Source organism: Lepisma saccharinum, chromosome 19 (genome assembly GCF_977018435.1).
Source record: "Lepisma saccharinum chromosome 19, izLepSacc3.1, whole genome shotgun sequence".
Classification (NCBI taxonomy): Eukaryota; Metazoa; Arthropoda; class Insecta; order Zygentoma; family Lepismatidae; genus Lepisma; species Lepisma saccharinum.
In genome coordinates, this window is record NC_139247.1 from 7,542,838 (window position 1) to 7,614,926 (window position 72,089).

Here is a 72,089-nt window from a genome sequence, read left to right on the forward strand (position 1 = left end):
AAAGTTCTTAGTATCACATGTGCACAGGCAGGGATCTAACAGGGGCCCCATTATGATCACTATTCAGTTGCAAAGTTCTTAGGAATTAAATATGGCATGCTCTGATATAAGTTGTAGGCCCTGAAACAAAATCTACCTAGGGAGCGTACAGGGTGATTAGAGAGGACTCCGTTTGCAATTTAGAATAAAAATTAAAAAAAAGAAATGTCCAAATTTCTGGAGGTGACAGATACGTGCTGTAATTTCAGCCAAGGTTGGGTCAACTTGCTACGAATAAAGATTTGTATGTCATATTTATTTGTCCACCACCTGTATATTTAGTTGCAGTTAGCCCATCAAAACAAGCTACATGAAACTTGCGCTATTTTTGCACATCATAATGAAGGAGATTGTTACTGTATTTCTCCATGTTAATCGACAAATTATTGTTGGATTTAGGAGTATTCTGGAGGTCAAACTCTTGCTCTGCCAAACGTTTTATCCAAGAATAACAATTTTCTTTAAAATTTAAATCGGTCTTAGCATCCATTCCTTCATTTAGCATTTGTAGTGTGTGAATGGTGCTGAAGAAAAGTGACAGTCATACAGTTTTGCATATCACAAGGTGCAGAACAGAAAGTCGTTCTAACTCTTGCTTTTTTTTAAATTTTCTTTCTGGACATCGAATTCCGTTATTTTCAAATCAAAACAGCTTTCTGAGATACAACAATAATGTGTGTCTTTCTATGCACTGGATGAGTCATAACTGTTGTCAGCAGCAACAGCTATGCACAAGGTAGACAAAGCACTGCTGCCAGCTGCAGCCTAAAAACAAGGAGACTGGTGCATTCAAACAAAAAAAGGGGACCCGAGTTCTGTAATTATCACATTGCTCTGCACACCAGTGGTGGATAATTTGCTCTTGAACAGTCAGATGAGTCAGTTTCTTTTTACTTGTTCCAAGGTTTTTGTTCATTCTAAAGAAAGTATCCTGGTTGCTACATATTAGACGTCAGAGGAGGAGCGATCCACTCCACCCTTGTCCGTAATCGGTCCATGTGCATACAGGAGCAAGAAAATCGTGCCTGAAACTTTCTACCTCTTCCCCTCCACAAACACACAGCCACTTATCAGGATTGCTGGTGAAAAAGGGAGAAATCGCCCATAACACTTTTTGGCAAAATTTATGACAAGCACAGTTGGGAAAATGCATGAAGCTAGAAACGAGAGTTATGAGTAAGATTGAGGGGAATGTTTGCTGGAATCTGGATGGCAATGCTTTAAGCGGGTTGATCATCTTTATTTGGTCTAATTGGCTTTGATTATCTGTAAAGTTTTCGCTTCCTTATGAAGTACTACTGGGAACAAAGAACAAGTTTAGAATGAAAGTAGTTACCAAAAGTTGTCGTCTATCAGGCGAAGAGTTGCTTACTCATGGAAAACTGCTGAAACTAAGAGTTCAAAGTAGACAGATTTGCGAGACTTCCAGGTGACAAGCGTCTGCATCTTGGAAGATTCCTGCAATCTTATCACGTATTTCTCACATGGTAGTGGTGAATATTTCCAAGGTAGTGTATTCAGCAATGAAAGAACTATACCTAACATGCACATGACAGTGAATGCAAGTACAGCAAGTCTTTTGGGCTACTTTCCCCAAGTTGTAAGAAGCTCTTAGGGCAAGTAAACAAGTACAGTCAATTTAAAATAACATCCAAGCTCTCTACACATTTTATCTTCTCTTCCCAATTTATGCAGGTGTCGGCATCAAATTAAGCAAAATCAGTTTTGATGAAGGATCTTGTTAACAACTTCACATTAAAAATTATTCATACAGCACATTCGGATATTTAGAACGTAAGCATTTTCATTCAGATATTCACCAATGGATTCAGCTCTGAATCCATTCGATTCCACCACAAACAGGGGCTTGTGCAAGCGGTGGATTTTAGGAATTGTGGGTAATTGTAGTCTGCTAACGATGAGCTACAATAGCATCGATGAGAACAATGGAAGTAAATTACGGGTCAAAAATCTACAGAATAAATGTGTGTGTTCTGCCACTGTACTTGTAAGTAGAAATCAATCTTCCTCTTCCTTCGTACTATCCTTAGTTGTTCTTTCAAATTCATTCAACAACAGTGTTTCCATAAAAACCGAAACTGCACAGAAAAGAGCAACTATAGCCTCCATTTTGAAACAATTTGTGATGAAAATTCGAACGTTAAGTGTTGTAATAGGCGATGACCTCAACTGAAGCTTCAGCGCTGAAAATCCGAAGGTACTGATTTTCCGATTTATCCATACTAAAATACATTAAAAATCCTATCATCATGGCTGGGGAATGAGAAGTACATCAGATCAACAGATTAACTATTATCCTATCAACAACGTTTTCCTGTATTAGGTACTTGGAAAACATGCAATGCCATACTAATATCAATATAATTATATCAATCACATTATAATCTAGAATATATCCTTTTCTTAATCTTCAATTATTTACATAATGTCTTTCTAATTCATTGCCTAACAGAGCAGAAAAGAATATTGTTTCTCATGTATACATTGTGTCTAGCTTGTAGGGATTCTTTCACTTCAGGCAGCAAGTAACATCAATAATGGTAACCTATAATATGCACGTAATGAACCCCAACCAAAACAGAACAAAGTAAAGACATAAAGAATTACACATTTTACTAGAATGCCTACAGAGCTGTATGGAAATCAATCATAAATGGTGGTTCCTTAATCAGATGTCAATATAGATGGCAAGGCAATCAGTATGTTATGATGCTCTTCACTTCTGTCAACCAAGTTGACATCACAAATGCTAGCCAATCAAGAAGTTAAAATTGCATGAACTTGTAAATGACAGATTTGACACATCTCAGATGCCTATCATTGATTTGCTTTATTTTACCTCGGTTTTTGTGCAACTTTTGGCTAATTTGCGAAGATGGAAATTCACGAATTGATACTCACAATCATCCATGCCCATATGCCTGTGCCAGGATTCGAACCTGGGACCCACGACGTTGTAGTGCATGTGCTAATTACTTCGCTACGGGTTAGATGCCTATGAATTATAAATTTGTGTAAAAGACATTGCTTAAACTTCAGACATGGATATTTTGTCTTATTCATTAACCCGGAACGAGCATGGCATGGTTCCTGAGATTTTTGGTCTAGAGCAATGATCTAGTTCTTGGAAGCAAAAACACTCACTTTACTCTCCTTTTCAGTAGCTTCATATTTTGTAATATTATGTAATCTCACCACTTTGCTCCCTGCATTTAATTTTGAAGCAATAGGTACTCGTGGGTATCATGGACCATGCGACGCCCATTAAGTGGCTTTCAGTATAGAACGTTTTTCGAGAATCAGAGTTGATGATCAGTCTTTTAGTGAAAATGTCTTTGCCACACTTAAAGAAGTTAGTAGCAGAAATTAAATGTCAGTTCTGGATTCTGATAAAAGTGATAATGAAGCACTTATTTCCAACTACTAAGCACTTATTTCCACTTAATATCATTCTGATCATACTGCTTTCACTCTCACATTCACATTGTGCAGAATTTTTTTTGAGTGACTTTTTTTATGTGATTTTGTTGTATTTGGGTAACTACCTGCATGTTCTGTGATAATTGACCAACGAAAGCATTTTTTGTATCTTAAAATCATATAACAATGTATTTATACAGCAGTTACGAATATGTGATAGATTTTTGTAGTGTTAGATAATAATAACGACAATAATGTAATTAGTGGATAACATTTTATTACAATTACATAAAAAAGGTCCAAAATACATGATAATTTGCGAAAAAGTATGCTAATGTTTCAATAACTCTTGGAAATAGTAAATTCCATTTGGTGGTCAACGGAACCATGTGACACCCTTTGTGTTACCAGCCGGCACCATGCCCATTGTTGGTTAAAGAACTTGATTTACATATTTTCATAGTCAAACTGTGAAGTACCTGCTTTGGAATTTAAATAAGTATGGTTTGTCAGTATATGACATTGCACATGGATATTAAGGTGTGATTTATGCTTGAAAGACTTTTCACACATGACGAGTGAATGGTTATTCATCTGCATGACACTACAAGTGGCTTTTAAGGTTTCAATTTTTTTGGAAGACTGTCATACTGGTGAGATTTTTCACCAACATGAGAGTGCACATGGATATTAATAGATGATTTATGCTTGAAAGAATTTTTACAATTATTTCACTGGAGGGGTTCCTAATCAGTTTGATGTTGCACGTGCTTCTTAAGCAATGATTAATCATTTAAACATTTTCCACATACTTTATACTGGTATGACTTTTCATCCGAATGACACTGCATGTCGATTTAAATATGTGATTTTCCTTGAAAGGCCTTTTACATGTGTTACACTGAAATGGTTTTTACATGAGTACGCATTGTATGTTTCTGTTGTGATTTCAGTTTGAAATACTTCTTACATATGACACACTCAAATGGTTTTCATGCACATGACACAGCAATGAATGTGAACACTTGATTTGTCCTTCAAAATATCTTTACATTTGTGACACTAGGAATGTTTTTCGTCAGTATGACACCGCATGTGGATGTTAAAATAATATTTGTTCTTAAAAGACTTTCCACATATCTCGCACTGGAATGGTTTTACATCAGAATGACACGACACATGCTTGTTAAGCAGGTCTTTAAAATTGAAAGACTTTTCACACATATCACACTGAAAAGGTCTTTCATCCATATGGCTTAGAATGTGGCACTGAAGGACTTTTTTCACCTTAAAAGACTTATCACATATGTCACACCGGAACGGTTTTTCATCTACGTGACACTTCATGTGCACGTGAAGGCTTGTTTTGCTCTTGAAAAATTTCTTACACGTGTCACATTGGAATGGTTTTACATCTGTATGGCACTGCATGTGACTCTTAAGGTCTGGTTTATCCTTGAAAGACTTTTTACATGTGTCACATTGGAATAGATTTGCATGAGTATGACGCTGCACATGCCTGTTAAGACTCTTTCTCTCCTTGAAGCACATTTTACATATGTCACATTGGAATGGCCTTACATCAGTATGACACAACAGATGCTTCCTAAGGTCTGATTTACATGTGAAAGACAATTTACATATGTCACACTGGAATGGTTTTCCATCCATATGATACAGTATGTGGATGTTAAATTGTGATCTCAGACTGAAATAACTTTTACATGTGCTGCATTGGAAAGGTTTTTCATCAGCATGACACCATATGTGCCTCTTAAGGGTTTCTTTATTCTTCAAAAACTTCTTACATATATCACACTGGTAGGGTTTCTCATCATTATGACACGACACATGCTTGTTAAGCTTGTCTTTAAGTTTGAAAGACTTTTCACACATATCACACTGAAAAGGCCTTGCATCCATATGGCACAGAATGTGGATATTCAGAGCTGACTTAAACTTGAAACGCTTTTTACATATGTCACAGAGAAATGGTTTTTTAATGATATGAACATTTGGACGAGCAATTCCTGCATTTTTGGTTCTAATTTTCTTACCACATATTTTAGGAGCAAGTTTGTTTTCTGGACAAGCGGAGTGAGACTTTGTAGCAAATGATCCTTTGTGTGTACCACAGTTGCAATTCTTTCCACTGGCATGCCTACACAAGTAATCATCACATCTATCCTTCTGTTGAAGTGATTTTTCACATAATGAGGGGAAATATGGTATTGCATTCACATGGGCCACTAAATGATTTTTCACAGAATGTTTATTCAGGAACTTCTTCTCGAAAATGTTACATGAAACTCTTCTCTGACCTGTGTGTTTCTTCCCAGAATCTTCAACACAAAATGTTTCATTGCAAATTCTGCACGTATGTGACTTACCACTGGTATACCTAAGAAGGTGATTAAATCTTGTAGATTGTTCCATGTGCATGGATTTCAGAAAGACTCTAGAATAAGAAAGGAAAATAAATTAAGGAATTGCTCTTGCCAACATATGCTACAACAAGACATTCTAATCATCTCTTTGCATTATAACCATATGAATACACCAAATATTTCGCAAGGAAGTAGTAATTTTTTCTGACTGTAGAACAGATTTATCTTACTGGTGAGAGTGAAATGTAATATTTGTCCAGAATGTAAATGCTCAGTTGATGGTGGCCTTGCAAGCAAAACTTCAAATATTAAAAATATTGTCAACTGTGTGACTGAACACGTTATTCCCACTTCATTTTTTTTTAAAAAAACTAAGGTATCCTCTTTCCTGAGAGTTGCATCCAAATGTATTCTACAAAGATTTTGATGGGTAGCAGAAAGTAAACAAATACAGCTAACTGGAAAAACAACTACATCTGAAAGGAAATGAGTGACAAAAAATGCACATCGGCAGTGATGAAACAATTGCAACAACTTACATTATAAGTAAATGCTCGACTACCAGTAGAAGCTGTAGGTGAATGATTACCACTACAGATTCACAATTTAAACAATGCATTGTAGAGCCTCTTTGGGGAAAGTTTCTTTCTTTAGTTGCTTGATTGATTTGGTGCTTTGAGTCCACTTTATGAACAGTAAGAATAATCGGGACGACCTATAGTTTAAAGTAGAATTCGAACCAATATGTGCATCCACCAGGTATCGAACCCGTGACCCTTGATTAAAAGGTGACGACGCTACCACTGTGCCATCGGCGAGGCATTTTTCTTTAGTTTAAAGAAAAAAAAATGCTTAACTATGCAGACTCTCAAATACACAAAATGCTGGATATGCATACGACATCCATTTTCAATCCATGATTTCAGACACAAATTTCCTAAAACAACTTCAAAATATCTTTTAACATTTGAAGAAAAATATGAAACTGTGAGACCATATATACTTTTAGTGTGACTACAAGTTACATGCCTCTACATTTGAAATTAAAGATGATTTCAAGTATGTTGACACAAATTTGGATTGTCACCTATAAATGTTTAATTTAATCTCTATCTAAAGAAATATTTTTCTGGAATCCTAGAATATGAATAAATCAGATGTTTCTACTTTTGCATAGCATATGGATACTACAAATGTAAATCGGGACAATGGTGATTGACAAAAAGAGAATGTGCTAAAATGGTCTTAAGAACATTCGTTTCTCTATTATACATAGCTACAGATTTTGCGAAAAAAGATTTGCATTTAAAAAATAAAATTTATAGTGTAAATTGAGGACTGAAAGTGGTAACGTTGTAAGTGCCAAAAGCAAAAGTGTTGGGAAATCGTATTGTTCCGCACATCAGCCCATATGAACGTGCAAACTAGTGACCTTCTTACATGCACTTTGAACTACTTAGAGGGCTGCCAGCCACATTTCATGTTTACCACATTATAAAGCATGGCACATTTCAAAGTTTAACGTGGAAAACTGTGTTTGAATTATTGTGGCACTTACAGCGATTACCAATTTTAGTCTTCAATTCTATTCACAACTCAACCAATATTCTTTTCAATAACACATGGAATTTTTGACGTGGTCGTTAAGAATTTCCAAATTAATGATCACAAAATATGTGATATGAAAAGCAAGAACTGTATGTCTCATTCACATGCCTATCCACATTTTGTAAGAGGTTTAACATTAAACAGTTAGTCTCAAAACAATTAATTTTAATTTTAGAGAAACAGTCGTGCCGAAATGTGTAATTCCATACTAGGTACACAAGTTAGCACTGCACTGTAAAAAATTCTGCCTTTAATGAGAAGTGAATCCAGGACAATTGATATGTTGATAAGTTATCATATGGACTTGACTACAATGTCACATTCAGGGAGTGTTTTATTTGACCACTTAAGCTCCAGAAAAAAAAAAAAGATTTTGCTTTTATTCAAGTAAGTTTAGGTATTAAAGGGAAGTATAGGGAAGTGGGGATCATGCACAGAAAAGCCTGTGTCTGTCCGACATGCAAGTCACACTGCGTCAGTTAGTTCCTTGATTGTTGTGCAATAGGATTTTTCACCAAGACTCGTGAAAAGTGGTCTTCTATGGCTCAACAGCTATCATTATTTCAATCACATGGTTCCACAAACAAAACTTCTGTGCAGTAGAAAGATGAGCAATTCTGTAAGCAAGAAATATTGCTGCATAAAGAGGGGGGAGGTGATATGGTTCATTCAATTTTTAAGTAACATCTGAATGTAGTTAGGGACTGATGAGTGCAGTGATACAAAGTCGATATCTCCTTCACTCACTGCATGTATACAATGTATAAACCAAATAATTCTTCAATATATAAAGCAAACTAAATCATTTATTTATAGAAACTGAAGAAATATAAATGGCAAACTGCAAGAGACATCACTTCATGAAATAACAACATGCCATGAACTTACTAACAATTCCAATTTGGTGTGGGAGGAGTCCAGTGTAGGTGGCAGTCCAATCTGATAGCATTTCTCCGACGTCAGTGCTCCAAGTTGACTATCGCTAACCAGGCTGGGTATAGTTCTAGTAATGTGTCCCAGTTCAGTTTTTTCTTTTCATGTGTATGACTATAGGTTCTTTGATGATTCTGTCCCAGAAGTTGGATGACTTTTTGATTATCTTGGAGGTTGTGAATTCAATTCTATGGCTCTCCTGGAGCCCTGATTTTTCAAAATGACAATTATTGATGTACGTAGCATGTTCTTTGCAACGTTGTTTCATTGTCCTCTCCGTTTGTCCAATGTAGGCTTTACTGTAGGAACAGCTGATACGATAAACCCCGGGTGTCTTCTGTCCTAGGTCATCTTTAGGATTTCGAAGTTGGCTTCTGACTTTCCATGGAAGTTTGTGTATCGTCTTAATGTTGTGTTTTGAAAGAATGCAGCTGATGACTGCAGAGAGCTTGCTGGTGTATGGGATGACGGCTATCTTCTTGGATATCAGGGGGGGTTCCGAGATTGTTCATTGGTTGTTCTTGTGTGTTACTCTCTTTAGTGTCTTGTTGATGATGACTTTCCTGTATCCATTCCATTTTGGAAAACCCCAAAATAATTTTCAAATTTTGGTTTTTTCACTTCGACGTACTAATTCGTGTGAATGCATGGACAAAATATTTATATACTGGCGATGTTTAGACCTCTGTATCACTCAATAATATTTTATGGACTAGTAATTTGAATAAGTCCCTTTCCGACTTTTGTACCATCCAGAAAGACCCGGGAAATATTTTTTGAATTCTCCCTTCCTAGCTAAGATATGCAATTCACAAGAAATTATGGAGCTAATATCATCGAATGTGTGAGGTTTATATATTTTTAATGTATAAATGACATCTTCTAAATCAGTACTTTCTATCCAGCCTTTTATTTTTATTTTTGTACCGTTACAGAAAACCCTAAAATAATCCTCAAATTTTGGTTCTTTCACTTTGATGTACTAATTCGTATGAATACATGACCAAAATGTTATTTTATTTGTGAGGTTTCCAGCTCTCTAATTCTTCAATAAAATGTTTTGGGCTAGTACTTTGTATCAAGTCCCTTTCAATTTTTGTACCGTCAAGGAAAACCCGGAAAATATTTTTTTAATTCTTCCTTCCTCGCTAAGACACGCAGTTCACAAGAAAATCTGGAAAATATGTTATCGAATATGTGAGATTTATATGTGTTTAATATTTAAATAAAACCCTTTAATGAGTATTTTCTATTAAGCCCTTTTTCGACTTTTGTACCGTCATGGGAAATATTATTTTAATTCTTCCTTCCTCGCTAAGACACGCAGTTCCCAATGAAATATGGACCATATATTATTGTATGTGTAAAGTTTATATTTGGTTAACCTTTAAATACTATATCCTAAATAAGCATGTACTATTTAGACCACCATTAAACAAAACAGATTTTTTTTCAAATTTTCTTTAGTTTTTCACTTCATTGTACTAATTCATATGAATACATGTGCGACGAGCTACATGACATTCGTTCAAACTTATATGTTTGAACAACAATGTGTTCAAACTATTTGGTTTAAACTAGGCAGCAACTACTCAACAACTGAGTCCCAACAATCTTGAGACGTGCTAAATGTCATTTGTTCGAATTTATTTGTTTTAAGAAAATTTGCCTGATAGCGCCGGTGACGCGCGCAGCGCACTGGGAATGAAATTTCTATACCTTAAGATTCTAAATAGAAAATACTTAATTTACAAATAACAACATCCACTTTCCATAATAACGACACTAACCCAATTTACAAACACATGCAGAATTCCCCCCTCTGAAAAGGAAGAATTAAACATTTAAGCATTGTCACAAATAATCAAATACAAAAGAAAGAAAATGTTAAAGAACGCAAATATGAACACAAAGAAACAATGAACCCATTTATTGAGTTGGATAATTACACATGTTTCATGCTTATGAGAGCATTATCAGTCAGCTGATTTGAAAGTACTTGAACAGAAAATTTCAACCTTACTGAAGCATATACTGTTTTTAGTATCAAGTATCTCCTTAATGAACTATGATATGTGAATCAACTGTCAATACGTTGATCGTGAAAATTACCATATTTGGTCATGTGACCTTCAAGAACTTACCAATACCAAATGCACACCATGCAATACATATCTGCGAAAATATGGTATATGTGTTCAACGAGAGATTAACAATATCAAATATACATCAAACCAAACAATTCTGTGACATATATCGTCCAATATTTTTCATGGCCAAATTACCACTTTATATATCATCAAATGTCAAACGCGTTTCGCTCAAGATGTTAAGAATTCAAATTTCAGACATCAATGGCGTCCATTTACCTCGCGCTCATCCACGCGGTGCAAATAATGATTTGTTCGTTATCCAGAGAACCACACTGACCACACGCTAGCATGTTTGGAAATACATTAACAGACGGGTAGATCTACCAACAAGCGTTGAAACATGAGCTCATGCAATACTAAAAGTACATATGCAGCTTACCTCACTTGTGATATCACGAGGCAAAATCCGCTACTCATTCCACCTTGCTTAGTTTTTCGCATTCGAAGTCCAGCTCGCCTTCCCAATGATCCCTGCTTATTCCAAACATTGGCTCAACGTTTTCAGCCTTAAGGCCAAGCAAAGTTATCGTGCAACTTAGGCGTCCAAGCCGAAATTTGCCGGTTTTGGTCACCGTTTATTCCTCACGATGCCGTTTGTTTAGCGTCCATTCCGCCGGAATCCTTTCCCTCTTTTTCTTCTTCTTCTTTTAGTCGTCGTTCCCCCATCCTTTTGTGCAGAGCACGATTGTCTTTACCAAATCAACAATTTACTTCATTAAGAAACCACACGTTAACAAATATGCGTATGCGTTAAGAATCTTATTGTAATACTTATTGAGATAAACTTTTTGCTGTAAACTATACGATGGCACCTAGACCAAAACGCTGTAAATTTTATGATTTTCTGCCATTACTGCGAATTGCCCATGCGTGCAGTGGCCGACACTTCAAAATGCCCCTGTGCATAAGCAAACCGGAAATCAAACAAAGGAATTTACAATTTAAATACGTACACCGGCCAGAGCCATCTAGCGACTCTTTGCGTAACTACGAAAGCAACAAAGTTTTTATACTGCATTGACATTCCACCTATCGTGAATTCTCTGCACTAGAAGAGTTCCTCGTCTTAGGACGTGAGTTGGGCTACTTTACCCCAGCAAACACACACGAAACTCAAGTTACCAGAATGTCTTATGACAGCTCGTCATACATGGACAAAATGTTATTATATTGGTGAGGTTTAAAGCTCTTTATTTTTTCAATAAATTTTCATGGAGCAGTGCTTTGTATCGAGTTCCTTTCCGATTTTAGTGCCATCACGGAAGTCCCTTTCCAATTTTTGTGCCATCACGGAAAACAGGGGAAACATTTTTTAAAATTCTTCCTGGCTGTCACCTGAGGAACTTCAAAATCGCAAGTTTCTGACTTTGCCCGAGGATCACAAATAAGGCTGTTTCCTTGAGGTTGACCTAGAGTACCCACCACACCTTCATGTTGAGTATCACGGCTTTGCCATTGCGCCGGTTTCGCTGATGGCACCAGACACAGAGGAGAAGAAGCTCATGCTCACATTCTAGCAGAGAAAGATCTATGTGGTCCATTATCGCCTTCTCCAGTTTTACCTGAGGCAGGGTTGAGGCAGAGAGTCTACAGAGCTTTGAAGTGCAGGCAGAACCCATGATTGGCACCCTACATCAGAAAGAACACAGCTTGCCCTGTCCAAGCTCTCTCCAAGGTAGACAGACTACTACAAACTGCTGAGCAATGAGATATATGGCAAAATATTGAAAAACAGACGAGGCCAGGTAAGGTGCAGTTTGATCTTCACTGAGAAAAGGCTGTTGTAACTGGTCGTATACCCCACATACAAAGGGTTCACCTGTATTGCTGAAAACCTAACCCTCACCGAAAGAGACAACTCAACTGTGATGTGCAATGCTCCCATTGCTGTGGGTGTCACTTTTCAGGAGTTGTTAAAGCTGGCCACGTACGAATTCCATTATGATGTGATGAAGCCGAAATATGGAGAATAGATCGAAGTAGCGTACATGGACGCCAACTACTTCGTCTACATGGTAGATACAGCTGACCTGTACAGAGACCTCAAAACCATGTCGGTTGTCTACGATTTTCAGATTCACATTGGTTCCGAAAGCCTTGCCATTTTCTTTTTTCACGATGTCGAATTTAATGTACAGGTTGGCCTGTGAGGGTGAATGAAGCCATCTCCAACGTCTATGTCGTACTCGATCTCTCAGTTCGCTATGTTGAGATTCACAAATGTGAGACGGTTGGGAGGGAAAGACTGCAACTTGTCACTTTCGATTTGATCCATGGGTAATTTATATGTTGATTTCTATGATGGCCGTGGTAGTGGCTTGGGCAAAATACACCACCTCGCCCTTCTCGTTGGCCACAACCAATTCGATCTGTTTGCGCGACACGTGAAAGTAGTTGGGCGAAGAGAGTGTGAAGATGATCGGCTCTAAGCACTCGGAGTTTGGTTTGAAAGTTGCGATGATGTCCATTCTATTGTGACTGCTGATCAGCCTTGGTGATCATACCTTCCACCACGTTGCAATGCACGTTCAATATCTTGATGGTCAAAAACTTAGGAATGTTGGCAACGATGTGTTTGATGCCCGGCTCGAGCTTGGTGTGACTTTAGAAGCCTAAAAGCTCAACAACGGTACCGAGGTCCACGGTCTCTGATGCCTACACCAACTCCGCCTTATGCGTTATGGCGTTTTGCGAGAGCACCATGCCTTTCAGTAACTGAGCTTACAAAGTGGACAGTTTGTACTGACTTGTTTTGATGCTCAATGTTTCGTTGCCGACCGTGATGGTGTTGTGTTCGGTCACATTGGCAATCAGGTACATGATGTAGAAAGCACTAAGAGCAATGGATTTAGGATAAATTATGTCGTCGTGTAAGGTTGAGTTTCAAGACCGAAGTCTTGCTATTGAGATGGAACTCACCCATGCTTCGTGTAAGGTGAGTTTCAAGAACAAAGTCTTGCTATTAAGATGGAACACACCCATGCTTCAACTGTTACAATGCTTTCTGTAAATCTTCGAATGTAGGCTTATTTATTCCAGACATGAATGCGAGTATGGAAATGCAAGAGTGCAAGCAATTCACATTGTCGAAACCCTGGATGCATTCGTTGTTCTAGTAGAGATACGACGAGCCTAGATACTTGACCAAGCCTGCAGGCGGCCGACCTCCAAACAAATCGAAGATGAAGAAGGCCCATTAGCTTGTTTGTAGTAGCAGATCCAGTGCGTGTCTGGATTTTAGAACTGTCCAAGTTGATGATGGCGTACTTCTTGGGAGCGAACCATTGCGAGGTAGAGTACCCAACATGAAGAGTCCCCTGAAATGTTTTAGCCTCAACATATTGTAGTTGGAGAGCGGCTTTTAATTAACTTGCTCAAGGCAGCATGCTTCTGCTTCACGCCTTCTCCTTTCTCTCCATGGCCAGGTTATGACGTTTCTGTTCCTCCAGTTCAGCCTTGTTCTTCTTGGCGTCGGTGACGGTTTTGGTTATGTCGGCACTGCCACCGGCCAAGCTATCAGCGGCGCCTAAAGCTGCAATGATTGCAGGGATGCTGAATATGAAGCCACCGATATGCATCTTATTTCTCGGATGCCGGAGTCTTCTCAGTTGAGGGCTGCTAAGCAACAACTTCATTCCTTGACCTTTCGTCAATGTAACTTTACTCCTCGCTTGCAAAAATCTCAATTAGATTGTGTGCTAATAGTTGGTGGTTTGTTTCTTTTTTGGGAAGTATTGCATCACAGGTCAAGGGAAGGGAAGTCTCTCGCGTTGTAAGAGGAGCTCTCTTACTTGGGCAGCCGTTGGGTTCACTTCGTGCTATTCTACCTTGGATTGATGGAATCGGTGTTTTGTGAAGTGATCGTCTCTGTACTGGTAGTATTAATAATATAATTAAGTTTAATTTAAATATTCATTTATTCAAATTACATGCAAAACTTAATATTTTTGGGGGGCAATATTTGTATTTTGTGTTTAATACTATTGTTACTCAGATGGTTATTTCCGATTTAACCGATATCTACTAATCATATACCTCTGCGTTCATTTAGATCTAGAATTTCCCCCTTGCTATTAAAAATAAGATTTAACACATTAAACTAACCTTAAAACATGAAAAGAACCACAATCTGATTTAGCCTATATAAGTATGGGTGTATTTATAATTGGAATCATTGATCTTAATTAGATTTATATATGATATGTAATGCAAGAATTGGTGTTTGGATATTTCATGTTGTTAAAAGTTAAAATGTTATATACAACCAAAAGATCTGTTTCTTGAGGTTCCATCAATAAACTATTGAAAATAACATTTATTTTTCGTACATCCCACAAAAGGTCTCTAACTCTGAAAAGTATGTAATATTAAGGTAGTTAAATTGTCAACCCTTAGCATATATAATTGTGGAGGACTCTTTTTAATATACCAAATTTAAATTTCATGTGATAATACTGAGATCTGTCACCGCCTTGTAATCAAGGGGTCTTGGGTTCAATTCCCGGTGGAGGCACATAGTGGTTCGGATCCCACTTTAAACTGTAGGTCCAGACCCAATTAGCCTTACTGTGCATAAAGTAGATTTAAAACACCAATTCAATAAATTAATCAATACTGAGAGTTGATACCAAGCATGCTCGCTTATTGTCATGCTGCTTCTTGGTGATGTGACTGTCTAGGGCCCTCAGAGTTTTCAGATTGCCATAGGGCACCTGACACCCTTGGGTTTCATGAAGGTTATTTAATATGTTATAATCCCCATGGCAGTTTACGTTTCGTGTTCATGACGATGGTCGTACCCACCACGGCCACACTTTCGTCCAACGATGTATCCCTACTAACCAGTTATTCCGAATGCGGTATGCTCCAATTTTCGGTCAGCTTTGTGACGAGCTTCGAGATGAGTGTGCGTATTGTAACAGGGTGGCTACAAACAAGCAGAAATGAAATTCCCTGACATTTCCAGGTTTTCCAGGACAAAATTTACATTTTTCCCTGACAATTACAAACTAAACTAAATCGATGTTTTTGCAAATGGAAATAATAAACTCATACAGATCCACATATGGTTTTGTTAAGTACCAATATTATCTTCTATGAAACTGACTTAATTTCTCTATTCTCTATGATTTGAATTCAAACTGCAAAATAGTGAATTTGGAAAATTATTATAATTCACAAGCTAGGGAATGATTACGGAATTTTGTCATACGCAGTAAGTTTAAAATAAAATACTTGATTATTTTTAAAGTTACGACTAAATGAGATAAGAGTGAAGAGTGATTGATTAAGAAATACAACTTGTAATTTATCAGTCTCCTTATACATTCTCCATATTACATGTTGATATTTCCACTGAGGTTTGGAACCCCCTGCTTGCAAGAACCATGAGTGCGGACTCACTTTCAATGCATAAAGCTGCTACTCTCTTCTCTGTAAAGCAAACAACTTAACTCTTGCATATAAGTGAAACAATTGAATTGAACAAAATAAAGTGTCATATTTCCTTACATTATCAATGGGATTTCTGCTTCAGTACAGTATATCCAAGTGAAGTACTGTGAAACTGACAACATGCAGTTATACCATTAATGCTGACAAAAAGGGTATGTAGATATTAGAAATTTAACGCAAGGAATTTATAGAATTGCATTGTATAAGTACCTGATTTAGCTAACCACACATTAAAACAGGAACACTCTAATAATAAAAGCTTCTGAAAGTTCATATACGAGGGGCATCCTGAAAAAGCTCTCATGGTGCCTATACGCAGCACTAGTGGTCGTAGAGCGACACACACACATGCAGGCAGGAAGATGCATGTAGCTGTAATCTGACACAGTTGCAATGCAGCTGTTTTAGGACAGTTCTAGGTTAAAGATCGCAGCTCTCATACAGTCTCCCACCGATTTCGATGTAGCCTACATTGCATGCTCAGAATTTGGCACAGTCACCAGCAATCGTGTGAGGTGTACAGACCGGACGTTGTGAATGATAGTATGGTCAGACGATGGTGCAGACAATTCAAGGAATTCCAATCAATTGTGCACAACCCCATACAGCTGAGTACACATGCGCCCTTTGCATCACTTCAGGTGAGAGATCTTGAACCACTCCCTGAACAGCCCTGGCCTTGAATGTACCGACTTTCATCTCTTTGTTTAACTGAAGAGGTTTCTGGGAGGGCAAGGATTTGACAGCTACACAGTTCCAGTTTTGCTGTCAGACACATATACGAGGGTCACTATTTACATTTTGAGCCTAACAATGAAAAAAACAGGAATTTGGCATTGAAAACTGCTTTATTGTTTTTCGAAGTATTCTCCTTTATGGTCAATACACTTTTGCATTCGTTCGAACCATTTGTCAAAGCAGTTTTTCCAATCTTCTCGAGACACCTCCATAATATGGTTTTTGAACGCATCAACGGTGTCTGCCGCCGACGAAAATCGTTGTCCACCAATTTATTCTTGACATTCGGGAACAAGAAGAAGTCATTGGGTGCCAAATCAGGACTGTACGGCGGATGACCCATCAATTCGATTTTTTGACTGTTCATAAAGTCGGTGGTTAGACGAGATGTGTGACAGCTGGCATTGTCTTGATGAAGAATGATCCGACGGCGTTTGTTTGTTTTCCGTATTTGACCGAAGACCTCTGGCAAACAAATTGTTGTGTACCATTCAGAGTTGACCGTTCTACGTTCCTCTAAAGGCACAGTTGCCACATGACCAGTTTTCCCGAAAAAAAAAAAACAGGCGACCATTTGTTTCGATGTGCTTCGAGCGCGAACAACTTTTGATGGATTGGGTTCATCTTGAAACACCCATACAGTTGACTGCTGTTTACGTTCCGGCTCATATGCATATATCCATGATTCGTCACCTGTTACAATCTTATATACGTCTTTTGAAGCACCACGATTGTATTTATTGAGCATTTGTTTGCACCAATTGACGCGATCGTCTTTTTGGGTTTTTGTCAAATTGTGTGGGATCCAACGAGAACATACCTTTCTCACAACTAAATGATCATGAAATACACTGGTGTCCAAAATTAAGGTGACAAAGGGAAAAAGTGGGAAAAGTCGCAAATACGTGCATGAAAATGGACAACAGTTTCGGGAAATGTGCACAACGTTGCCACACTTCCATCGAAACACTCAAGGGAAGGATAGTGCGTGACGTCATTGCACAATTGTGGAAAGGGAACAGCTGCGCCGCAGGTGAGCAATTTGCAGATGGCAGAAACCTCGTCAATAGACAGCTGTAGGTGGGCGAACGAGCATGATGGCTCATCACCAACATCTGGATGATGCAATGCGATGGCGAGCAATCGGTCAAATGGAAGCAGGGCAGTCACAGGCCGACGTGGCAGGGTGGTTGAATGTGTCACGCCAAGTGGTCTCAAGAATGTGGAACCAGTTCCAGAGGACAGGAACCATAAGAAGACGACCAGGGCAAGGGAGGCCACGACGGACAACACCAGCCGATGACCGTTATTTGACAATTACGGCCCGTCGCTATAGAAACAGGACTGGAACTCAGCTCTCCCAGGACCTGTATGCTGCGACTGGAGCCTCAATGTCGCGTCAAACTGTGTACAGACGACTCAATGCGGCAGGACTCTTTGCAAGACGACCAGTGGTGTGCATTCCCCTCACCCCCTATCACCGACGCGAGCGATACATGTGGTGTCGCGAACACGGACAATGGACCCAAGAACAGTGGTCATCTGTGCTCTTCACAGATGAATCGCGCTTATGTCTCCACAGTGACTTGCGGCGAATGTGTGTATGGCGAGAGCCTGGGACGCGTTTTCATCGATCTTGCATCCACGAGGTTGACCAATACCGCGGTGGTGGCATCATGGTCTGGGGAGGGATAATGAGTGGTGAACATACGCCCTGTAAGTGCTAAACCGCGGCACACTCACTGCCCAGAGGTACAGGGATGACATTCTGGAACCAATAGTGCAACTTTTCCGAGGGGCTGTTGGCCCAGAATTCTTGTTCATGGACGATAATGCCCGTCCACATCGTGCTCAAGTTGTGGATGAGTTCCTGGAAGGTGAGGGTATTCGACGGATTCCATGGCCCGCACGTTCACCCGACCTAAATCCGATCGAACATGTGTGGGATGCATTGGGGAGGCGGCTTGCAGCACGTCCTATCCCTCCACAAACCCTCAACGAGCTTCGATGTGGTCTCTTGGAAGAATGGCATGCCTTGCCCCAGGAACTTATTGACACCCTCATGAACAGCATGGGAAACCGTTGTGCGGCATGTATTGCTGTTCGTGGTGACCATATTCCTTATTAAGGGGCAGTGCCTGGTCACCAGAATGCCCCGGATGGAATTAAATCGTTGTATTCTTTTGTATGAGTTTTGCACCCAATCCAGTAATACAGGTTTTTTTCTTAAATGCACTTTCTTTTCTGTTCATTTGGTGCATCCTCTCTCTTCTTTATTGTTTTCTGTCTCCCCTATCACCCACAACCCCGTTCTATACATAATTTTGTTGTTCTCTTGCATTTTTCATTTGTCACCTTAATTTTGGACACGAGTGTATTTTACATATGCTGGTGGAACTAAAGCCTATGGTTGCCTCAATCTCACAGTATGTCACATGATGATCTTGCAGTATTAGGTTTTGCACAGCATCAATGTTTTCTTGAACAACAACTGATTTTGGACAACCTTCGCGAATCTCGTCGGTGAGCGAATGGCGGCCATGATTAAATTCGTTATACCAGCGTTTTACAGTGGCAAAGGATAAGGCTTCATCGCCAAATATGGAAGTAAGTTGATCGATGCACTCTTGTCTTGATAATCCATGTCGAAAATCGTAAAATATCATTGCATGAAAATGTTCACAAGTTAATTCCATTTTATTGTTGGCGCGCAATCTCCAAGGCAACATAAACAACACAAATGAAGCTATTGACAAAATATTTGAAGTACGTTATGGTCAATAATGCCAGACGATTCCGTGCAAACGTCAAATCGCTCCTAACTTTAATCAGTGTTGCCAAGGCTCAAAATATAAATAGTGACCCTATGACCATGGGCATACAGAATTTAGTGCCATGCTACGACAAATGCCAGAACAACGGTGGTGATTAATGCCGAAAATTAGATTAGGACTTACTGTTACTAATGCAATAAATTACAACTGATATTCTTGTTTTATTTATGCCTAATCGGTAGGGACTTTGATATTTTGGTATTTTTTTTCAAATTGGTATATTTTCTTATTTTTTTAAATTTTTTACTATACGGTGTTAGTTTTGCCAAAATTCACATTTTCATTTTAGCGCATTTTCTGGCAAATATCTGAAATTATACCTTCATGGTGTTTTAAAACTACTGTTTCAAATTGTAAGTCACATGGCTTACGCCTCTTCGTGAAAGTTTGATATCTTGAAAGTTATTTTCCATACCCCTTTCTTAATTTTAAGGTAAGGGTTTTAGATAATGGAATTTTCCCCATACATACTGAAGGGTGCATAATGACCATAAGTGGCGACACACCCAAAAAATTAAAATCAATCAATCTCATGTGACAGATACCGATATATTATGGCACCAAAAATTGGCATTATCTTTTTTTGACTTGTTAGTGTTAAGATTCCTAAAATTCGCGTTTTTGTTTTAGAACATTTTTCTGCCAAACATACCGAAACATAATACTCCATTGTGCTTTTAAACTATTTTTTTAAATTGTAGGTCACATGGTCTATGTATTTTTGTGATAGTTTGATATGTTGGAACAGATTTTTGAGGAAGTAAAAGTAAAGTGCTCCCCTGCACTTTTCCATGAAGGTGTATACGGGTGTGGAGTTAGGGCCCCACACTTTCTTGATCATGGCTGAAGGTGGGGATGATGTGATAAGCACCACGCTCCTGACTACCTTTATCCCTCAAAGTTTCCTCAAGATACCAGCTTTATATGATGCTGGGTGTGTGCCGGAGCAGTTTGAATAGGTGGAAAACATCCTGATTCTCCCCCACAGGGGATCGACCCCGGGTCTCTCACATAGTAGTCAGATGCCCTAACGACTGAGTTCCATTATTACTCGCTCGGCAAAAGCCGATGGTGCGCACTTAGCTTGGTAATTCAAAACATATCTCGTGCGACAAATACGAAGATGTGGATCCCGTGTGACGGTAGATACACACTCGATCTCCTGTTAGAACCCTGCCACTTTGGTCTGTGATTAAAATGGTTTTGAATGAAGTTGAAAAAATCGTGGGCTGTCGGAATTATTCCATGTACGTATAACTCTATAGTTTACTCTTGAGTAAAATGTTGGAAAACTTGCATGTTCTATGTACACAAACATGGCCTAGAAAATAAAAGAATGTTGGATTGCATGGAATTTTTAGTTGTTTTAGGACATTTATTTTGAAAAAATCACTAAAAATGCCAACAATTCGCATTTTATGCCAAATTCGCATTATTTCGATATTTCGAACGGGCGAAAAATGTGTCCAGACATCACTGCACATTCCTAAACATAACTTCGCAGCAATTACCATTTTTCACGGTTTTGGCGTTTGCAAAAAACCAATGTCCCTACTAATTGGAAATTACTTTCTGGCCACCCCTCGTATAAATCAGTAGATGGAAAGTGAAAATTTAGCAGGGCTGACAGAGAAAAGTCAATTCTTGAAGAAAGTGACTTGCTTTTATGAACACTAAGTTGCTGACCAAGGTAGTTTATTGAGTTAAAAAACACTTAACGGGTAACGTTTGAACCCTTTATCAGGGTCTTCCTCAGACGAAGAACTAAACTAAAATGATCATTTTAGTTTAGTTCTTCGTCTGAGGAAGACCCTGATACAGGGTTGAAACGTTACCCGTTAAGTGTTTTTTAACTTAATAAACTGCCTTGGTCAGCAACTTAGTGTTTTTAATATGAAAGCATTGCTTTTATGATTGAATGATTCGAGTAAATATATTAAAATATTTACGTATTTATTATTAGTATTTTATTTCATAATATTGGACATTAACCTTACTCAGTGAGAGATTAATGACCATCTCATGAGTTTAAACAGACAGGACAGAGAGTGGCGTCAATTTCATTGCAATACTAGTGTTGCAGTAAATTTGAGGTTTGGAGCATGCACTTGACAATTTTTATAACGTTCACCAATGCAGATTTATGTTTTACTTTTTCGTGATAGTATTCAATATATATCCCATTTGGTTGGATTCTTCTTGATATCTAAGAATAGTGTAATGTCATTGTAAATATGTTAACTTGTGCGAAACCAGTAATACATCAGGATGATGAAAGAAAACCTTCGAAAGCACTGCTACATTAAATAAGGTGAAGTGAGCCAGAAGAGTAATAAAATTCCAACAGCATATTTGCGGTCTAAAGTTCTTCTTGTTTATGCATGCGACTTTTGTTGGATGTTGGAGTCCATGGAATTTCTGTCGCATATTGTACTGAGATACTTTGTTGGGTGGCGATATTCGACAAAAATCGTATGTATCAATAGAACCTATTTTTTCCCATGTTCCTTCAGTTTGCCCAACAAAATGCCTTACTACGATGTCCAACAACTATCGGATGGTGCCACTCGCTCTTATCCGCTCCATCTGTTGACAAGTCCCCTTACTACTCCCATATGGACAAGAAAAAATGACAATTCAATGCATTTTCCACATAATATTTAGAGGCTTAACCTTTACTCCCCCGATGATAGATACCATATGGTATCATCAGAGTACTAAAGTCTTACTGGCCCGATGATACCATATGGTATCATGGTGCTGATTACGAAATGAATGTGCTTTTTGGACCTTCATACTCTCATGTTTGGGTGGAAACTCTGACACAGGTCTGGAGTAAGCCTGGGAAATTTATATTGATGACCAACCTCCCCTCCTCTCTGCAAAATATCCATGCCACATTTCCGAACAGAGTTTCACATTTTGGCTCATTATTCAACTTGTATGGCACCCAGAAACATGAAACATGTTTCAATCTCTTTGTAAACGTCCATTCTTTGAAGAGAATACTAAGGTTTGCGCCTTCTCCCCAAAATAGTGGGAGAAGAAGGGGCAAACTCCAGATTTTTATGTTTTTTCATTGAAATTCGGGAGGGGGGGTCGTGCCCCCCAAGCTCCCCTTCCTCGGTTCGACATTCTGAATTCTACAGGGTTGCATGCCCTGATGTTCTAGTTGCAAAACAAAACTTATCCGAAGTAGATTGCTCCCATAGTACCCGATTTATAACAATTTACCTCCAAAAATGCAAATTACCTATTTTTCGTAAAAAAAAAATACACATTTTGTCTTATTATTCAACTTGTACACCCAAGAACATGGAACATGTTACGTTCTCTTGAGAAATGTTCATTCTTTGAAGATAATACTAAAGTTCGTGCCCTCTCCCCAAAATAGCGTGGGAATATGGGACAAACTCCAGATTTTTATGTTTCTTCTATTGAAATTCGGGGGTCGTGGCCCCAAGCCCCCCCTTCCTCGGTCCGGTGTTCTGAATTACAGACGATTGCATGCTCTGATGTGTTAGCTGCAAAACAAAACTTATCCGAAGTAGAATGCTCCCATAGTGCCCGAGTTATAACAATTTTCATCCAAAAATGCAAATTACCTATTTTTTGTAAAAAAAAAAAGAAAATCACCATTTGGCTTATTATTCAACTTGTATTGCAACCAAGAACATGAAAATGTTTCATTCTCTTGAGAAATGTCCATTCTTTGAAAAGAATACTGAAGTTCGCACCTTCTCCCCAGAATAGGGGAAGAAGAGGGGTAAACTCCAGATTTCTTTTTTTCCATTGAAATTCGGAGCTCGCAACCCACAAACTCCCCTTCCTCGGTTCGGCGTTGTGAATTGTACACGGTTGCATGCTCTGATGTTTTAGCTGTAAAACAAAAGTTATCCGAAGTAGATGGCTTTCATAGTGTCCGAGTAATAACAATTTTCCTCCAAAAATGCAAATTACCTATTTTTCTTTAAAAAATAATAATAAAATTTTAAAAAATCACATTTTGGCTCATTATTCAACTTGTATGGCATCCAAGCACATGAAACATGTTTCATTCTCTTGAGAAATGTCAATTCTTTGAAAAGAATACTAAAGCTCGCGCCTTCTTTCCAAAATAGCGGGATAAGAAGGGGCAAACACCTGATTTTTATGTTTTTCCCATCGAAATTCAGGGGACATCCCCCACCCCTTTCCTCGGTCCGATGTTCTGAATTGTATACGGTTGCATGCGCTGATGGTTTAGCTGCGAAACAAATGTTATCCGAAGTAGATTGCTCCCATAGTGCCCGAGTTACAACATTTTTCCTCCAAAGAGTGTTCGAATTTCAAATACCCGCCGAGAAGCCCAGCCGGGAGAAATTTATCTCTCTCTCTCCTCCTGCCATCACTGGTTTCTGGCACTGTGGTTGTGTTACGCATAAAAGGGGCCTAAAAATTGATGCCGAAACTTACGAACAAGATTTCCTGTTCCCGTGCAGAGTTCCATAACAATATCTTTTAAAAAATAAAAAATCGATGAAGACGAAATTCCCTGACTTTTTTTGACACCACAAATTCCCTGACTTTTCTCGGTTTTCCAGGTCTGTCGCCACCCTCTGTAAGCAATGTCGTGGTCCTTGCACGCGGTGTCTACAGGGTTTACACCATGATCCTCACTTTCCAAACGTTGCTCGAGTTTTGTACCGAGACCGCAGTACTGATACCCTGGTAAATGCATTTCAAAAGGCAGCGTGTTGATGATGTCGTTTACTAAGCCTCGACCCTCGGCCACTTTGGGGGCAGGGTGTTGATGACCCTGATGAATTAGCCTATGCCTTTTCTGTCATTCACGATAAAGTTGGCTAGCTTGGCGCTGATCATGTCCATGATGGCAACATTTTCTTTGTGGAAATTATGGTTGCCGGCATTCCGTTGGCCTGTGATGACCAATAAGCCATCTATGAGTTTTCTCAAGTCGTCCACACACACTAATTCCTTCGGCAGGGTGTAGTAGTGCTTGACGCCGCATCCCGTTTTGAGTTGGTTCCAAATGGGCTTGATGAGGTTCTTGTATTTCTCCTCGCTGCTGAATTTCACTCAGTTCTGCATGGCATCGTTGATTTGATACAACGCATCCGACCATGTCAAAATATCGGTGTAATTTTGGTCATCTTTGTCTGTGTAATATTTGGGATACTTCTTGGTGGTTAGTTCCCACAATCCCACGGTGCCTAGCCCAACATTTTTGTTCCACCTAGCTTGATTTTAACATCGTCACCGTCGCCAGACCACGCCTTCGTTGGGTTTGATGCTCGGTTACTATCCAAACACCTCATCTTTGTCCAATTTCCAGGTGCTCTAGTAATCCCTTGCTATGGGATCTAACTCGATATCATTCGATGAAGTGCTTGTGATGGCTTGGCACTTTGGCGGCTGTTTGAGTGCAAGTGTTGTGTGAATACTAGAGAGAGGCTTGGGAGGTAAATCAGCATACTTGCGAGCGGCAAGCAAAACGAGCTCTGTGATTAGATCCCTGTTCTGATCGGTGACACCTTTCATTTTTTTTACAGATTTTGCTGATGGCATCGATGATAGTAGGTTGGTCCTGACACTTCTAAATACGTACATTCATCCGTTTCAAATCATTTTCAACTGAATCTCACCCTGGGTCTTCCTTTTGGCTTTGTTCCCCATAGTTTCTGGTTTAATACCAAGCGTGGTAATCTGTCCTCCTCCAATCTCATTACATCTCCTGTCAATTTTAAATGCTGTGATTTAATGTATTTCACCAAGTGTTCACGTTGGATCAACTGTTCTAGATCCATATTATACCTAATTCTATTGGATCAATCTTCATTCTTGAATTTATCACAATATCACAATATACAGAAGATGCAGATCTATGTTACCAGGTGTATAAGCTTAAATCTGCTGTTTTGTAGTCAGAAAAACACATGGTTTGTTCATAGAAAGCAACAAGAAATATATTCAAAGTACTTGCCCTCGCGAGCTGCACATTTTGCCCACCTCTTGGGCAATTTTTGGATAACACGCCAAAAAAAAGTCCTTCTCTTTCGAGGCAAACCCTCATCAAGCCATTTTCGGACGTCTGCATACGAATGGAAGTGCTGCTCAGCGAGGGCGTGGCCCATCGACAAAAACAGATGGTAGTCGGAAGGGGCCAGGTCTGGTGAATAGGCGGGATGGGGTAGCACCTCGCAGTTGCGTGTCTCCAAGTAGTTTTGGACCAGTCTTGACGTGTGTGATGGGGCGTTGTCGTGGAGGAAAATCAGCTTGTCATGCCTTTGTTGATAATCCGGCCTTTTGTCACACAGAGCACGGTGCAATTTGATCAGTTGTTGGTGGTAGCGGTGGGCAGTGACAGTTTCAACAGGTTTCAACAGCTCAAAGTAGACAATACCCTGTTGATCCCACCAAACACACAGCATCGTCTTCCGGCCGAAGCGATTTGGTCTCAAGGAAGATGTTGATGGTTAGCCGGGATCAAATCACGATTTCTTGCATTTAGGATTATCAAAATATATCCACTTTTCATCGCCAGTCACAATCCGATGCAGGAAAGACTTTCTTTTTTGTCTGGCAAGCAAGATTTCGCATGTGTTTTGGCGTCTCTCCATCTGCCGATCGGTCAATTCATGCTGCATACATTTTCCGATATTTTGAACCTTTCCCATGGCACGTAGATGCATGGAAATGGCTGCTTGAGTAACACCCAATTGCTCGGCAAGCATCTTTTGCGTTTGGGTATCGTCCTCGTCCAAAAGAGCCTGCAATTGATGGTCCTCAACCTTCCTGGGTCGATTTTCACGCTTCTTGTCGCTCAGGTCAAAATTGCCGTCTTTGAACCGACGAAACCAATCCCTGCACGTTGTTTCCGGTACATCACTGCCACCATAGGCCTCCACAAGCATTCGATGCGATTCGGCAGCTGATTTCTTCAAATGGAAGCAGAAAAGCAGAGCTTCCCGCATATGCTCTTTTTCTGGCACAAAACTAGCCATGCTTACCACAGGAACACTGTCTGTTGTTGTCTGCACGTGCTGACGATGTGCACTGATTCGTGTTGGCAGATGTCCAACTCATACAAACACCAGGTATGGCGTGCCCATGGTAGCTTCATACGCTCACTAATGCCATCTATGAGCAAACAGCAGATTTAAGCTTATACACCTGGTATGCTCGGAGAACATTTCAATAATTTTAGTTATGGTAATGAAGTGGTCTATAATAAATCCATTTGGACGGAATCCGCATTGAAATTCCCCCAACAAGTATTCTGCTATTCAAGATGCTATCACATATAAAATACTGGAGACTATATTGTATCCAATGTTTAGAAATCTTAGTTACCACAATTCATATTACAGCATATCTTTGGATGGGAAAGCTAACTAAATATATCACCAGCTACTGGATATTACCTCTTTATGCCATATTGTGCAAACAAACTGGTGGACTTACTCCAGAGTGTCTCTGCACAGATAATAAAACATATATAAACGTCACACATCCAAAATGATTTTGTCCACTATTTTATCTGAATTTCTACTTAGAAGTAACACACCAAATTTTTCATGTTTCATCTGGGTTCTTAATAACAACACAGAAATAAAAAACGGACACAATAAATAATATTGAAAGATAAGATTTTATTTAAAAATTAATAACATGTAAACCTCACACATTGTATAACACTTTTTTATTATTATTATGTAAATTGTGTGTTTTAGTGCGAATCCAAGCATTTCAAAATTATTTTCTGGGTTTTCCGTAACAGAAGGAAGTACATTTTTAAAAGATCATGGGTTTTCCGTGATGGTACAAAAAAGGGAGTGGATACAAAGTACTAGTCCATAAAATATTATTGAAGGATTAAATCTCTAAACCTCACCAATATAATAACACCTTGTCCAAGTATTCATACGAATTAGTACAGCAAAGTGAAAAAAAAAAAAACAAATTTGAGAATTAATTGGGGTTTTCCGTAACGGTGCAAAAATAAAAATGGAGCCTAATATAAAGTAATCGCTTAGAAGTTTTTATTTAAACATTACTTGGATAATAACTTCACACATTCTAAAAAAATATTTCCAGGGTTTTCCGTGATGGTGCAAAAATCGCGAAGGAACTCGATACGAAGTACTGGTCAATGAAACTATACTGAAGAATTAAGGAGCACTAAACCCACCAATATAATAACATTTTGTCCATTTATAACTCCATTAAGCCTTGTTTCCATGATTATGAAAAACTAAATATGCTGACCAAGGCAGTAATTTATTTTATTAAAAACATAAACTAACGTAACGTTTCAACCTTCTAGCAAGGTCTTCTTCAGACTCTGTATCAAGTACAAAAGACTTTTGTACTTGATACAGAGTCTGAAGAAGACCTTGCTAGAAGGTTGAAACGTTACATTAGTTTATGTTTTTAATAAAATAAATTACTGCCTTGGTCAGCATATTTAGTTTTTCATTTTGTCCATGTATTCATACGAATTAGTACATCGACGTGAAAAGAAAAAAACAATTTGAAAATTAATTTCGGGTTTAGCAACAGTACAAAAATCAAGAAGGTGCTTAATAGAAAGTACTGATTCATAAGATTTTATTTAAACATTAAGGATCAGTTTCCATGGTAATCCTCATGTATTTCTACTATTTTCATTCTACTTAACCTTTCTGCACTTCCAGGCAAATACGACAAATGACGCAGCGACACCTTTCTTCAGGCAGGAACTTTTGGTAGTGAGAACGTGATCCGATATCTGAGAGTAATCGGTTCCTGAGGTAGCTCGAGAATAGTTCTTTGTGGGGTTCTATGTTGTCTTTTGTTTACTCATTGTGCATTCCAAGCACCCTATACAGCTCGGCATTTGACATAAGTACGGATAATTTGCTTTAGTTAATAATAAGAATTGATTAATTGATCGATCGATTTGGTTAATTTTAATTTGCGTTTCTGCTACTTTTGACTAATCGCAAAAATCAAGATGAATGATGAGGTGATGAAGTTCATGAAGGAACACTCACAAAAGCATCCATGCACAGGTGGGTAAACAAACCTGGGGCCCCTGGTATCATAATGTGCTGTGGGGACCACTATGCCATGGAGGCCAGCTCTTCATAAGTGGTTGATACCTTTATCAATTGTGTCTGAATTAATGTATGTTTAAATGACATGTTTCGGTTTATTGCAAAATACATTAACATTATTTTGTTTTCAGTGAGGGGCTTGCTCTCGTATCTTGGACTCGATTAGAAATAATGCTACATGCCAAGGTATAATTTGAAATTTATTGTTACAGTCTGAATGTTCGAAACGAGGTGGCGAAACTTTCACTCGTTCGTCGATTTCATCAACATCTGTCGCAAGCCTCTCTTGGGATTATTCATATTGCATAACAGTTGAAACACGATGGAGACTTTTTATAATGAGCATTATTGAATTTCAGTCCTCACTTATTTGAAATCCTTTGCCTTGGTAAGTACTGTAAATACTTCTAATATCCCAAGTATTATTATGCTTTTGTATTTTACTCAGGTAAGACTGCAAAGTGACACTAGTGTCAAACCTGCCGCGTGTCCCTGGAAGTTATGTCAGTGTGGTCGATTGCTGTGTTAGGTTGTATACATACAGAATAGATTTTAAGTGCTTATAGTGCCAAAACTAAGCACTTTCAAGGTAAAGTTTATAAGGAGAAGTTACTTGTCTTTATGATATCTACCAGCACCCAACCATTGTTGAAGTTGTTTTGCTACACCCTGTATAAACACATATATGTACAAAAACACACATATATGTAAACCATGTGTGTGCATGTTTAATGAAAGAAGCAGAGAAATATTTTTCATGAAACAATATCAAGCTGAATAAGGGTTTTGATATTGATCCCTTGTGGGATCTTGTGGGATATAATTTCATTCATGTGTTCAAACTGTTTGTGTACAAGAAAGTTATTTGCTTTTGATTTAAGACCATGCGATGTTGATTGGCTAGTAATGGTTGAAGGCAATTTATTCCAGGTTGAAAATACATTTACCGAGAATGATGAATGGTGGTACTGCAATGACAATGTAAAAAGTTTGTTATGCCCTCATCTGAAGTGTGTGTGTATTTGAGTGCCTGCTTTAAGTTCTCTGAATAGGAAGATGTTGGTAACAATTCTTAGAAGTGAACAAATGTCACTCAATATAGTGCATACATGATATCTTCGCACATGTTTTAGAATCTGAAAAGCTATACCCTTGTCAAAACACAATAGCTGAGATCACGTACATACCTTGATGTTTCTTCTTCGGACTGTGAGTTGCTTTCTAATCTGGGGAGAGGATCAACAACTGCAGAGTCATTATCTTCAGACTCATTGGAATCACCATCATTACTTGAAGTTTCACTAACCACATTGACCTGGAATAAGAAGTAAAATATTCATAACGTAATACGTAATTAAAACTTGCACTGGAATTGCAACTTATTTTAGCTACATAATTATTATTGGAAGATGCGTAGAAAATTCAGGAGATGTTACAGTCCACAGTTTACCTGATTATTAGATATAAGCACCATAATTAAGGAAGAAGATTATTTTGTATCTGCTGATACCCTAAGTTTTCAGCTATGAGTGATGAAGTACCTACAGTTTTTCAAGATAGCAAAACAAATAAATTAAATGTAAAAACAGCCAAAGTAGCAAAGTAGTGAGTAGCGAAGAGGAATAATTCTATATCATCATCATCCTTCGGCGTTTCCGACTTGTGGCTTGGTTGGCACCTGGTCTTCCACCACTCCTCCCTTCTCTTGGTGTTCTAATTTTGTCCTCTTCTCCTAACATTCTCCGATATCTGCTCTTTCCACTGATATTTTGGTCTCCCCATTGGCCATATTCCTACTCCTTGTGCAATGTAAGCTCTTACTGGTAGTCATTCTGCACCCATCCTCTTTATGTGTCCAAACCATATCACCTGTGCCTGATCTATCCTGTCCTGAAGCTTCACCACCCCCACTGTCTGTCGGATCTCCTTATTCCTTATCCTATCCCTTCTAGTCTTCCCCAACATACCCCTTTAAAATTTCATCTCCACTGCCTGCATCTTTCTTTTATCTCTCTCTGTCATTGTCCAAGTCTCTGCTCCATACATAATTGAGGACTAAAAGCGGTAAACATTGTAAGTGCCAAAAGCGAAAGTGTTGGGAAATTGCATCGTTCCGCACATCAGCCCGTAACAATGTGCACACTAGTGACCTTTTTACAGCCCTCTGAACTACTTAGAGGGCTACCAGCCACATTTCACATTTACCACATGTTACACACATAATAAAGCATGACATGTTTCACAGTTTAACGTGGAAAACGGTGTTTGAATTATTGTGGCACTTACAGTGCTTACCAATTTTAGTCTTCAATTATTGACTCATAGTATGTGTTATATATTACCTTCTTGCATTACATAGGTACGTCCTTCTTCCATATTAATATTTGAAAGCTATGATATATTCTACCACCCATTTGTCCTCTTCTGTTTACCTCCTCATCTATTCTTCCACTTCTCTACATTATGCTTCCTAGATGTTTGAAGCTCTCCACTATCCTCAACTATTCTGTGTCCATCTTTATTCTTGGTTCATTTCTTGTTGTTATTAACACCTCACAGTTTTCTGCACTGAATTTTATTCCTGCTCTTCTGATTTCCTCATTCTAACTATCAATCTGTCTCTGTAATTCTTCTTTCCTCTTTCCCCATATTACTAAGTCATCAACGAACAACAGGGCCTTCATCTCTTCCTCTCCTACCAGTATCTTCTTCACCACATCTTTTCTTTAATTGCATGCATTGTAATTATGAAGAGCAGTGGGGAAAGAGCACTTCCTTGTTCTAGTCCATGACTTATACTGAACCACTCCGTTCTTCCCACTGCTGTCTTCACACAGCTCTGGTTTTATATAATGACCTTTTTTTGTAAACATAGCTGTAGCTGCAGTAAAGCTACTTTTAAAATATAGCATTATGATAACTGAAATCTGCATTTGTAAGAATATTTGGTTGATTTGGTGTTTTAAGTCCACTTTATGCACAGTAAGGCTAATCGGGACTGGGCCTACAGTTTAAAGTGGGATCCGAACCACTTGTCTCCAAGGGATATTGAACCCCGGACCCCTTGATTAGAAGGTGATGACACTACCACTGCACCAGCGGGAGGCCCTGCATTTGTAAGAATAATGTGCTAGTTCATTTGTCCATTTACACTGATTTCCACAAGACAACCACACAAACATGTTGAAGATATTAGGTTACATGAGGATTTTCAAGTACTTATGTCTAAGGATTTGGGCTATAAATGAATGAAAAAGTAGCAAGGGGTTATTTTTTGGAAAAAAAAACACTTAGTTGGTTGGTGCTTATGCCATGTGAGAGTATCAGAATTAATAAAAAAAGATTTACACTACCCTCGGCATGTAAAAGAGAGCAATGTGAAAAATCCAACATGGTACCGATATTTGGGCCATACCTCAAGAACTGTTTCTACACATGTCGAGATAAAGTGTGAAAAATATGCATATTTTTTCCCAGGAATGTAAACTTTTTCTTTTGGTCATACAAACTTAATATCTAAAATCACTATTGTTTTTACCTGTTCTGTCCCTATTTGATTGAGGTTCACCCTCTTGACAAAGGTCTCATTTTTGACCATCACATCAGCATTAACACATGCTTGGAGGAAATCGTGAAAATTATCAATCTCTGCCAAACAATGGGTGCACACAGTATCTGATGAATGAAGTGAAGTTGTTGCCTAAAAGGAAAAAAAAAGGAGTTATAGGATAAATATATGGCATTAAATAAATTATAAAAAATGACTATTGCTTTAAGTCTTCTACTTACAAAGCACTAAAAGTGTCAATTCTCCACCTAGCACACTCAGGACTGTATTGTTACAGACTAATGAGGCTTTGGCATTTGAACCTACAGCCTGTAAAATCCCAGGCTAGATCGTGTGTGGATCATGCCAAGCATTCAGTCATGGACTCACAGCCAATATAATCCTTTCTAGGGTCTTGTGCTTCACCCATCTGTGTTTGTGGATGTCTTCTCAGCAGTGTCATAACCATATACCCACACTTTCGTGATTAGCTAAAAGTGACAGAATTGCAAAGTAACTTGAAACAAAACAATCAAAAAAGAATAAAAATTAGGCCAATGTTTGTTTTTCATGTGCATGTGTGTATATATACTTGCACATGTTGTCAGAGATAAGAAATACATAATTCAAAAACTTACAGAAAAATATAGAAGCTAGGTGATTCAATCTTTAATACAATGCACAATATATCAAATGCATCATGATTTGTGGTCAGCAACTTCAACATCTACTACACAAAAAATATTAGAAAAAGTTCACAGTAACAGTAATACGAGGTTTATTTTTTAATTAGAGGCCGTTTTGCGCTCACGTTGGCAACACTGCATGCTTGGTGTTTTGTGCATGTGCGTTAGTTACAGACATGCCTGGCACATAAAAAGATGCTATTTGCACATTGTGCAATGCTTGGTGTTGTTGTGGTGGACAATGGAAGTGCTGCAGGTGATTGAAAATCCCGCTGAGTGTGAGATACAATCAGTGATCAGGTTTTTGATCATGAAAAATGTGAAAGAGGTGAATCAAGTGAAGGTGATGAACTGTTGAGCCATATTGTCACTGGGGATGAGTCATTTGTGTCCCTCTACACCCCAAAACAAAACAACAATCCAAGGAATGGTGCCACACATCATCCCCCACAAAGGTGAAGTTCAAGCAAGTGACCTCCACCAAGAAACTCATGCTCACTGTCTTCTGGGACACGTTCGGGGTGCTTCTGATTGAGTTTCTACTGCATGGACAAACAGTTAATGCAGCCGTATATTGCAACACTCTCAAGAAACTTTGCCGAGCAATACAGAATAAACAACAAATGCTGTCTTCTGGTATCATGTTGCTGCACGACAACACACTGCAGCTGCCACACAGTCGCTCATTGACTCATTTGGCTGGGAGCGGATGGACCACCCTCCACACAGTCCGGATCTCACCCCTAGTGATTATTACCTATTCATCCACTTGGAGACTATTCTTGCTGGGAAGCGATTCAACAGCACTGATGAAGCCAAACAGACCGTGACAGATTGGCTGTCTGACCTGGTGGCAGATTTCTTTGATTAGGGTCTACAAAAGCTCATCTACCTCTACAACAAGTGTCTCAACAACTATGGGAACTACGTTGAGAAGTAGCTGAAAGTACATACAGAGGTAATTAAATTTCTTCCTTTGCATGTTTTTTTTGCTTTATTTCAAAACGGCCCCTATTTAAAAATTGAACCTCATATTAATCAAATATGTATCTTGAACTTGAGTTTGAGTTCTAGCCTGAACTATTTTTATTTTTTATTTTTGAGTGTCTGCAACAGTTTATCTACAGAAAGGCTAATCGAGACTGAACTTACATTTTAATTTGGGACACAATCCACTACACGTCCCAACCATGTATCTAACATTGGATAGCTTGATTACAAGGCAATAACATTACCACTAGGGTATCAGATAGGCACAGACAACAGTTATGCTTGTACAGTAGATGTTGCTTTGTACTACCCTGTTCATTAAAACTTAGTTAATTAAACATTAGTATACACAAACAAAAAAAACAAAAAAACTAGTGAAAACTTAAGGAAGACAGGAGTTAAAAGAAGAGTCCAGAGAGCAAAGGATTTTAAGGATTAAGTGAAGTGTTCAAGGGTTATATCAGTGTAGTAAAAGGTAAAGTTTCCCATCTATATAGGACTGTGCCACAAAGAAACATCTATGGAATGTAGTAGGTAAAAATAATACAGTAAAATCATTGGAGATCTCATTGCTTTTATTGAGCATTCTACTTACATTAACAAACGTTAGTATGTTACATGTTTCAATTACTGTACACTCGTACCTCTTAAAGAAGGTGTTCAAAGTGTCATCCTTGCATCTGGATGCGATTCCGCATTGAGTTTCGAATTCTTTCGAACATCCCCGGTTCATTTCGAAATTGGTCACAAGCATGTACAATTCTCTGTACTGATTGTATACATCCTGTTCTGTTTTGTAAACAAACCTCAGAACGTGCAAAAAGTAAAGCACTGTTTACAAAATGCAATCAGTGACGGCTTCTAACCACACATTGGCACACATTATTAGCATTTTACCAACTAAACCCCGCGACAGGTTAAGTTTGCAGCAGGTTTTATGTATCAATCCACTCTAGAGCAGCACTCAGCATCCCCATGGCAGTCTCACCTTAACCGCTGAGCTGTTCATATCACAGACAGTGAGAAAACCCGCAGTATTGCAGCGGAACTATTTCCTGCGCGCACGTTTGGGTCTATATATGCGAAAAGTTGCTGCAAGGTTAACCTGTCGCGGGGCTTAGGATGATGTTTACAAACAATGAAGTCAGTAGCAGCTTGTAACCACACATTCACAATTATCTCGACAACGGGTCATTTCCAGACCCATGTTTACTGAAACTTTTTTGCTTCTATTATTGTGTGCTTTCAGCTGTGTCAGTTTGCACAGTTACTTATGATACACCCTGTATATTAGTGAAGCCAATATCAGACATGTCAATATGGCTGATGGTAAAAGTTCTTCTAAATGATCTATACATCTGGAAACTGAATGCATAGTTGATGTCTGCATGGTAATCAAAAATTATAACATGGAAAATTTGAAGGTCAAGTGTGTGCCTGAAACACCATCCTCATTTCAAGTTGTTTCAAAGTGAAATAATTCAATCAGTTATGGAGTGACGTAAATACCTGAATGATGTCCTGTAGACAGAGTTTAGAGCTTGATGCCTTAGATAGCTAAGAAGCATGATCAAGAATCACTACTTCTTAGAATATCATCCTATCTACCAAGCAAAACCCCAACTCTCTTAGCAAGCTATCTTAGAAAAGCGAGAAGCTACAAGCAACACACGCTGGTTGAAAAAGAATGTTCACAAATAAAACTTTTCATACAGAGGAAAAAAAAAAGAAACGAGCTTCATATAGCTTGTGTGTAATTTGAACTGGAATATTTTTTTCAATAGCATGCATTGCGTCACCTGTCTGGTGGTAACTCATGTACAGCTGAAAGTATTCATTCTCTTGATCTGTAGATATTTAACTAGTGATAGTTTTGAGTTTGTTCCTATTAGTTTATATTTATATATGTACATGTTAATATTCTTGCATACATAAAAAATGAAATATTAATTTTTATATCCCTGAGAAAATAATTATTACCGTTACAATTTTTCTGGAATGAGTTGAATATTTGTCAGCCCCCATGGCAGAGTGATTAGCATATCGTGCTGCGATGCCAAGGGCCGTAACTTTGAATCCTGGTGTAGGCATGGATATTTGTGAGTGTCCATTCATCAAATTCAACATATCATTGCTCATCCTCATCTTCGCAATTTTGATGATTGTTTTTATTTAAATCTGATCTTTAACTTTAAAAAAAAAAACATGCTTAAAATTGCTAGTATGGTTTTTGGCACTATGCATATATATATAAATGTTGATTATAGACAGTTTTTTCTAGTAAAGAGTCCTGTAAAATATTTGAACAGTTCAATAAAATAAAATATGTAAATACATATTTTCCTCTTTCTGATACTGTATATATTTACCTACTATGGAAATGTTTGTTGAGTGTGTTAATGAAACTATAATGATTTCAGTAACTTTTCTTCCAGTGAAAGTAAAACATTCTGGATATACACCCTTGAGTGAAATAAACCGCCCACCCTCCAAAATTTCAAAGTCCAAATCTGCATGATGTGACAACAAGGTGGGTCAGTGTAGCAAATCTCACGTACGAGAAAATAGCATCTCCACTATGTCGAAATCTTGGTGATGTAACTACAGATATGCAAATGATGTATTTACTTATTTCTCATGAATAATTACAAATAATTAAACAAATTATACATTTCACAACACATTCTTTGCTCCTGCTTCATTCATCAACATTGCAATTGCTGCAAATAACTTGAAGGATCGGTCTTGTGAAACTTGGTGAAAACGAGAAAGAAGATTGGTACCATACTCTGCCATAAGCCACAAAAAGAAAAGAAAAAAATAACTATCGGCTGCGTGAAGACTTGAACATGTGGTCAAAATGTCAGTCTGAGTTTATACAAGTACTCTACCAACCTTAACCAACTACTCTAGCTCTCTCTTCTCTCTCTCCCCCTCAACATAGCCTTTTGGGGTCGCTCGGTAGATACTCCGTGGCATGTTATATCCAGCCACTTCTTGCAACTTTATATTTCAAGAGGTTTTGACATATTTCACCCATAGATTATAGTTTGATTTGTGCCCATGAATATTTTTATATCCTTACGTATGATTGTTGTGGGAATGTAAGCAGCTCATAAAAGCCAAAAGCTGAGTCGGGAAGACTGTCACGATGATTGATAGTGTTACAAACTGGAAGAACTAGCACCTTTTGCAGTTTCATTGTCGACATGGTAGGACACGTAATTAAGAAGAACTTGTGTTTTGTTTATGTGACCAAACAGCCAATTGCTATTGTGCTCATTTTTGGATCTATATACATTTTTTGTGTGTATGTATGTGTAGGCTCATGTGTGAATTTTTTTTCCATAATTAATTTTATGCAAAAATTGAGCACGTAATGCTTGTCAAGTTGAAAAATAATTATAGTTTTTTGGAGCCAACATACCAATCTTCTTTCTCATTTTCACAGAGTTTCACAAGACTGATCCTTCAAGTTATCTACAGCAATATCAATGTTGATGAATGAAGCAGGAGCAAAATATGTGTTGTGAAATGTATCAATTGTTTAATTATTTGTAATTATTCATCAGAAATAAGTAAATACATCATTTACATATCTGTTGTTACATCACCAAGATTTCGACATACTGGTGATGCTATTTTTCATACTTGAGGTTTGCTACACTGTCCATACCATGTTGTCACATTGTGCAGATTTGAGTTTTGAAATTTTGGAGGATGGGCAATTGTTTTTCACTCAAGGGTGTACTTTATAATTGTAACTTAAAATATTTTTATATTCTTTGGTGCTGAATTTTGTTTTTTTCTTTTAATGATAGTTTTCAAAATATTAACTGGCACATTAAATTACAGTTTAACGATAAAGGCACTATTTACAGTTTAACATGATTAGTATTTTGTATATTTTTCTACAGAAAATGTTTGCTATATTTTTTCTATAAAAATTATTGAATTTTTAATCGAAATAGGTAGGGATGGAAAAGAGTATATAGATCTTGCTCAAGATAGGGACAGATGGAAGGCCTGTGTTGCTGCAGCCATGAACCTTCAGGGTTTAAGAAAGCTAGAGAGTTAGTTAGTTAGAGATTGAATTTTAAATCAAGAGAAGTTAAGTGTCAGTTTACATATTACATCTTCTTTCGTATGAGCCTCAACCCTATCAGTACATATGTTTTGTATCTTTCTTTCCCATTCTTAGAGCTTATTAAACACCATTGCGAGCTTAATGTACTTTCACTAAAAGTGATTCTGATATCTGCAAAATATTTATGTACATTATTCTATCAATTATTTATTTAAATCTTGATTTAAATAGCAATTTAAATCAACCTGATTTAAATCAATCAACGTTGCACAAAAGCAAAGTAAAATAAAGCAAATCAATCAATCAATGAATCAGAAAATATTTTCAAAATGGTATGTAAACACTAAGGTTATCCAAGATGACGTTCATCAGATGTATTCTTTACAGCATTGGATATTGTTCATGTTCAAAGACACACATTTTTAAACATGTTAATAGGTCATTACATGTTAATTCAACAAGGGCCTCCACGTCACAGCCTTCAATTTGGATGACATTTTATAATGACAAAATATTGAAACAATCATTGGAAAATGGTGGATTTTTGAAATGTTCTAGCTGAAAAGGGACAAGTGATATCCAAGCCAAGATGTACGCACTACATAATCAGACATTCGCACAACATGTGTCACAATACCAATTTCTTATTGCAAGGCATTAATGCACAGTAAACATTTTAAAAACATTAATTGGAATGAGTGATCATATTTTTCTCCATTTTTTGTTAACATCATCAAAATTGGGATCACTGTTAGGTGACTATAGTGCACAGATGATTAAAAAAAGAGATATATAAACCCATTATTGGTGAAGAAAGTCTTCATGAATTAAGTCATGGTAATGGCACATGATTAATTACTTTTACAACCTCAAAGAATTAAATTGTGAAAAGTACTACTTTTAAACCAAAAGATCTCCATAAATATATATATCTGGTCTTCTACAGATGGTAGAACTGATGCTCATTCACATAGAGGTGATGACTGTGCCACTGACCATTAAGAGAAAGTTGTAAAAGTGGTAAATTATAAGCAAAAAAAAAAAAAAAAATTCTAAAATTTAATACAAGTAAATTTGTTGATGAAAGAATTAAGGAAGATTACAAAATTAAACTGTCAAATAGATTTGATATATTGCAGGATTTAAATGATGATGAAAATATAACGAAACAGATGTAAATGAGAATTGAAAGCAAATACGCAATGCAATAGAATCATCAGTTAATGAAAGTATAGGATATCGTAAACCAAGAAAAAGTAAGCTGTGGATTGATATTGAATGTTAAAATCTACTTGCAATGAGAAATCAGGTTAAATAACTCTGATGATGCAAATTTAAGCAATAGAATATAGTGAGTAGTTAAATGCACGTTTAGAAGTTTAAAAAAAAAATAAACGAGATTAGCTACTTGAAAAAAAAATTAATGAAAATGAAACGAACAGCAAAAATAAAAATACCAGAAATTTATATTGTAGAGATATGGAGACTATTAGACCGAGAAAACCTCGTCATGTTAATATTCACACTTGTTCATTTCCTGAACTTGTCCGACCAGCGAGTGATCTCAAGAATGCGCTAGCTTGTAACTTCCGTAAAAACCAGGAACTGGAAAGGCAAACGCGTGGATCTAAACAGGATCTACCGCGTTTGAAAGGTTTAACAACCTTTCGACGCCTAGAATGATAAAAGCAAGCTCCTACCCGGAGCTCGCTCTCTTTTGATTCTGACACTCATCGACGCTACATGGAGAACTAGTCCGATTACATTACAACACGTTACACTGCTAACTACGACGATGGAACACGGAGTTACCGCTGCCTAGCATGCTACAAGGCGCAAGGGATCGCTTGGCTTGGTGAACTGAGGGTCGCTGGATAGAACCTTGGAACTGTCACGATTCGGTCTGCGAGAAGCATTAGGACAAGACATCACACACATCTACCAGGTATGAACAAGCGTGAATAACCTTTTACACCAACTTTCCATATCTCTACCCTCCTACGGAGCAGGTTCAGCCATCAGATATTATTAAGCTCTACCTAAATGTTTAAATGAAACTTCCCTGTGACCTCTCAGAGCCCAGGTAAACGGGCTTACAACATGGTGGAGGTGCTTCAGGCCCTTTTTGCAATTAAGTACCCTCCTGTACGAATTGCTTTACATTAAATTATTCTCCCCCCCCTCCCTCCCACTTTGGGAGCATTTTTAAAGTAAATTTTTAGTAATTCCAACTCATACTCCCACAGTACGCTTAAGATGCGTCAGACCCAGTGACAATTTTGTGTATTACCCTATGGAAAACAACCCCTCTTTTTCCTTTATGCCGAGCCCCCCCCCTTTTTCAACAAAATCTAGTTCTTCTGCATAACATGTATTCAAGCATCATTCACACAGGAATGAGAACACTTGCTTATACTTATTTGACCAGCGATATATTAATGACATAAATAACTGTATGCCCATACTTTCATTTGTTCTTTGGTCAGCACGACGAACCTTCGTTTATGAATACGTCACAGATAGCGTTGCACGAACACCTAGATTCCTCCCTCGACCAAATCATAGAGTTAGCAACTGCAATCACGGCAAACCCAATAAATTCACGACCTTTATCCCCAATTCCCTCCCCTCCACTAACACGGTTAAGGTCTGCTAATAGAAATTACCCTCAATTTGTCCTTGGACTGCAAACACCCGACAGAAACCGACCCCAACCCTTAGCAAGTACCCCAGCTCCCGTTTCAACTTCCTCTAACACTGTTAATAGTTCTGGTAACGTAGCTGTACAAATTTCCACCACTAACATGGCCACCCCAATCCCCACTGCATTGTACCCGGCACCATTTAGCGGAAATGACCCTAAGCACATTGACTCATTTTTCCTCAAGTTCCAAAATGTAGCACACGCCGCAGGATGGACGGAAGCTAAGCGTAAAGAGATGTTACCTTTATTTTTGACTGACACCGCTTTAACTTATTTTCATGACATACAGAAACGACCCAATTTTGTAGACTTGACATATACCCATATCAAAGACGAGCTAAGTACGCTATTTAAGGGATCGTACCTGTCAGCAGATCCTGTACAGATAATTCTCCAGAGAAAACAGGTGGTAACCGAGCCCATTCACACCTACGTTATTGCTAAAAAGGCATTAGTCCAGCAATACTTCCCGAACGCCACTGAAGAACAAACTCTCTCTTACATCATCACGGGACTGCGAGCCAAATACATTGGCTGTTTAACCAACAAACATTTTGCTAGAACAGAAGAATTAATTGCCCACCTACAGAATTTCGAACGCCAGCAGTCATTAATTAATTCACGTATGTTGGAAGAGAAATTGGAAATAGATCAGGCAATTGCACAGGCAAGCTTACTCCAGACATTCACCCCGTCATCACTTCACAGCTGTTCGCATGCACAGGTCTATTCCCCCCTCCCCAGTAATTCTCACACCTTGACTCAGCGCTTTGTACCATACAACCAATGTCCATCTCTTTCTCTCCCACCATTGACACATCAAGTCCAAAGTCCACAGTCCAATCCGGCTCTCGTAAATAGTTCCCATACAGTGTATCAAGGAATGTATCATATACCGAGTTCTGATAGTGCCCGCTGCGCGGCGACACCAGCAGTACCCAGAGTAGAACACGTTCCAAATGCTACCTCTGGTGACGAAATAAACAAACTTTCGTCACAACTCTCGACCTTAGCTCTGCACTCAACCGAACAGATGAACGCAGGGTCTCTCTTCAATCTTTGCTCAAATGTACTGGAATTTGCGAAAATGGCTAATCAAAACGCACAGAACAGAGATTTCAACAAGGGGAATAATAAGTCCTCTTCCTACAGAAATAATAATAATCCTAGAGCTAATCACAGAGGTAACTTTCGATCGAACTCAAGAGGCCAGTTCAGAAGTAATGGTAACAAGAGGTTTCAACGTCGAGATCAGGCTAATCGCGACGATGCAAATACCTCAGCCTGCAGGTTTTGCGGTCGTTATAATCATCAGAGCGACAATTGCTTTTACAAGCCACAACGAGACAGTGATTTAAACTAAAATCATCTTCGACTTGCAGGAACGAAATCGAAGATAATAGCAGATTAGATAAAGTTCCTATAATTGAGAGAAATGGCCTATACTTTATTAATAGTAGCATACAAGGAAAACAGGTAGATTTACTTATTGACGTGGGTTCCCAAATCTCAATTTATCCTTCCCACCTTCTCCCTACTGAAAGAAAAACATACAAGGTACAATCCACAATCCAAGGTGTGTCCGGATCGAAACTGAGTGTGTCTGAAATTGTCGTTCTTCCTATCATAATTGGAAAGCGTAAATATTCGCACCCATTTAGAATAGTAGATTCAACTAACGTCCCTCCCCTTTTAGGAAATGACTTTTTACGACCGCAGAAGTGCGAAATGTCGTTGAAAGACAATACAATAACTATTTATCATTTAGGACGTACTCCTAATTATAGTATTTTAAGATCAAAATACAAGACTCACCAACTGTCCCATGACATATTTACCCAAATTGAAAATGTAAATGTGTATGAGGGAAAAGCTACCCTTTCAAACACAGTTCAGTTAAGTCCACGATCCAAGACTTATATCAATTTGAACATCACCACTACGACACCTAATACCCATAAGCCTGTACTTTTTACACCATCTGCTTCCCTTATGAGCCAGCATCCAGTAGTCCTTCCCAATGCTGCAGTAAACCCGCAGTCACCTGTCATTCACATACACAACCCTACGGAAACCACAATCACTTTGGAAAGTGACACAATATTAGGCGAAATATCGACATGTGAAATTTTAACTGACGTTACTTCCGTTTGGGAACATAAAAGTGAAGATGTTGCATTTTCATACTCTTGTAATGAAAATACTACAGTCAAGCAGCAACTTAGTGAAAGTCAAAAGAAATTTGACCCCTCCCTCCTCACAGTTAACCCTGATATTCCCCGAGAAGAAAGAGAAAAAATCCTAAAGCTCGCATACACGTATGCAGATATTTTTCTCTGGCCAGGGGATAAATTGACTAAAACTAATGTTTTGGAGTATGATATCAAACTGACAGATGACACCCCAGTGTATGCCAAAACCTACCCTATTCCTTTTCATTACCGAGAACCCATGAAACAGGAAGTTCAGAAATTACTAGACCAAGGTGTTATAGAGCGCTGTGAAGGGAGTCCCTATCGACACCCAGTCCTATTAGTTAAGAAACCCAATGGGACTTACCGTTTTATCTCTGACCTCCGCGACCTAAACAGGATAATAGCTCCGATTTCCTTACAATCCCCAGACATAAAAACCATCATGACAGAGATGGCTGGAAAGAAATATTACTCAATTTTAGATATGTCCTCTGCATTCTTTCAGGTATCATTAACAGAGCGTTCTAAGGACATTACCGCCTTTTCTATTAACAATCTGGGTAGTTTTAGGTATGCTAGGTTATGCCAGGGATTGAAAACATCGCCCGGTGTAATGAACCGCGTAAGCGAACTTGCCCTTAGCGGAATAGACAGTTCAGAACTTTCTGTTTACACTGATGATATTATTATTTACAGTTCAAATCTCCCCCACATGCTTAACATACTGGACAGAGTGTTTCAAAAGTTACGAACAGCATCCCTTAAATTATCACCCTCTAAGTGTAGGCTAGCTTTTACCGAAGTAAAAGTCCTTGGTAATTTGGTATCTCAAAAGGGAGTTAAGATTTCAGAACACATTCTTAAAGCTATTTTGGAATATCCCACCCCTACCACCAAACGCAAGCTTCGTAGTTTTCTAGGACTTGTCAATTTCATTCGACGATTTGTGCAAGGTTTTGCAGGACCAACAGAATGTTTATTTAAGCTTCTTAAAAAGAATGTTAAGTTTCAATGGACTGATGAACACCAGAAGAGCTTCGAAACACTGAAAGAAATGATTACGTCCGCCCCTATCCTCCGCCCTTATGACCCTAAACGCCCCTCATATGTATACATTGATGCGAGCGGAATTGGCATTGGAGGAGCCTTGTTACAGCCTGATGAAGAAGGAAATTTACATCCATGTGCCTATTGTTCACGAGCCTTAACAGACACAGAGAAAAGAGCTGACACATTTTCACTCGAAATTGCAGGTGCATATTATGTTTTGAAAACTTTCAAATTTTTTCTTATGAATCAACATTTTGTGGTTCTCACAGACAATAAAGCCTTATCTTATCTTCGTTCAACTAAACACCATAGTTCTATTTTAGGAAGAAGAGCCCTTTATTTTCAGAATTTTGATTTCGAAATAAGGCATGTCAGCGCTAGTAAAAATGAACTTGCGGATGCACTCTCCCGTGCAAGTTTACCGCTTGACAAAACTAATCATGACAAGAAAAATGATGATGATGATGATGATGACTTATTCTTTCATCAAGTATTTCATGCACAAGCAGCAGATTTTGATATTAGTTCAGAACAACGTAAAGACCCCTATTTCAGAGACATTATTGATGTATTAGAAAACAAAGATAAAGCTAGTGACCCTAAACTAGAAAAGCTTTCGTATTCTTATGTACTCAAAAATGGAGTCTTATACAGGACTAATAAAATCAAAACTGGTAATAGGGATAGACTTTGTATTCCTCATGCATTAAGAAATCAAGTTTTCGACCTTATTCATGCACACAAAATGAATGGAAGTCACCAAGGTGCTCAAAAGACATATAATTTAATGCTTATGCGCTACTTCTTCCCTAATATGAAGAAATTTGTGTACGATAAGGTTCGACATTGCATCCCTTGTCAGATTTCAAAGAAACCACAAGGTTCTAAGCCGCATACGCTGCAAACATTTCAACCAGCCCAAATCCCTTTCCAACGAATTCATATTGACGTATGTGGTCCTTTAGTCTCTTCAAAAACGCACAAATACAAATATTTCCTATCAGTAGTCGATAGTTGTACAAGGTACGTAATTACAGCTCCTTTGGCTAATCACGATGCACAAAACATAGCAACAGCCCTAGTTGAGAAAGTCTTTTTAGTCCATGGCATCCCGGAAACGATCTATTTAGATCGTTCAACACCCAATTCAAGTTTACTCTTACGAGAGTTGGCTAATATTACAGGCGTACAACTAAAATATGTAGATACTTGTGCCCATTTCACGAATGGATTAGTTGAAAGTTCATTTAGTTACTTGAAGAAAGTTATGAGAGTTTTTGTGTTAGAAAAGAAGGCTTCATGGTGTGACTATTTAGCTAGCGCAGCGTTCAGCCACAACGTTACAATCCATTCTGGATCCCTCCAGAGCCCGTATTTTACTTTGTTTGGCTACAACCCAAGGATCTTAGCTGACGCAGTCCTTCCTTCGAACCCCGACAATGTTTCCCAGACGAACGCACAGAGACTTGAACTCCTGACCTCCATACGTAAGACAGCACATGACAACCTGCATAAGCGTTACGAACAGCAGAAAAAGTACGCAGACAGCACTTCTAGGCAAATACAGTACTCACCAGGACAACATGTATGGATTCTAGATGCCACTCCGACTCCAGGTGTGTCAAAAGCCTTTGCGTCCTCTTATAAGTACAAAGGAACTATTCTACGCAAAGTTAATGAGAATTCCTACGAAGTAACTTACATCGCCGGCAGGAATAAACAAAAGACTGACACTATTACTATTTCTAGACTCAAAGCCCGCTACGACTAGTGCCATGATAACCCCACTAACATTCATTAACACGCCACTCTGTTGCCACTCGCTTTAGCCTTCTCGCTCCTCGTTGCGTACATGCTAGCATCCCCTGATCCAGCATTTTCTCACGCTCATCGACTCCCCTCCCCCCTCTTTCCACTTCCAGTGCTCGCATTGCATTTCTGCGTTAGAACGAACTCATTTTTATTTTTAATACAACATGATTATTTTTATTTTTTAACAAGATCAGGATTACAGAATGCTATCTCAATCGTCGGAACATTTATAATACATCTCTTGCCTAATAATTATTTTTTTTTACAGATATTTTAATGTTATTTTATAATATGCGATTAAACGCATAGTAATAGTCAGAACATATCACTTAGCTGATTTGACTAATAAGTACTTAGTGTGTTTATGATTCTAACTAGCAAATATTTTTTTCCCCATTTGCTGGTACATATACGCTCAAATGAAGAAAAAAGTACACAGAAATAAAGAACGAATGAACTAAGATAGAACAAGATCAATGATTTAAAGAACAAATGAATTGCGTAGAACTTGCTTGAACTTTTGGCTTTTTGGCCATAGCAATTTTTTTTATTTACGCTTAGGTGTAACGCGAACTGCTTCTTTGAAAGCTGCAATGCACTAAATATGTTAATAAAGCATATAATACATATAGGCAAATGTTCCCACTCTCTCCTTTAATTTTATAGTTCAAATATTGATAGCATACAACATGGTATAGCTCATATCCCATGAAATTACAACCTACTCTATTTTTCAATGAACTATTACACAAACATATTACTTACTCTTTCTCACTTCTTTTTCAATTTTTTTTTTATTAGCAGCGAATCGAAGGCGCTTAAACCTTTGTCCACAAGACACGTAAAATTCTTGCAATTGCTTTTATAAACGACATCTACACATATTACAGAAGGAAATGTCTCGTAATCACTTAGTTCGTTCTATTATCGCTGAATTCTCCTTTCTTTTCTCATTTCATTCCCGGCTAAGCCGACTATTCTAACTTCCCCCCCCGTTGCGCCCCGGCGAACTTTCCTTACAACATGGAATTATTCCACCTACTCCCCCCCCCCCGTTGCCCCGGCGAACTTTTCTTCAGGTAAACCTGTTAATCATAAACAGGCCCCCCTTAAAAACTCTACATCATATAAGTAATAACGCCCCTTCGCCGTCATTCAAATTAGACATTACCTCCCCTCCCCCCCAAAATAATTCACCAGTTTTAACTGAAAGTCCCTTTTCAATCGATTTTATAACCCGACATCACTTATTGTAAATCTGCTCCACTACCTTTTGCTTTTTCCTAATTTTTCCCTTTACGCTTGTTTCATTATCTCATCGCCACGGATGCTACCGGACCCATGACGACCACCGGCTTGTACCATCGAGCGACAGACCTAGGCTCATCGCAGAGACCGACGACGATTTTGTGGAGTTCCAGCCCCAACATGGACCCGTTCCCGTCTGGACCCCATGGCTGATTTTTCCATCTCCCACGCCGCGACCCAGATGTGGAGCGCTTTACCCAGGACGTCTCTTGACCCACAGCGCCATCGCAAATTTGACTTCCAGACTCAACTTCGCTGACGTCACGACGATCTTCATCGACAGGCCCCGCCCACTGAGTGCATCCTGCTCTTGTTTACTGACGACACATGATACTTATTGTTATCTTACATCGGCTACAAGTGTTCCGGTGCTCAGCTACTTCAAGTACCGTAAGGCACACGCAATTAATACGAACATATGTCATTTACAGTGCCAAAGTTTGTGCCCATGGGTGCTACCCATATTGGATTAGAGATACGTCTCTTTCTTTTGTGTTTTTTTTAATTATCGTCAGCTGCACAGAATGTCCAGCCTATAGCGACATGCAGTTTACAGAGTTGCCATAGGTAACATACCTCAAGGCTCCGCCCAGCATCGTGTATGTTCCGCCGAGTGCACTTTGAACTCAGCAAACAGAAAATACAACCGCTTGCGGTTCCCGGCGTTTCTTCACACTGTGCTGACATGTGTTTTTTTTTTTTTATTCTTGTGCTGTCATCACTCAATCACAACTAGTTCAGTGTCACACTTATGTAATTGTTTTTTATCCATGCCTCAAGACTTAGTTGTTGTGCTCGTACTTTTTGAGTATATACGAGGCTATGACCTACAATTTAATTTTTTTATTCTACGTGTTTTTATATATTTTTTTTCTCAACGGTGTTTAGTGCCACGTTCTTTCGATGATATGACTATTCTGGTGATTTCAATTTTTCTTTTATGGTGATGCGATTCTTCTAGTGATTTACTGTATTGGTTCTACGAGTTTGATTTGTTAATAAATCCTAATTTTTAAATATAATCTACTCCGGACGAGGTAGTCGACCATCACAGATTGGTTCGATTATTTCAACAAGGGGAATGTAGAGATATGGAGACTATTAGACCGAGAAAACCTCGTCATGTTAATATTCACACTTGTTCATTTCCTGAACTTGTCCGACCAGCGAGTGATCTCAAGAATGCGCTAGCTTGTAACTTCCGTAAAAACCAGGAACTGGAAAGGCAAACGCGTGGATCTAAACAGGATCTACCGCGTTTGAAAGGTTTAACAACCTTTCGACGCCTAGAATGATAAAAGCAAGCTCCTACCCGGAGCTCGCTCTCTTTTGATTCTGACACTCATCGACGCTACATGGAGAACTAGTCCGATTACATTACAACACGTTACACTGCTAACTACGACGATGGAACACGGAGTTACCGCTGCCTAGCATGCTACAAGGCGCAAGGGATCGCTTGGCTTGGTGAACTGAGGGTCGCTGGATAGAACCTTGGAACTGTCACGATTCGGTCTGCGAGAAGCATTAGGACAAGACATCACACACATCTACCAGGTATGAACAAGCGTGAATAACCTTTTACACCAACTTTCCATATCTCTACCCTCCTACGGAGCAGGTTCAGCCATCAGATATTATTAAGCTCTACCTAAATGTTTAAATGAAACTTCCCTGTGACCTCTCAGAGCCCAGGTAAACGGGCTTACAACAATATATAGGTGTAAATGAATTTAGAAAGGCGTTACGACATAAAGAAAAAATGATAAAAGATAAAGATGATGATGTTTTTGGATGATCCAAGCAATATTTTAAATACATTGAAGAACTACTTCAATGACCTTTTTAATGTTCATGTAGGAGATAAATCAGAAGTAAATGAAGTACACACAGCATTAGTTCCAGAACCTAACATGACTGAAGTTAAAGATGTTACTAAAAGGCTAAATAATATCAAAGAACCTGAAATTGATTTAATAGCAGCTGAGTTAATTAAATATGGTGGGAATTTTTTTATATATAAAATTCATAAATTAATTGGTCTAATACGGAATAAAGAGGAAATTCCTCAACAGTGGAAAGAACCAAGAATCTGTGTTTAAAGAACTGCAATAATTACCATGGAATTTTGCTGCTCTCAAAAACATAGTTGCTAATAAAATTATAGGTCATTATCAACAGATCAACTGGAGATCAAATATTTAACATCAGACAGACACTTGAGAAAAAGTGGGAATACATAAGTAATAGTGCAAACTGTCACAGGTGAAAGAACACAATAATAGAAGGAAAAAAGTGTCACTAAACATGGATCTGCAAACGAGCCGTTTTCGAGATAATCACGAATTTTTGTGGTACAATTGAAAAGGAAGACTAAGACATTACTATAAATCAATATTCTAAACATTTGGTTAACAGTTCTGAATGCTTCATGATTTTTCAGTTTCACAGGAGGAAAACATAGTATCGCGGAATAGTGAAAATGATCATGAAAGTAAATTTGAAGCTTCTTGAAGGTAGTTACCACTACTTGAAGTTCCGAAAAGTCCTATTTGAATTGATGTTTTAAGTCCACATGGGCTAATGAGAACTGGACCTACAGTTCAATGGGGTGTCCAAACCACTGTGCAATGTGCCTCCACCAGGTACGAAACAAAAAGAGGATTTAAAGGTACCTTACATCCGCACTTCCCATCACAAATGAATTCACATACTACTGCCAAATTTACTCACTACTAGATGTTCACCCAAGACTGGATGGGTGTTGTGCTTGAAACCAGGATCAATATGATGGGATGTTGAAAGCATTTACGGAAATTATTGCAATGTTAAGAGCCCCAAACTTCACCCACCTAACCACAAAAGAATTTCGAGAATTATTTGAATGCTAAGTGTCCAAAACCTAACCCCTTCACATCACACACATGTGACCTAGATGGAAGCAGCAGTCCATAACCAAGATGATAGTAAACAAATGACTGGTGGCTATAAAAGAATCACATAGCAGTATATTAAAGGAAAAAACAAGGCAATGTGACATCGCTACCACTACACCACCAGGAAGGCTACTGAATATTCCAGTGGAGTTTGGGGGGAATGTAACAGTTAAAGGAGGAATTAATTGATTTTCGATGTCACGGGTGGAACACAATACAAGACACAAGTAAATCAAAAAGCTAAAATAAAGGGACAATATATAAATTACCTTCTACTATCTAACTTAATTATGTATTAATACTATATATATTTTTTCTTTATCCATAAGACAATTTTAGATTGTTCACTCACAAAACAGGATAAAGCTATAGCATCACAATTAATTTTAGAAATTGAGGCTCAGGGGCACTTTCACATGGAATGCCCCATACAGTGGCGTGTTGTGACTATTTCAAAAGCATTACCGGTAGAGGCACATATTTTTGGTAAATAAAAAAGCAAAATTTCGGGTTTAAAAGTGGTAAATAAAATAAATTTCACTGTTATTGCAGTGAAAAAGCCATATATACAATGGCATTTTTGTTTTAAAATTGTGAATATAATCTCAAATTTGATTTAGAAACTGCACTTACTACACAAAATAAACATATTCCTTCTAACAACACATTTATGTCGCTATCGAATATTAAGTTTATTCCTGTATAAAGGGGTCCATTTTTGCTTTTCACACATTTACAGCAGAATTAATCAATTTTTCGTGAATTGCATAACTCACAGGATAATTCTGACTTCAGAAAGTGCCGCATCAGTAAATACATTAGAAATTTCATGTTTAAGAGTCTATTTCAAATTATTTCGTGGCAAAACAGGGTAGGAAAATGCACCTCACATCTTTCAGAAACATGAAAAATTAACATTACAATGTGTTATTTCACATTTAGTGTTTTCGTCAAAAACGAAATATGCATGCCTCTAGTTATCGGCCATCACAACAATTATGTATGCTAGACGTTATATTCTCTCCCCTAAAAAAAAACATGGCTTCACTCTAGATTTTTGTTTATTTCTCTCTCTCTCTGACTTTTTTCCACTCAGTGATTTAGTTACAAACACACCTTGGAAAGAACTTACACTCTTGAGACAGTTAGCACAAAAATCCAATGAATAGTTGTTCAGCCTTGTCAGTTCTTCACTTCGGTTTCTTTTCAATGTGGTGGGAAGGAGAAGAACCACACATTTCTTGGGCCAGTTTCACGTTTGTGAGGTGTTGGTGAGCAGATGACAGAATTCCGATTGTCCAGCAACATGGAAGGAAGTTCAGTCGTACGCACTACTGTTGCCAACTCAGTTTTTTGGAGCAAGGTTTGTCGAAATCACGAATTTCTCCAAGGAAATATCTTCTCTTCTATTTACCTAACCAGTCTTAGTTGTAGCTAAATCCAGCCTGGGCTTTGCAGTCTAGCACTAGTTGCTTCAGAGAAATGGTATCCCCATTTTAGGTGGGATTTAGCTCTTTCTGCCAATCAAATGTGACAACACTGGCCTGACCGGCAACTGTGACCTCTAACAGGCAAATGAATAACCTATTAGCACACATTGTCCAAAAGTCTTCCCCTGCTCTTCCCTTGTATTGGTGCTTTCTCCTCGTTACCTCTTCAGGGTAGCAAAATTATCTTTGATTGTTTGTTTAAGCCTATTAATTTATTTTTCTCAGCAGTTTGAAGAAGTATTTTCGTGTAAGAAATGGAAATTTCTCGTGAGCACTTTCGGGCAATGATTTTTTATGATTTCAAATGTAGTTTAACACCGAAACAATGCATCGAGCGACTTGATTTGGCTTTTGGGGATGAAGCACCATCCAATAGGACTGTGTATCATTGGTTTTCTGAATTCCAGCATGGTCACACATTTCTCAGTAATGAATTTGTGAAGGTCGTTCATCCATGTCTGTTGTTGCGAGTAATGTTGATACTGTGCATGAAATGATTGAGAGAGATCGGCATGTACCATACCATGAGATTCGGGCATCCTTGAACATTGACATGAAAGCAATACATACGATTTTGCATGGTCATCTGAACGTACGGAAACTCTCAAGAAGTTGGATCCCACACAACTTGACTGAAGATCAAAACAGGCTCGTGTAAATTGGTGTAAAGCAGGGTGCGAAATTTCCGGTCGCCAGGTCGCCATTGGTGACCAAAAGTTTTAGGCTGGCGACTAAAATTTCGTTGTTTCAAATGTGTGTCAAACACGTCTCAAGACTTCACCTCTTGAGAGAAACGGCAGAAGTTATAGAAGAAATTCTAAAACTGAGTGATATTCACACTATTAGGTGGTTAGCCAGCAAAGAACGTGTAATAAGAGCTCTCTTGCAATCATGGCAAGCTGTTGTGACCCATCTTGAACAGGTGGCCCATAGAAAAGACAATGATGGCGCTAAAGCTAAGGATTTGCTGAAAAGTTTGAAGCAGTTTAAATTTGTTAAGCTTCTGTACTTCCTTTTGGATTTCTACGGGAAATAGAACCTTTTAAGCGTGGCACTACAAAATAAGAATTGAACACTGTATTTCAGTTTTGGCTGACCTGGAATCTAATGTTGGACCAAGCAAACAAGATTTCTTGGACCATGTATCCATATCAGGGAAGATCAGGGATGTGCAAGAGTTTCAGACTGTTAGAGGAAACTTAATTAACAATGCGAAGGTGTACATCACAGAAACATTGCCGTCTATGTCAAAAGATGCGATTGCATCTCTGCATGTTTTCAACACCTTGGGTTGGCCTCCCAAAGAAAATATTCTTCAGTTTGGGATAGAAGAAATAAAGAAGCTCTACATATACTTGAACCCGAGCCTTTTTAATGAGAAAATGGATGTTCTGTCAGCAGAGTGGACAGAATACAAACTCTTGTTTCCTTCTCCAGCTTTGAATCAGACGCTGGAGAAGATCCACAGTGCGGACTGTTCAGCAAGATTCCCCAATTGGCTTCAGATTTTGACATTTTGTGCTGTTCTACCAGTGAGCACAGCCTCATGTGAGGGAGGTTTCAGCTGTCACAACAGACTCAAGACTACTTACATTAACTCTCTGAAGACTGAGGCACTGGATGATTTGCTCAGAGTTTCCGTAAACGGACACCCCCCCTCCATCCTCCCTGTCAGAGTTTGACCCAGCAACTGCGATTGATAAGTCGTACTTCAGTGCAGAACGACAGCGCTACACAAACATTAATTCCTAACTTTTTAATAATTGCTCATATTTTTATTATTTATCAATATAAAATAATGGCGACCAAAGATTTTAGTCCGGCGACTGATTTCAAACTTGAAATTTCATGCCCTGGTGTAAAGAAATGCTCAAAAAATTCAACCGAGGCAAGTCAAATTTGTTGTACTACATCGTTACAGGGGATGAAACTTGGATCTTTTCATACAAACTCGAAACTAAACAGCAATCCACTGTTCGGGTGTTTCAAATTGAGCCTAAACCAACACAAGTTGTTCGTTCAAGGAGTGCTGTTAAGCAAATGATTGCTTGTTTCTTCGGTTATACCGGACATGTGGCAGCAATAGCTTTAGAAGATCGAAGGACTGTAAATGCTGTGTGGTATACAACAATTTGTTTGCCAGAGGTCATCAATGAATTGTGTAAAACAAACCAAAATCGTTGCATTATTCTTCACAACGACAACCTCAGTTCGTTCAAGGAGTGCTGTTAAGCAAATGATTGCTTGTTTCTTCGGTTATGCAGGACACATGGCAACAATAGCTTTGGAAAATCGAAGGACTGTAAATGCTGAGTGGTATACAACAATTTGTTTGCCAGAGGTCATCAATGAATTGTGAAAAACAAACTCAAATCATTGCATTCTTCTTCACCACGACAACGTCAGTTCCTACTCAGCACACCAAACTGTTGATTTTTTGTCAAAAAATTGCATTCGTAGCATGATGAAATCACAATAAAACAAAAGGAACTTGAGCCGTAGTTTGCGTATCGTGCTACAACATCAGGGGTCCAGGGATCGAATCCCGGCCTGGGCATTGATGTTTGGGTAAAATTTTCGTATCCCCAAAACGTATTTCTTCAATTTTACAGGAGAAAGTACTTACCGAAATGGCTTTATTTATACTTTAGGAAGGTCTTGGAAGTTTGTTTTCACCTCGTTCAAATTTTTTTTGCCAATAAATCATGTAAATTTCGACATTAATGTCACTCCGATGCACGAAAGCTGTTCTTGATGTCCGTCTACTACGTGAACCAAATATTTGCGAGCGTTTCATGACGTAACAACCGGTCAGTGTTTCCAAATATGCGGTTTTGTAACTGTGTAACAGTTCTAGAACGTAAATAAACGTGAATTACTGTTCATCATTTCTGATTACAGACTTGCGACAACATGACGAGCTCAATGTAAGGTTGATGGGGGTTATAACCCCCCCCCCCTTTCGCCCAGTATCTCTCAGGCTATTTATGAATGGTTCGTGGGGCTATTTATGAATGGTTCGTGGGGCTATTTATGAATGGTTCGTGGGGCTATCCGTGAATGGTTCATGGGGCTATTTATGAATGGTTCGTGGGGCTATCCGTGAATGGTTCATGGGGCTATTTATGAATGGTTCATGGGGCTATCCGTGAATGGTTCGTGGGCTATCCGTGAATGGTTCATGGGGCTATTTATGAATGGTTCATGGGGCTATCCGCGAATGGTTTGTGGGGCTATTTATGAATGGTTCGTGGGGTTTTCAAACCCGAAAAAAATTTCTAATTTTTAAAAACAAATTTAACTATGTTTCCTAACCTAACAGAACCTAACCTAACCTTGCTGTGCATGGTTCGTGGGCTATTTATGAATGGTTCGTGGGTCTATCCGTGCATGGTTCGTGGAGTTTTCGAACCTGGAAAAAATACAAAATCAGTAACAGAAAAGTAGGTATTTTTCTATGAAGAAGGGTGCAACACTGCATAACTACTGATCATGGACTACGCTAGTCAAGATTTCTCCGCCATATTGCGTGTAACGCAAGCAAACGCGAACAAAATAAAAATACTGGATATTTCGAAAATTGAGATTATTTGCCTGCAAAAAATGAAACGTGAAATAGAAGAATCCTTACGAATGCAGAATATGTAAGTATCAATGTAAAAAATACGAAAATAAGGGAATTAGAGACGTTTGGTGGTTACCGAAATTTTAATGATGTTTGTGTATCCATTCACCAATTTCATTCGATCATCACTCATTCCATCCTCATCTTCGCGATTAGCCCAAAGTGGCAGAAAGGCGAAGTAAAATAAACGAAATCAAATTATCTACCATTAAGGTATGACCTGAGATGACAGGACCCCTCTCCAATTTACTTCATATTTGACAGTCACTAATTGAGGTCTCCTAATCACGAATCTGATGCTAAAATTTGTCGGAAACGTCTAGAAATTGCGAACCATTGACGCTAGCCTCACGAACCATTGGCGCTAGCCCACGAACCATTGGCACGTGGTTAGGTTAGGCAAACATAGTTAAAATTTGGTGTCGTGGTAGTATCAGGAATATATATATTTGCGTGTGAAACAAAAAAATTCGCGAAAATCGACGGTTTCCATTCCGAAAACTAACGCCTTATTTTCAGTATTTTGCAATTTCTAGACGTTTCCGACTAATTTTAACTTCAGATTCGTGATTAGGAGGCCTCGATTAGAGAGTATGGCAAATATGAAGAAAATCGGAGAGGGGTCCGGTCATCTCAAGTCGTTCCACGATTAATTCTTACCCATATGCCGAGGCAACTCTTAATTTTTCTTAGAATCTGCATTCCATTTTCTTCTGCCTTCATAATACTTATACTTTGGTGCGAGCAGGTTTGCTCAGAACAGAAAAAACATTTCCAATAAGTCATCATTTCACGTACTTCTTAGAACATTAACTTATTTGCTTTTCATAACACATTTACTATAACTTTCTGTCATACATAATTTACGTACGAAGGTAGTATCATGTATTATATTTAATACAGCAGTCCACAAATTAAAAAAGTTCTTATTTGGTTTCGCTTTACATACAGACACAGACTACACCCCAGGCCGGATCGAGTCACAACATGCTTCTCCTTCTTCTTTTTCTGACCCTGTAAGACAAAACACTGTCAACTTTGGCCAATCTGTGGTAAAAGGGATTTCAGTTTCACAACTTTCCCAGTCCCCGTGTAATATGAATACGATATACTAATAAATCTTCATTTTTACGCTTTTACATTTAACATTTTCGTGCATATCCATATAAATTCCAAATAATCCCAGTCAACACATTAACGTTGCCACAACGTTGTATGAATGTTGTATTTATGATGAATGTTGTATGTAGGGGAACAACGTTGTGATAACGTTACCACAACGTTGTATTTATGATGAATGTTGTATGTAGGGGAACAACGTTGTGATAACGTTGCATCAACGTTGCAAAAAACATTCCACTAAATACGCTTTAGTTTGGATGATCACCACCATGAGCGCCACAAGCGTCAGATCGGAGGGTTTGGTTTAATCTGAATTTGTGTGTGCAAGGGTTGGCAAAATTTGTGTTTTTTTTTAAAAAAAGAACAAAACAAACTGTTTTTTTTGTTTAAAACATGTTTTTTTTGTTTTAAACATAGTTTTGAACATGAGTTAAAAAAACATGTTTTAAACAAAACAAATTCAACCTTTTCCCAGTAAATTATAGTTAAAGTCGTTAAAGAGAAAAAAATACTCATTTTTATGAGTACAGTGGCGACAAGGACAGTTTATTTACCTTTGGAGATAAGGTTTACCATACTGCAGAGTAGGGGTGTGCGGGACAGAATTTTTTGGGTCGGGACGGGAAATTCTTTAAATCCCGACATTCGGGACGGGAAAAATTCTCAATTTCCCGGAAAAGTCGGAAAATTTTCTGGACGGGATGTGTTCGAAATTTCCCAAAGCTCTTGAAATCTCGAATTATATTAGTAAGTTCCATCTTAAGAGCTTGTTTTTGCACTTCTGGTACAAATACTAACAATTTCCGATACGTTCCAGACATTTACAATGAAGAGAACGTCTAGAATTGACAACGCTTTAAAATGACCATTCGGAATTTCCAGACTGCTTGGGATCCCAAAAAGTCGGGAAGTCATTTCCGGAAGTCGGGATCGGGATGTAAATTTTCTTTCCCGGTCCCGACTTTTCGGGATCACGCACACCTCTACTGCAGGGACAAAAGTTGTGGGTAATAGCCCCACTTTTTCCGCCACTACTGAAGTAGGTTATGATTTATATTCATCTAAATTTCAAGAAACTAAATATTATAGAATTACTATCCTCATCCTGTAAAAAATCACGTTGAAATATTTCATGCTGTCTGAACAGTTTATATAGCAGAAAACAACCTGCAGTGTCATAATAGATTCTCCAGATTAATTTATCTTTCAAAGTACAAAATTTACAAAGCTTACTTCTGCGCTTCATTCAGTTATACAGACCAATGAATCGTATCGCAAAAGAAAAAAAATCACGTTATGATCAAAATCAGGCATTGTGTATTCAGATATTAGTTTCCATTTCCAGCTTCCACCAGTCTCAAACTTAACAAGAAACTGAGAGGTTCCGATTTCTACAGTAAAGCACGGGTCTTTCTTGTCGCACAACAATTTTGCTACCTTGTGCATACATAGCTAGCCTGCCTAACCTAACAACATAGGCATTTAGGGCCAGTTTTTCAATGTCCTGTTAATCTTTCTGTTAACTATCTGTCAGTTGGAGATAACAGCCAGTCTTAACCAGCACCGGGTTTTTCAATGTGAAAGTAACTGCCAGTTTACTAAACCATGGTTCGTTCTCCGAAACAGTGTGTTGGCAATTCTGAAGCACGGAAATTACAGGAAATCGATCTGCGCGTCATCTGTTAGTATAGTTTCAAACCGCGTCGACTGGCACACAGCCTGGCGTTTAAATATAGAACTACAAGCACGCCGCGCTCGTAAGCACGTTATTGCATTGTGAAATGATAGGAACAATGGCTGCGTATCCATTTTGTATGCTTACGAAATAAATTAACGAAAGACAGCACTATAAATTTGGTTTTCTTCTAATAAAGGCCAATTCCACGTCGGGGAAATGATGTTATGAGGCGCAAGCGCAGATACTTTATTGTAGATGAAGCGTGAAGAACTCGAAAGTCGAGACATTAATAATAGCTACCTGTTTGTTGATGTAAACACTATTATTATTATTATTAATATGTAAATATTGTACATTTGACTACATGCTTTGTACCTCTCTATGCATGTTGTTGAGCGAAAAAACAACATGTTAATAGTAAGCATGCAACATGGCGCCTAACAAGGTAGACGTAGGTATCTCGTGCTCTCAGTTCTCAACGTTTTTACAAGATAGTAAATGTGGTAAATGTTCTCGTTCAGTGAAAAATGGAATTTTATGCGATATCTGTGATAAATGGTATCATTTCTCAAAATGTTCTAATGTTAATGAGGCCAATATACCAGAAAATGTGTGGGCGTGTATAACTTGCGTAAACTATCAGAAAACTGTGAAAAGGAAAGTGCACAACGTGATGATTATAATATTCTGAAAGAAGACTATGAAAGTATAATTAGAAATCTTACGGAGGAAATGGAGTCTTTAGGAACAATAAATCAAATCCTCCAAAAACAATTAGAGTGCAAAGGAGGAGAATCCGAGGACCTTTGCAGGTATAGTCCCAGTAAAGACTGGCCAACTCTACCGGGTAGGCCAAATTCTAATGTTAGCAATACATGGACATCTGTAATAAAGAACAAGAAAAGATCTAAGAGCCCCCCCATTAAGGAAAATTCCGTCAATTTCCAATCACAAAACCGTTTCGAGATACTACAAGATGTGTCCACCATACCTGAAGAAACAAACAGTTTAAAGTGCAAGGCAGACTCCTATAGTACAAAGCGCATTTCCGCTGGTAGAAAGTCTTTGAAGAACACAAGTTATAAGGGGAAAATATGCGTGTATACTGATAGTCAAGGAAGGAATGTAGCTACGCAACTACAAAATCAAGTAAGTAACTCAATATTCAGTATGGTGAAACCTGGTGCAACTTTCAAGGAAGCCACAATGGAGGTGTCTCAAGAAAACAAGCAATTATGCTCAAAGGATCTCGTGGTTTTACTAGCAGGAACAAATGACATTGCTAGAAATGAAGCAAGTGTGTTTTTGAGAACTTTGAGGAGACGATTACAACTTCTTCTGCACACAAATGTTCTTCTGTTCACAGTGCCTCACCGTTACGATCTCCTACCTTGGTCATGTGTAAATGTAGAAATAGATCGTGTGAATCAAGAAATTTATAAACTTAGCAAACATTTCAAAAATGTAAGTGTTGTAGACATAAGTTTGATAGGCAGAAGGTTTTACACTAGCCACGGACTTCACCTTAATAGGCTAGGTAAGAAATATGTCTGCTATGAAATACAGAAGGTAAGCAATAAAATATTTGCAAATATGTACAAGGAAATAATACCAATGAACTGGTATGAACAGGGAAACTCCCTTGTGAACCTGACTCCATAAGAAAAACTGCTTCAGTGTGGAGCCAGGTCAAACAATCAAATCTAACGAAACCACTTCAAGATAGCCTTTATAAAGTAGTACGTTCGAATAGTAATAGTGGCAAAAAACAAACTTCACAGCCTGAAAGTGCAACTAATTTATTAATTTTTCATATTAATCTACAATCTATTAGAAATAAATTACCGGAGTTGGAACTTTTTTTGGATGATTTTCCTTGTCATGTTTTTTCCGTTAATGAACATTGGTTGGTTAACGATGAAATAGATATGTACATCCCTTCGAATTACAAGTTAGCTAGTATTTTTTCTAGAAAGTCTATGATCCATGGAGGTGTTGGTATTTATGTACGACTCGATTTTAATAAGGAGTATCAACCGTTAGATATACATCACTTATGTGTTGAAGGAGTATTCGAAGTTACCGGCATTGTATTTAACAGTTTGAAAGTTGTGGTCATATCCATATACCGCATTCCTAATTCAGATTTAAATATGTTTTTGTTACAATGGGAAAAACTTACAAGGTCCATTGATAAGTACAAGCAATTTGATGTTGTTTACTTGGGAGATATAAACATAAATGTTCTAATTGATAATGCTGTAAAGAAATCATTCTGTGATACTCTCAGGTCTTATGATTATTATTATGCTAATGATCAAGTAACTAGAATGAAATCTTGCATTGATAATGTGATCACTAATGTTAACAGAAATATGATATCCTGTGGAACTATTGATCCCTGTTTATCAGACCACAGCGGTCTGTGGCTTATTTTACCAATTTTAATTTATACCACACCCCCCACCACAAAAACTACAAGTTTTAGATTGCTTGGTGAAACTAACATAAGAAACCTCAGAGATAGCCTTAATGAAATAAATTTCTATGAGTTGTTAAGTACCTGTAATAATTTGACTGAAGCATGGAACAAATTTACACATACAATTGTCGATATTTATAATGAGTGCTGTCCAATAAAATACAGAACTATCAGCACTGGTAAGAAGAAAATGAGAACACATCTAACATGGTTCACTCCTAAATTAGCGAACCTTAGAGCTCTTATGCTCAGACTACATGATAATGCCAAAAATGGCGATCAAACTTCTAAATTGAACTATAATGAGATTAAAAAAAAAAATTAGAAAGGAAATAAAATTAGCTAAGCTAAAAGCTAATGAAGAGTACATAGCTAAGGCAAGTAATAAATGCAAAGCTGCCTGGTCAATAATCAAAAAGGAAACAAAGATAACGGACGAAACAAAGTTGCCAAGTATCACACCCAATGAGTTTAATAGTTTCTTTATAAACAATCAAGAACATTTAAACAAAATTCCTGTGAACTATGAAGAAAATGTCAACAATGATCTTAATGACTATCTTGGTAGGCAAAGTTTCCCACAATTTAATCATATAAATTTTAAGTGGATACAGATTAGTACGGATGAAATTTTAATTATTGTGTCAAAAATGAAAAACTCCTACAGTGAAGATTTTTTCGGTCTATCAACATTTATTATAAAGCATATAATTGACATAATAGCACTTCCAATTACATATCTTATTAATGGGACATTAAATGATGGTATTTTTCCTGATAACCTAAAAATATCTATAACAGTCCCTATCCACAAAAAGGGTGACATGATAACCCTGGCAACTACCGGCCTATATCCCTTGTTCCAGTGTTTTCTAAAATTATAGAGTACTGTGTAAAAAAAACAATTGACCCCTTATTTTGAACAGAATTCACTTATTAATGTAGCCCACTTTGGATTCAGATCGGGGCTATCTACTATTAATGCGGTAGAGACGGTCGTAAATGAGATAATTAATGGTTTCGAGTCTGGCTCATATACATGTACAACTTTGATAGATTTAAGTAAGGCCTTTGATACAGTTGCGCATGAAATCTTGCTTAAAAAACTACAGTATTATGGAATAAAGGGTATTGAACTATCCCTTCTTAAGTCTTATCTCACTAATCGACGACAGATAGTAAAATTTAATAATAAGAAATCTGATGAGCTAGACGTTTTGTCTGGTGTCCCCCAAGGATCAGTATTAGGTCCATTTTTGTTTTTAGTTTATATGAATGACCTACCTAATTGCCTACCGTATAAAACAGCTATCTATCTGCTGATGACACTACCTTTATTACAAATGATCATAGTATTCTTAACCTTAGTATCAAAAATAAAGAAATGTGAAATGCTTCCTCTTTATGGTTTAAAACAAATAGCTTGGTGTTAAATACGACAAAAACAGAAACTCACTTTTTCTACTTAAATAACCCACCATGCACCTTAAATAATCAGGATTATGTAAAATTGCTTGGCATATATTTAGATACAAAATTAAGCTGGTCAATTCATACCCAGGAACTATGTAAGAAACTTGCCCGTGTCTTATATCTATTGCGGAAATTAAAAAGGTCTGTAAGTGAAGAAATGATGATCTCTGTGTACTACGCTCTTTTCCATTCACACTTACTGTATGGAAATTTACTATGGGGGAACTCTACAGGTGCAAAGGAAGTCTTTAAATGGCAAAAGAAGGCTATACGTTGTATTAAAGGAGTACAGGATATGGAGTCATGTAGGGAATTATTTAAGGAATACCGTATTATGACTGTGCCCTCTATAAATATTTATCATAGTTTAATGTACATAAAGGAAAACCTCCCCAGTTTTCGGTTGCGTTCTAATGTACATGACTATAATACAAGGCACAATCTGAATATAGAAATGACATACGCTAGACTATGCAAGACTCAACAAAATTTTAAACATAATGGAATGAGATTATTCAATTTGCTACCAGCTTCTATACGTAATTTAGAAAACAAGCAGTTCGCTAAACACATTAATAATATATTAGTACGATATTGTATATATAGTGTCACGGAATTTGAAGAACACTTCCGTCAGGGCCTGTAAAATGTAAATGTCTACTCATAATGCATCACAGAGCTGTAAATTGGGTTTTTGTACATGACTTGTATTGTAATCAAAATAGAGTACTATTTTCCAACTGCTTTCGCTGTAATAAAACATGTAGTGTAATTTGCAAACTGTATTGTTGAATGTGTAATATTTTAATATGTATTTTTAATTTTCTTTTCTTTTGTAATTTTTTATATTAGTATTTATGTACTTATTGCAATCATGTCTAATGACTAATAAAGTATTCTATTCTATTCTATTCTATTCTATTCTATTCTAAACTTTTAAAAATATGAAGGTACGATTAAAAATAATTTTAAAATTTACTGTAATATTTATCCGAGAAGATCATTCAACAATAAAGCGTGAATTGAATGCAACACACGTAAGAAATAATTGACAAGAAAAAAAGAATACACGTGACCAGGACTCGAACTCGTATTAGAAAATACAACAAGCTCCGAAAGGTGTTGCCGCTAACTATTACACCAAATTACTGTTTGTAGATTGTCCGGCCTGGTACACCAGATATCCTGGCCACAAATTCTCTAAGGGCCGGTTTTTCAATGTCCAGTTAAGGTTCATGTTAGCACGTAACTGGAAGTTAGTGAAAATTTCGGTTTTTCAATGTACAGTTAGCTCGTAACTGGAACTCTGGTGGCGATTATCTTTACTGGTACTTCTTCTTGCAGTTACCAATGCCTCGTGCAGCTATCGAAGTTCCACACTCGCAACTTCAATGTCAGATTAAACAAGATATGATTCATAAAACTTTCAAATTGGTACAGAAAAAGACTTGTTTTGTTTGGCAGAGCTTACCAACGTCCATGCAAATATGGAAATTAAGCAACGTAGTTGCTAGAATTCGCGGGCAAGGTTGTGTTAGAGAATTTGTGGCCAGGATATCCGGTCTACTAGGCGTGATAATCTCCAATCGGTAATTTGGTGTAGTTGTTAGCGGCACCAGCTTTCGGAGCGTGTTGTGTTTTGTAATACGAGTTCGAGTCCTGGTCACGGGTATTTTTTTTTATCAATTATTTATTACGTGTGTTGCATTCAATTCACGCTTTATTGTTGAATGATCTTCTCGGATAAATATTTCAGTAAATTTTAAAATTATTTTTACTCGTACCTTCATATTTTTAGAAGTTTAGAAAGCATGCTTATTATTAACATGTTGTTTTTTTCGCTCAACAACATGCATAGAGAGGTACAAAGCATGCAGTCAAATGTACAATATGTACATATTAATAATAATAATAGTGTTTATATTAACAAACAGTTATTATTAATGTCTCGACTTTCGAGTTCTTCACGTTTCTTCTACAAGAAAGTATCTGCGCTTGCGCCTCATAACATCATTTCCCCCACGTGGAATTGGCCTTTATTAGAAGAACACCAAATTTGTAGTGCTGTCTTTCGTTAATTTATTTCGTAAGCATACAAAATGGATGCGCTGCCATTGTTCATATCGTTTCACAATGCAATAACGTGCTTTCGAGCGCGCCGTGCTTGTAGTTCTACATTTAAACGCCAGGCTGTGTGTCAGTCGACGCGGTTTGAAACTATACAAACAGATGGCGCGCTAATCGATTTTCTGTAATTTCCGTGCTTCAGAATTGCCAACACACTGTGTCGGAGAACGAACCATGGTTTAGTTAACTGGTAGTTACTTTCACATTGAAAAACCCGGTGCTGGTTAAGACTGGCTGTTATCTCCAACTGGCAGTTAGTCAACAGAAAGATTAACAGGACATTGAAAAACTGGCCCTAACACAGCCTTGCCAAGCAAATTCTAGCTACTGCGCTGTTTAATTTGCATATTTGCATGGACATTGGTAAGCTCTGCCAAACAAAATAAGTATTTTTCTGTACGAATTTAAAAGTTTTGTGAATCATATCTTGTTTAATCTGACAGTGAAGTTGCGAGTGTGGAACTTCGATAGCTGGACGAGTCATCCATGTTGCTTCGTAACTTCCAGTTAGGCTGGTAACTGCAAGAAGAAGTACCAGTAAAGATAATCGCCACCAGAGTTCCAGTTACGAGCTAACTGTACATTGAAAAACAAAAATTTTCACTAACTTCCAGTTACGTGCTAACATGAACCTTAACTGAACATTGAAAAACCGGCCCAAAAAATTTTCTCCCGTGACGTCAGAACATAAGGTTGCTCAAGTGTTGTGCGATAAGTGAGACCTGTAAAGCCCGGAGTAATTGACACAGATTCAATGAAAAACAGGGTTGCCTAACAAAAAAATTATCACAGACTACGAAATATATACAAACAAAATGTGTTTTAAACACTTGAAAAAAAAAATGTTTAAGGGCCAGTTTTTCAATGTCCTGTTAATCTTTCTGTTAACTATCTGCCAGTTGGAGATAATCGCCACTCTTAACCAGCACCGGTTTTTTCAATGTGAAAGTAACTGGGAGTTAGCAAATCATGAGTTTGTACTCAAATATAGTATGTTGGTAATTCTGAAGTGCGGAAAAATAGGGAATCGATCAGCGCGCCATCTATTAGTATAGTTTCAAACCGCGTCGATTGTCACACAGCCTGGCGTTCAAATAAAGAACTACAAGCGCGCCGCGCTCGAAAGCACGTTATTGCATAGGAAACTATTGGAACAATGGCTACGTATACATAGTGCGAAAACGAGCACTACAGATTTTGCCTTTCTTCTAAAAAAAAAAAAAAAATCCATGTTGGAGGAAATGCTGTTATGAGGCGCAAGCGCATATACTTTCTTGTAGAAGAAGCGTGAAGTACTGGAAAGTCGAAACATTAATAACATCTGTCTGCTGATATAAACACTATTAATGTGTAGATATTGTACATTTGCCTGCATTCTTTGTACCTCTCTATGCATGTTTGTTGAGCGAAATAATAATAATAATAATCCTTTGCGCAACAGCCCTGAAGGGCCTTGGCTTACCTACCGACTGCCAGTCTCCCTCCCACGCTTGTAGAACATGTTAGTAAGCACGCTTTGTAGGTCATGTTCTAAAAATATTAAGGTACGAGTAATAATAATTTTAAAATTTACTGTAATATTTTCCGAGAAGATCGTTCAACAATAAAGCATGAATTGAAGGCAACACACGTAATAAATAATTGACAAAAAAAAAAAAAAAAAATTGTGACCAGGACTCGAACTCATATTACAAAACACAAAACGATCCGCTATATGGTGCCGCTAACCACTGGACCAAATTCACAAATTCTCCAACACAACCTTGACAAGTGAATTCTAGCAGTACGCTACTTAATTTCCATATTTCCATGGACATTGGTAAGCTGTGCCGAACAAAACAAGTCTTCTTCTGTACCAATTTAACATTTTTATGAATCATATCTTGTTTTATCTGACCGTGAAGTTGTGAGTGTGGAACGTCGATAGCTGCATGAGGCAGCCATGTTGCTTCGAAACTTCCAGTTAGGCTGGTAACTGGAAGAAGAAGTAGCAGAAAAGATAATCGCCACCAGAGTTCCAGTTACGAGCTAACTGTACATTGAAAAAACGAAATTTTCACTAACTTCCAGTTACATGCTAACATGAACCTTAACTGGCCGTTTTTTCAATGTTCAGTTAAGGTTCATGTTAGCACGTAACTGGAAGTTAGTGAAAATTTCTGTTTTTCAATGTACAGTTAGCTCGTAACTGGAACTCTGGTGGCGATTATCTTTACTGGTGCTTCTTCTTGCAGTTACCAGCCTAACTGGAAGTTGCGATGCAACATGGACGCCTCGTGCAGCTATCAAAGTTCCACACTCGCAACTTCACTGTCAGATTAAACAAGATATGATTCATAAAACTTTTAAATTGGTACAGAAAAAGACTCGTTTTGTTTGGCAGAGCTGGCCAAGATCCATGCAAATATGGAAATTAAGCAGCATAGTTGCTAGAATTCGTTTGGTAAGGTTGTGTTAGAGAATTTGTGGTCACGATATCCGGTCTACTAGGCGGGGCAATCTCCAATCGGTAATTTGGTGTAGTGGTTAGCGGTACAACCTTTCGGAGCGTGTTGTGTTTTGTAATACGAGTTCGAGTCCTGGTCACGGGTATTATTTTTCTTGTCAATTATTTATTACGTGTGTTGCATTTAATTCACGCTTTATTGTTGAATGATCTTCTCGGATTAATATTAGAGTGAATTTTAAAATTATTTTTATTCGTACCTTCATATTTTTAGAAGTTTAGAGAGCATGCTCATGTTTTTTCGCTCAACAACATGCATAGAGAGGTACAAAGCATGCAGTCAAATGTACAATATTTACATATAATAATAATAATAATAATAGTGTTTATATCAACAAACCGTTATTATTAATGTCTCGACTTTCGAGTTCTTCACGCTTCTTCTACAAGAAAGTATCTGCGCTTGCGCCTCATAACATCATTTCTCCCACGTGGATTGGCCTTTATTAGAAGAAAACCAAATTTGTAGTGCTGTCTTTCGTTAATTTATTTCGTAAGCATACAAAATGGATGCGCAGCCATTGTTCCTATCGTTTCACAATGCAATAACGTGCTTTCGAGCGCGGCGTGCTTGTAGTTCTATATTTAAACGCCAGGCTGTGTGCCAGTCGACGCGGTTTGAAACTATACTAACAGATGGCGCGCAGATCGATTTCCTGTAATTTCCGTGCTTCAGAATTGCCAACACACTGTTTCGGAGAACGAACCATGGTTTAGTTAACTGGCAGTTACTTTCACATTGAAAAAACCCGGTGCTGGTTAAGACTGGCTGTTATCTCCAACTGGCAGTTAGTTAACAGAAAGATTAACATGAAATTGAAAAACTGGCCTTAAAACACATTGTTTTAAACGTTTAAAACATTTGTAAAAAAAACAAAGCCGTGTGTTTTAAACGTTTAAAACAAAGTGTTTTAAACACTTTTGTTTTAAACATGCCAACCCTGGTGTGCACTGACCACCAAACTTTATATTTCCTACAGCGTACACTAGATGGCAGTGCAACTCAAATGCAAAACAAACATATCTTTTAGTAACACAAATAAGGATACTTTCGATTGTAATTAGTGAAAAAATGTGTTTTATTATCCTTCGAAAGATGTGTGAATATTGAAGTTGTAAGGAAGATCAGAAAATGAAATGTGTTGAATACAAGTGAAACTCCCATGGTAAATATTTTTATTCCAGACTATATAATCAGGAGCTAATTGCATACAAAAACAAGACCAAGGAAATTCAAGAAGCACCTCAGCTGATTCAAAGACAGCTAGGGATCGCTCTCGATCCCCTCTCCAACAACAAAAGAAGCAAAAATACCACGAACAAACACGCAATCCAAAGTTAAATCCCAGAGATACCACACAAATTGATGGCCGAACTGAAGAAAATTCCACTGTCTACAACTTCCTACTACAAAATTACGACCCCAAGTACAGAACTCCTAAGTTGCTCCTTCAACAGTTACAAAAATACCTCCCCCGAGCACAAGTAGAACAAATTATATTCACCAGAAATGGCATCATTATAAAATCCAGAGATCCGCAATTTCTATCCACCTTGAGAAACAAAGTTTCGTTCGAAATTTTTGGACCACAGGCTGCTCTATCCCAACTGACACCCAAAACTGCCAAACAATCACCACCCCCAAACAAACCACCTCACATGTCAGTCGTTATTAAAGGCGTAGATCCAGAACTCGCTGACCAAGAAGTATTAGAAGAACTACGTTTGGAAGGGCATGAAGTTATAAAATGCGTTCGAATCCAAAACAACAACGGACCAACTTACCTGATGCGAGTAATAACAGACTGTTCCAGCACAATCGATCGCTTACTTCATGAAGGGGCTTATATATATCGCCAACGACACAGGGTTGAACCATCGCATTCAAGGGCACCTCTTCCGTTACGATGTGAACGCTGCCAGAAATACAACGTCCACACTACGGCAAATTGCCCCGAAACACCTATCTGTGGCTATTGTTCTGGCCAACACACGACTAAAGAGTGCACACATCTGAATGCACCACCCAAATGTAACACGTGCAAACAGGCTCATCCCTCATATAGTTACCGTTGTGCTGCACGCCCAAACCCCGAAGCCTCACGCCCTGACCTAACTGTACCATTAAGAACTATGGACTCTACAACTCCACCACAGAACTCTCTGAAACAACCAGTGACTGTTGAAGATCTACTTAGATTTCAAACATTAACCCTACAAAATATCCACCCATTTCTACGCCAACATATATTACAACAGATAGTACAGACAGCTAAGACTCTTTTTCGTGTCCACCTGTTCGCTACATATTCTGGTCCACATGTACATTTTCAAATTGTACCACTGGAAACTGAAGTTTAGAAACCTAACTGTTATTTATATAATTATGGCGGCCTATATACAATATAATTTCCTATTTATGAACATCCGTTCTCTACCGAAACATAAAGCTATATTCCAGGAACTTCTCCTGGAAGAAGACATTCATTTCTTTGCACTGAATGAAACCCGTATCCCCAAAGCCACACCCTTTTACATACCCAGGTATTCCTTGCTACATACACCCGGTCCTACAACGGCGCAACGATTATGTGGTGGAGTAGCCCTAGGGATCAAGCCAAAATTTCCCTATAGAACAAATATATTACCACCTCAATTTCCATACCAAGAATATTCTATTGCCACACTTTATCTCAAAAGTATAAATGTGACATTGGCTACTGTATATATACGACCCACTAGCCCTCTACCTACGGACTTCTTTCTTTATATCGCTTCTACATACCGTCACTACTTCATACTAGCTGATATTAATATACATAGTCGAACAAATGCAGAACGAACAGCTTTCCACACTACCATCGATAACAATACTACAGGTATATTTCAAGATTTACCATCTGCAACTCGTCCAGAGAGTAACACAACCCCCGACGTACTTTTTGTGTCACCTTCCTTAGCTGACAAAATTAACATAGAAGTCCTTGCACCGATAGGAAGTGATCATGCACCAATTAAAATAACTCTACCAGTGCACCACTATACTCAACACAAACAGGCTCCTCCAAAGCGGATCTACGATTATAACAGAGCAAATTGAGAAGGTTATCGAGAAGATCTCTCCACTGTCTTTCAAAATCTCACCCCTCCAACGAACTCTGACGAATTAGATAAGGCTCTAGAAAACATCACGTCAGAAGTCAAACAAGCAGCAAGCACACATATACCACAGATAACTGTGAACAGTTTTAAACCTAAACTACCACCTAAATACCTTCATCTAGTAACTGCATCACGTCGTGCCTATCGGGAATACGTACAAACAAGGAATCCTGAATGTCTGCGAGTTCACCGTCAATGGATAAGAACTGTCCATAACTACATAAAGGCACACAAACAACGTCAGTGGATCGACACTTGCAATCACCTTGATGCTGAAAGCCATCCTAGCAAATTCTGGAAACGATTTCATATGCTTACAGGAAAACATACAAGTACTACGTATCCTCTTCTCTCACAACAACAAGCTCTTACAAATGATTACGAAAAGGCAAATGAATTTGCACAGATTCTCCAAGACACATTTACTCCTTCGCTTCCGCTTGCTCCTAATAGCAGATTAGAATCTCAAATAACAAGGAAGGTACATCCTGAAAATAGACAACTGCAACCCAGTTCTCATCATACTATCAACGCAAATCACCCTCTTACTACTTTAATTACCACAGATGATATAACAAACGCAGTCCGCAACAAAAGAAACACTGCCCCAGGGTTTGATTCCATCACATATGTCTTGATAAAGAAAGCTCCACTAGCAATGTTGTCATTTCTCGCCTTGATATACAACTTAATCCTTCGCACTGGATATTAGCCTGTCGAATGGAAAGTGTCGAAGGTACTCATGTTTCCGAAACCTGATAAAGATCGTAGAGACCCAAAATGCTATAGACCTATACAACTAACATCAACACTCAGCAAAATCCTTGAAAAATTTTTAGTCCGCCGATTACACTCTCACTTATTGTCAAATAATTTTCTCCCGATACACCAAGCCGGATTTAGGCCACACTTTAGCGTCTTGGATAACCTACTAAGACTCTCAAATCGAATCTACAACCAGTACAATACATCTAAACCCTCTTGTTTAATACTATTCGATCTTGAAAAGGCATTCGATAAAGTGTGGCACACCGGCCTCATATATAAACTGCATAAGTTTCGCCTTCCTTTCTGTTACATTCGATTAATTTTCAACTTTCTTACCAACCGAATGGCATATGTAACAATAAATAACAATCTGTCTCACCCTATCTTCTTGAACGCCAGAGTACCGCAAGGATCGTTATTATCTCCATTGCTCTACTTACTTTATGTCGCAGATATGCCAACATTCTATCAGGTGTCAACATACCAATACGCTGATGATACAGCTCTATTGGCTTGTGGTTCTACAATTCAAGCAATAAATCGCATTATGCAACCAGCTATTAATGTATTTCAACGATGGTGCGACACTTGGAGACTCACCATCAATAGCGCAAAAACTCAAGCCATAATATTTCTTCCTACCGGATGTCGCTCACGGGTACAAAGGAATCCAAGTATGTAAGATCTTAAGATCCGTGGCACAAGCATAATTCCTACCAACAGCGTCAAATATCTTGGTGTCATATTTGACACAAAACTAACATGGACACCACACTTACAGAACATCAAAAAGAAAGCCAAAAACAGACTACAGCTGATGAAGAGACTTGTCGGCACGAATTGGGGACTTCGAGCAAACATCCTCCTAAATACCTATCTGGCCTTTCTTCGGCCCGTACTTACGTATGGACACACAGCATGGCTCTCAGCAGAGGACTCGTTCTATGAACGACTACAAATCATAGAGAGACATGCATGTCGACTGGCATACAGAATCAAACTACCAAGTCCAACTCGACTCTTATACACACGAATAAGTTTTCCACATATAACACTTCACCTAGAGGCATTGCGAAAAGAATATATAAATAACAGGATGGACAAAAAACACCCACCGTTGGTTCACACAATCCGTGAAGATGCAATACACGACTGTTACCCGTACAGATTGTATACTCCATTACAACATCTTTTAACTCTGTATACTCTGACCATCGGGCCCAGACATCCTGATTATGAACTATACACCATTCATCATCCACCACAATTACGACCACATTTATACCCTTCATATTGCAACTAATAATCAAACTACAAGAAAGGGTATTTATTTACTAACATAAGAATAAAAGCAGGGTGTTATATAATATCGCAATGAAAATCCAAGGTCATTTCAAGACTAGGTTAGTGTTCATTTCATAATCCCAAAAATAGAAAAAGTGCACTTAGCCTATCTATTATTATTATTATATATTTAAAAGTATCTAGCACGTACCGAAGAGAGGGACATAACCCTCTAAACGGATGAACTATTAAAAAAAAAAAAAAAAAGCAAAAAGAAACTGATTAAGCCATCTCAATCACATTGAAGATCAGTGATCGGTTATTCGTATGAACTTTCCAGCATGATCATTACCTGTGCGTAATTAGAGATCG

General features: G+C 38.1%; 1 protein-coding gene across 1 annotated transcript; it reads right to left on the bottom strand.

The window, feature by feature from the left end:
- Positions 1-3,749: 3,749 nt before the first annotated feature.
- On the bottom strand, positions 3,750-55,937 carry LOC146002800 (uncharacterized). Its single transcript, XM_083140750.1, has 4 exons — positions 55,776-55,937; positions 32,224-32,385; positions 29,873-30,000; positions 3,750-5,938 (listed from the first exon to the last, which is right to left on the bottom strand). The coding sequence occupies exons 1-4, from the start codon at positions 55,902-55,904 to the stop codon at positions 4,543-4,545; spliced, it is 1,815 nt and encodes a 604-aa protein (XP_082996876.1). The 5' UTR covers positions 55,905-55,937; the 3' UTR covers positions 3,750-4,542.
- Positions 55,938-72,089: the final 16,152 nt, after the last annotated feature.

Coding starts and splice junctions, on each gene's coding strand:
- LOC146002800 (XM_083140750.1), bottom strand. CDS start 55,904: ATGATGACTTATTGGAAATGTTTTTTCTGTTCTGAGCAAACCTGCTCG. Junction 32,386..55,775: donor AGAGTTGCCTCGGCATATGG/GTAAGAATTAAT, acceptor TTTTCCTTTTAG/GCAACAACTTCACTTCATTC. Junction 5,939..29,872: donor TCCGAAGAAGAAACATCAAG/GTATGTACGTGA, acceptor TTCTTATTCTAG/AGTCTTTCTGAAATCCATGC.